The sequence below is a fragment of the Phodopus roborovskii genome, unplaced genomic scaffold, assembly GCF_943737965.1.
Source record: "Phodopus roborovskii unplaced genomic scaffold, PHOROB, whole genome shotgun sequence".
Lineage (NCBI taxonomy): Eukaryota > Metazoa > Chordata > Mammalia > Rodentia > Cricetidae > Phodopus > Phodopus roborovskii.
The window spans coordinates 2,019,988-2,092,076 of record NW_026126578.1 but is presented as its reverse complement, the minus strand read 5'-3'; positions in this window follow the sequence as shown (position 1 = coordinate 2,092,076).

Here is a 72,089-nt window from a genome sequence, read left to right as displayed (position 1 = left end):
AAATTACATTTTTAGGCATCCATGAGGAACTGTGTCTTCACACAAAACCTGTTCTTTTTGTTTCCAAAGTGACAGTATTTGTTTTAGTGACAGAGACCCTTGCCCTACATCTTGACCAATAGAAAAAAAAAATCTTTGACAGATCAAAGACTATCCTATATTGCCAGTACCTCTTACAAAAGCAACTCATCTTTGGGATTTCCCCTTATAGTCAGTACAATGGTTTGGTATGTGTACTGTCCCCCAAAGAACCTCGTGCTAAGGGCTTGTTTCCAAGGTGTTATCCCCAGGAGGTGCTATGACCCTTCAGAAGTGAGACTTTATCGGAGCCCCTTTGGTCATTCCCTAGATGGAGACAGTTGCTCCTGATTTGGCGGTTCTGTCAGTCTGCTTTGTAGCTTATGCTGTGAGGATGTTCTCACTGGCGCATGTTCTCACTATTGCCATCTGGCACCCTCACCAGAGGCCTGAACTAATGAGACCATCTAATCTTGCACAGAAACCTCCAGAACTCTGACATAAATAAACCCTTTCTCCTTATAAGTTAATTGCCTCAATATTTCACTGCAGTAATGCAAAGCTGACTAACAGAGTCAGCAAGCAATGAGAATATAATTCTTCACCTGAATCTGCCAGCTATCAAAATCAAAACAAATGGTTTAGGGTCAAGTAAGGCACTTTGTCCCTTGGAGTTCTCAAGTACAAAACAACAACAAATGATTAAAATACTCATGCTGGAACTCTGAATGGAGTATAACACCCTGTTATGTGTTGTTCCATTTGCTAAGTTGATGTCAAAATGCCGGAAACTGCTGATACTGTCAAACATTAAGTAAACTATGCTTTCCATTTACACATATACACACCCATGATGAAGAACTGTTGGTTGGTTGGTTGGTTGGTTGGTTTGTTGGTTGAGAAGCGGTATCACTATGTATTCAAGGATTCAAGGTTGGGTTCAGGTTTCTGAGGCAGCCTCAGCCTCCAAAGCTCTAAAATCATAGGTGTGCAATTACATCCCAGACTACCTGTGGGGAAGTTTCATTTACAAGGGCTGGAGAGATGGTTCAGTGGTTAAGTTCACTGGTTGCTCCTCTAGAGGTGCTGAATTCATCTCCCTGTACCCACATGGACTTACAGCTATCTATAATTCCAGTACACTCTTCTAACACCAATGGGCACAAAGCATACATGCAGGCAAAACACTCATATACATTAAGTAATTCATTTTAAATTTAGATGTATAAATTAGTCATGATAATCTAGTAGTACCATGACAAGACAATATTTCAGGTCTAGTGAATTAATTTAGTCAGTAAAGTGCTTGCCTTACAAGAACCTGGGTAAGCCAGGTATATAGGGGCACACTTGTTTTTTGTTGTTGTGGTTGTTGTTGTTTTTTGTTTTTTGTTTTTTTAGATATAAAGCTATTGGTCTGTTACTAGCGCTTCTTATTGGCTAGCCCTGTTTTAAATATTAACCTATTTCTATTAATGTGTTTCCACGTGGTCTTATCTTACTGGAGAGATAACCTTCTACTCTCAAGTCCCTACATAGGGGCATACTTGTAATCCCAACATCGGGGAAACAGAAGTAAGCAGATCTCTGTGAACTCAAGACCAATCTGGTCTACATAAATAACTTCTATGGCTACATGGTGAGACACTGTCTCAAAAACACAAGTTATGAACTGTTTATTTTTGGAATTTTTTTTCATTTAATGCTTCTTGGATACAGCTGGATACCAATAACTGAAATAATTAAAAGACAAAACATATATCAGGGTCAAAATAACTACAAAGAAGCATTTGTCTACGCATTTCTAAATTATCCCTTGCTAAGAAAATCCCAGTTTTAAGCATTGACCAAAATACAAAATCCCCAACCTGCCTTTGTCCTGAATCTGAACATTTATATCCACCCTGAATAAACCTATTATGTGTACAAGTTGAACCATGCGGAAGACCAGAAACAGCCCAAGACAAAAGAAGGACCAAGTTCCACATGAGAACAATTCATTGTTACCAAACAAATCAATGTTGGGTAAACATTCACCAACTATCTAGTACTCAACCAATGTGAACCAACCATGTCCATGGTCACATGTATGGAAAAAATAATGCTTCTCAGGAATCCTTTCAAAGATCCCAAGGGAAGAAGATTTTATTCCCATTGTCTCAGTTGTTAGAACACTGAGACTGAGAAATAGAAAAATAAAAACAATCTTTAAAGATATACTTTGAAGAGCCAGAGAATAGAGGCAGTCAAAGGAAAAACAAACAATAAGTTAGTATTTCATAATAAAATCTTATGAAGCCAAATATTCTATGTGATTCTCTATACAAATTAGAGGAAATCAGATGCCCTAAAACCTAATATTATCAGTTGGTATATAGCATGGAAGAAAGTAGCTCAGAAGGTGGAGGTTTTGCCTTGCATCAAGTACCCATGTAGTCATTAACTTATAATTCCAGTCAGTATACAGGGAAAGACATGGAGTCCCCCAATCCAACTAGCTAGCTGGACTAGCTGGATGGAAAGCTCAGCGTTCTGCAAACACCATGTCTTAATGTATAAGTAGAGAGCAATAAACAAAGAAGCATGATGTCTGTGCACACACATATACACAGGTTAAACATGCAACTGTACACATGCATGCACACATGTATACAAAAAATAAATACTTAGTAAAAAACACTTTGGCTAAATGGTGATGTTGATAAGAAAGAGGAAATGAAAGGTCACTATCCTAACAGCTAAAGTTCCTCCATATAGAAGCAAGACTCTTCTATTTTCCTTTAAAATAAGAGAAACCAATGTCTTGGCAGTTTTACATTATCCTAGACCCTAAATCACATAGCAATATAATTAGTACCCTCAGTTTAACAATATTGTGCCAGAGTAAAGAAACATATATCTGATGAGTATACATTTTTTGTAGCTCATTTGAAAGGGAAAACCCAGGATAAAGAGCCTCCCACAGAAACCTGAAAAGGAACAAGATGTGTAACCATGACTGTGCCATCCCATTAAGCTGAAAAGTTGCTAAGAGAGATCTGCAAATTAGAAGTGGGGACCTGAACTGCAAATAAACTGCAATTTGTATCTCCCAAAAAGCTAACATGATATTATCATTATAGAGGTACACATCCTTGGTTAATACTAGATTATTTTCTCCCAATAAAACGTAAATTAGCCCAACTCACTGAATTGAAAAAAACTAGAATTGTATATTATTTTAACAAATTCCACTCACATATTGATAGAGAACTCATTAAAATGCTGCACTTAGCCACACTGCTTCTCTCCTCTTGTGTATCTATATCTAGGCAGACATCAAGGGATTTGAAGGGGCCAATATTTGTTGAATCAGCATACAAAGTGATAGGTTTAATTAATTAGCCATTTTCGTGTATAATTTATTTGTGTTGATCCCCTTTCTTCCCCTTCTCCTTATTCCCTAGATCCCTTCCACATACCCTTCCAGTCCCTGTACTCACCTTTCTGCATTCATATTACATGTTCAATTAACCTACATCACTTGTTTTAGGTCTCTTCTTCCCATGCTGTGTTTTATGGCTAGTGAGAGAATGCCCCCAAAGGCTTAACTTTTCAAACACTTGGTCCCATGTGTCTGCTTGGGGATGCTTACGAGGTTTGCCCTTGCAGCCAGAAGTATAGAACTGGGGACAAACTTTGAGAGATCACAGTCTAGTCCCACTTTGAGTTAAATCTCTCTGTTTTGTGTTTGTGGTTAAACATGTGATCTCTCAGCTTCCTGCTCCAACCAACATGTCTGCCACTTGCTGCCAAGCCTCCCTACCACCACAGACACTAAACTGTCTGGAAAGATAAGCCAAAATAAATTATTTCTTCTAGCTACAGAAAAATTATTAATACAATAACATATATCCACATTCACTGTAAAGACACACACACACATATATATGAATTAAAAGTAAGTATCCAGTATGCTAGAGAAAATGCAGTATTTATCTTTTTGAGTCTCAGTTACCTCACTTAATATAATAATTCTGAGACCCATATGCCTTTCTTAAAATTTCATGTTTTCTTACCTATGAATAAATTTCCAATCTGTATATGCACACTTTCTTGTTATCTATTCACCTGTTGATGGATAACCAAGCTGATTCCATTTCCTAGCTATTGTGAATGGAGTAGCAATAAATATTGCTGAGCAAATATCTCTGGGGTAGAATATAAAGTCCTTTGGATATACTTGCAGAAGTGTTCTGCCTGCCTCAGAGAGTGGTTGTAATTTTAAGAAACACACATACTGATTTCAACAGTGTCTACAGTGCTTTACACTTCCCACAGGAGTGAATAGGGTTCCTCTTTCCATAGGTCCTTGTCAACCTTTGCTGCTGCTGCTGCTGCTATTGCTGTTCTTGTTTCTGCTAGTAACCATTCTAACTGGGGTAATATGGAACCTCATTGTTATTTTAATTTCCTTTCCTTATTGTAGGAGTCAAATGGGATGGAAGACAGCAGAAAAACTTGGCCCACTGGATAAACTAAGCAGGGCTCACATGGGCTCAGAATCTGAAATGGCAAACACGGGGCCTGCAAGCATTTGTACCGGGTCCTTCTTATGTATGTTATTGCTGTTAGCGTGGTGTTTTGTGGGACTCCTAACTGTGGGAATGGACATATCTATTGTGGTTAAATAAGGATCAGGATAAGCAAATAGGCCGAATAGATGTTTATTCAGGGAGAAATAACTTACAACCTAGACAGATGAACACCAGCAAGTTCCACCGGATGCTCTCCTGTCCACATCCTGCCAGCAAGAGTGTATTCCCGGCTCTTCCTCAGACCTCCTTCCACAGGTCACTTCCGCCCATGGCTCCACCCCCAATGGGCGTGGTCAGTGCCACAGAAGGAGACAAAGTAAATATCTCACTACACATAGCTCTGACTCTTGCCTGCTCTTGAGACTCTTCCTCCCATTGGGTTGCCTTGTCCAGCCTTGATATGAGGGCTTTTGCCTTGTCTTACTGTATCTTCTTTTGTAATGTTTTGTTTTGTCTCTTGGAGGCCTGCTCTTTTCTGAAGGAAAACAGAAGGGGAGTAGATCTTGGGGAGAGGAGATGTAGTGGGTGGGGGCAGGGAGGAACTATAGGAGGGGAAACTGGTCAAGGTGTGTTGTATTAGAGAAGAATATTGTCAATTTTAAAAAATTCTTTTTCCTTGGCAGTTGATGATGTTAAACACTTTTTAAAATATGTATCTGCCATCTGTTTCATCTTTTGAGAGCTTTGTTCTGTTTATTAGATCATTCATTAATTAGCAGTTTTATTTTTTGGTGTTTACTTTGGTAGGTGCTGTCAATAGTACATTGAAAAGTTGATTACAAATATAGGTTTAACAAGGGGGAGATCACAGTCTCCAGTCTGATAGCTGAGAAACCATAGGACTGACCCAGATTCCCAGAATGTGGTGTTAGTTGGGAGGACTGGGCAGTCTATGGGGTTTCTGGTAGTGGATCAGTATTTGCCCCTAGTATATGAATGGACTTTGGGAGCCCATTCCACAGAGAGGGACACTCCCTCAGCCTAGACACATGGGGGAGAGCCTAGGCCCTGCCCCAAATGATGTGACAGACTTTGAAGACTCCCCACGAAAGGCCTCACCCTCCCTGGGGAGCAGAAAGGGGATGGGATGGGGGTTGGTGGGGGGAACAGGGGCGGATGGGAGGGTGCAGGAACTGAGATTGATATGTAAAACAAGTTTGTTTCTAATTTAAATTAAAAAAATACTAAAGAAAGAATATAGGTTCAAATTTAGAATAACTATTTACAATTTAGTCCAGCAGAATCTTCTGCAACAATTACAATGCAGTGTGTGTGTGTGTGTGTGTGTGTGTGTGTGTGTGTGTGTGTGTATGTGTACCATGTGTATGTGGGTACTTACATACAAAGGCAAGAAGAAGGGGTCAGATTCCCTTTAGCTGAAGTCACAGGCAGCTGAAGTCCATCCCATTTGGGTGCTGAAAACTGAGCTCAGGTTCTCTGGAAGAGCAGCAAGCACTATTGACCACTTAGCTACCTCTCCAGCCCCATAAGGGATAATCTGTTAATATATCATCCTCAATACTAGCTACCCAAGGCTTCTAAACACTTGAAATGTACCATTTAAGAAATGTATGGAAACTTGGAAGTGGTGGTGCATGCCTTTAATCCCAGCACTCAGGAGACAGAGGCATAGGCAGAGGCAGGTGGATCTCAGTGAGTTCCAGGCCAGCCTGGTCTACAAAGGGTGTTCTAGAACAGCCAGGACTGTTACACAGAGAAACCTGTCTGGATATACAAAATAAAGAAAGGAAGAGAGGGAGGGAGAGAGGGAGGCAGGAAGGAGAGAGGGAGAGACGGAGGGAGGGAGAAAAGAAGGAAGGGAGGAAGGAAGGAAGGGATGGAACTAGGAAAGGTTATCCTGACTAAGGTAATCAGATTGATGACTACCCTAATTATCATCATAGAACTTTCCTCCAGTAACTGATGGAAGAAGATGCAGATATCTACAGCCAAGCACTGGGCCGAACTCCCAGAGTACAGTCGGAGAGAGGGAGGAGCTATACTACATTCAAGACTGATGGAAGATGCAATTCTGTAAATATGTTTCTCAACTGGTTAATGAATAAAGCATTGTTGGCCAAAAGGAAAGCAAAGATAGGGAGGACTAGGAGACAAGGAGGACTGGAGGAAGTAGGAAGGAGGAGTCAAGATGGAGAGATGGGAGAGAACAGAACCGCCGGTCCCCGCTCTCCAGTAAGACCACGTGGAAATACATAGAAATGGGTTAATAATAAAGACAGGGCTAGCTGATAAGAAACTAGTACCTGGCCAATAGCATTATATCAAATACAGAGTCTCTGTGTATTATTTGCGGCTGGCGCGGCGGGGACAAGACCAGCAGCGGGAGGAAAAACCTTACTCCTTACATATGGCACCCATGTGGCTAATAAGAACTTCCTCTTAAAATTTAACAAAAGCTTAACAAATGGTTTAAAGAGAGAGAGAGACACAGAGATAGACAGACAGAGAGAGAGAAAAAAAAGCAAGGCTTTTTGGTAGCAGCATTTTTCTTGGTTGGGTTCTGTTTTGCTAAAGACAAACAGATTTGGGTGCAGCTCCTATAAGGGAGGTTTCCTGACTCAGCATAAGTGGCAAAAAAAAAAAACAAAAACAAAAAAAAAACGCAAGGCTTTTAAAAAGCACTGCTAACAATTTATTGGTGTGTACGAGAGCTGGCAATGGCAGTGACCACATCTCCAAGCTGGCAACATGCAGATGGATGGGAGCGTAGACAAAGACAGTGACCACAGCTCTCAGTGCTGGCGGGAAAATAGCCGCCGCCATCTTTGGTAAACCAGGGCAGAAACAACTATGACTTTCATTTTAGCAATGTTGTTGTTTACCAGATAAAAAATTCTTGGCCAGAAAAAAATAAAGATTTACAGTAAAGACAGATTCACATTAAGAAAAAGCACTACAAGTTTACAATGTGTTCTAATATATATGTAGGCTTGGGAGAGAAAAAAAAAATAAAATGGTTTTAAAAAGACAAAGAGGAACTGGGTGTGGTGACACACGCCTTTAATCCCAGCACTCGGGAGACAGAGGCAAGCAGATCTCTTGTGACTTCAAAGTAAACCTGGTATGCAGAGTGAATTCCAGGATGGATAAAAGTTACACAGAAAAACCCTGACTCAAAAAATAAAAAAATAAAAGTAAAAGAAACACAGTAATAAAAAAGCCAGGATGGACAGAATCTGGAAACTATACAGTGTATTGTCTTTGTATCGTTTGAGTGCTGAGGAAATATCAACAACTGTTAAAAGAAATGCTGCTGGATCAATCCAATTTATATATTTTAAAAATGCTTTGACTCCAAAATTTAAGTCTAAGGACAAATTACTGGGGAAAAGGATTTCTATTTTTATTTCCACAGAAAATAAAAAGCTGTGGATTCCTTCCAGACTAATGTGGTTTCAGCAAGCCAGACCCCCTGAAACAGTGTTCCTGGTGATCCAACATTCAAAACAGTTTGAACAAGGCAGCCTTGCAGACTACAGCCAAGATTTTTGCATCTTCTCAGGATCCCCATGACAGCGCCCCCTATCAGCAGGAAGTAGTTTGGAAAGAATGATGCCCAAATTCCCAAATATTGTTTATAAATGTTTGTTTTCATTTAAATGGGGTTGGTTATAAATGGTTAATGATCACAGCCAATCTCTTTTTAAAGGTAAAAAGGGGATTATGGTATAGATATGAATACTTTGTTTTGGAATGGATTTTCATTTATTGATACATTTTAAGGTCAATTTTGTGATATGTATATTTCTCCTCTTGTTTAGGTATTATGTTTATATAGCTCAGTTAGAAATGTAATGTATAATGTAGTACAGAGTATAGATAATTACCTATGATAGTCAAAGCTTAGAGTTAAGTTAGTTAAGTTTTTCAAGATACATAGAGATGTATTTGAGATGCATTCTTCAAACCTTTCAAAGACCTACAGAATATGGCATTTAAAATGGTTTAGGGGTTTTCTTTACAGTGAGACATAAATGCTCCTGGCAACACCATCTGCGTCAGAAAGGAAGATGGACATCGAAGAAACACGTTATGAAGTTTACTTTCAATATGGCAAGACTAGCCATTTGGACCAGATACTGCTCTTATCTGGACTGTTTGACTTTATGCTGTATATGGACATGCAGGACCCACAGCAAAGTGACTGCTGATTCAAGATGGACATTGCTACAGAGTTCTTGCTTCATGGAAGAGTCTGCCAGACAGTCTGAAGGACACAAAGAAAAATGACTGAAAAACTGCCAATACAAGAAGACAGTTTAAAGTTTCCTGCTATGCTGAAGAGTCTGCCAGACACACTATAGCCTATGGGCTGAAGATGGAAGATTACAGAAGAACTTAAGGTGACTGACAAGGCAAGATGTCTCTGTCATTTCTAGAGTTTATAAACTATCCTTCTGTGGTCTTTGAAAGAATTGAAGACAGATAGTTATGGTTATAATTTTCCTTAGGATTAAAGATAAGTTACATAGACTTTAGACACACAAAGATAGGATAGATGATGGAATATTTTCTTAAATCTTGCTAAATGTTAATGAACTAAATATTGTTAACTGTGATTCTTATTTGATAACTGTTGTGTGATATATTTTTGCTATGCTAAGGTTAAAACCCTTCTTTTTATTTAGACAGAAAAGAGGAGATGATGGGAGATGTGATTCTGTAAATATGTTTCTCAACTGATTAATGAATAAAGCACTGTTGGCCAATAGGAAAACAAGGTAGATGGGACTAGGAGACAAGGAGGATTGGAGGAAGTAGGAAGGAGGAGTCAAGATGGAGAGATGGGAGAGAATAGAACCGCCGGCCTCCACTCTCCTGTAAGACCATGTGGAAATATATAGAAATGTATTAATAATTAAGACAGAGCTAGCCTATAAGAAACTAGTACCTGACCAATAGCATTATATCAAATACAGAGTCTCTGTGTATTATTTGGGGCTGGTGCCGTGGCAGGACAAGACCAGCGGTGGGCGGGAAAACCTTACTCCTTACACAAGACCATTTTGGAGATACTCAATGAAACAGCTGATCTGAGCTAGTGGGAGCTCACTGACTCTGGACTGACAGCGGAGGAACCTGCTTAGGACCAAATTAGGCCCTCTGAATGTAGGTGACAGTTGTGCAGCTTGGGCAGTCTGTGGGGTCACTGGCAGGGGAACCAGGATTTATCCCTCATGCTTGAACTGTGTTTTTGGAGCCCATTTTTGCTGGAGGGACACCTTGCTCAGCCTAGCTATAAAGGCAATGGCCTTAGTCCTGCCTCGAAGTGACTTGTCAGACTTTGTGAGTTCCCATGTGTAGCCTTACCCTCTCTGAATGGATGGGGGTTGGGCTGGGGGAAAGGTGGGTGGAGCCAGAGGAAGGAAAGAAGTAGGATTGGTATGTACAAAGAGATTGCTTTGAAATTTTAAAAAATGATTAAAAATTAACTTTAATTAATTTTAGTTAATATAGCTGTCTATGGTTAGTGACTGACAGATTGAATATTACAGCTCTATACCCTCTACTCAAATGCTATATAGATCTTTGTGTATAATACTTTTCTGGGCTAGAGTCTCCTCATCAGAAACCCCCTAGTAGAGCTGCTGATGACGTGAAATAAAAGGGACTGAAGAAAACCTTCAGCAGAGGGTTGGTTGGAGATTCAGATTCTTCTTCTGCAAAATCTTTTCAGTCATTGCTTTACTACATCTGCATTGTTGGTTGTCTTTGTCATACTCTGGCCATACTTGCGTTATCAAGAGACTTCCTTGATGCATCCTGCTGTACTGAGTACCACCACCTATCCTCCCAGCAAATTATAGACAACAAACATGTCCACAAAATAACTCTTATCTTATCACTTCTATGCTCAAAATCATATAGATCCGTGTTGATCTTCAATGGACTATGTCTTTGGGTTGTCATGACCCTTGCAATCTGACCCCAAGCTCATTTTTCATGCTAACCTGTAGAGCTTGCCATAAACAACCCACAGTGCCAACCAGACAGAGTAAGTAGTACTTCACCAGACCAACCATGAATATTTGAGTTACATTATTAATTATTGAAAATATTACCATGTAAGGTACTCCTTTCTTGTTCCCATACTTGGTCAAGTACATCCCTTGATGAATTCATAACCCCCAGATAACTTAGTTAAGAGGTCATCCTCTGACCTACTATGTCAACATATGTCAGACACCCTGATACTTTCTTAGCACTTTGTAGTTCTATGCATCCTGATTGCCCCTTCCCCAAAACATGTAAGTTTCTAGAAGATAAGAACTAAGCTTTGGTGGCTCTTCAATACTGTATAGCATGTCATGAACATTAATTGAGATCTTATTATATATCTAATATTTAAAATTTGATGTTAAACACAGGACTGGACAGACAAAGCAGTGGTTACAAAACTTGCTATTTTTGTAGAGAACCTAAGTCTGGCTGCCAGCAGCCACATCTGGTAGCTCACAACAGCCTATAACTATAGCTCCAAGAGATCCAAAGTCCTTTGCTGGCCCTCACAGACTGCTGTATACATTACACACACACACACACACACACACACACACACACATATGCATGCACACGCGTGCGCACACACACACATGCACAGAAGGTAACTAAAAATAAATCTTAAAAAATAATGTTAAGACAAAAACTGTTAAAGTTGGTATCTAAGATCCCTGTAAAGCTGCCACCAGAATCATTTGAAACTCTTATCACAAAATGATTCTTTACAATAAACACATAAAACTTTATATCAGGACAAATACTTATGAATTACTGGCTTAATGTATGTCTTAACCAAAACACTCAATAACTTCTTGTCTTTCCAAGATTAAAACACTTCCCTGGGGATGTTTCTACCTGGTCTTTCAATAACCCTTTGCAGTGTGCAATTTCTTTATATGCTAAACCACAACTATGCCCCCCAGGAACCTCACCTTTGTTTACCTCTTTGACTTTCCCCTCTGACATCTCTATCCCTATCACCCCAACACCCTAACAGTAGTCACAGCCTTGGAGAACATTTTTAAAACAATGCCCCTAGCCATCTGACATCCCTACCTCGACAGACTCCCTAATTCCCACCCCACAGATTTTTTCCCTATCCAATGGGATGATCCTTCACTGCTGAGAGTTAGTTGAGGAAAGTAAATGATGGAGGTGATCAAAGAGAAAATATATTGACAGCTTACTTGGGCCCAGGCTTTAGGAGTAGCTTCTGGCACAAGAGAGTAGTCTTTGATCTCAGAGAAAGCTTTCTGAAAATAGCATGCCAGAGAGATTTTTGTAATTTGTACCCTCTTTCCAGACATTAGCTAACGGTGTGGTACTATCACTTTGGAGTACAGTAGCATCATTGAGAGCGCTGAATGCAATGGTGATTCCTGGGCATCACTGCCAAGAAATCTAAGCCAACACATCCAAATCTAATCAGAAATGTGAATTTTAATCACAACAACACAACTGTATATGCTTCCTTTCTCTCTTTCTGTGGACCAAGAACACAGGAATAACTTCAGGAAAAAACTGAAATCTCCTGGAGACACAGCATCTTCCCCATGAGGATAATTACATAGACAAGCAAGGACAGAGCAAAGTAACCAGGTACATAAGGCCAAGACAAAAGGCTCACAGTCTTCACAGGCCAAACAAGTGGAAAGTCATGAATTTCAACTTAACAGCTAACAAAATCACATGAGCAAATGGAAGGAAAACTAATTGCCTTTATAAACCCAATGTACATAAAATATTACATTTAATCATAAAATGCCAATTCTTAGACAAGAAATACCATAGTTTTGACATGAATTGTCGAGATTGAAGAAGATCAGATAAGACGGCCCTAGAGTCTTCTGATCAGATAGTTTCCTGAAATCAAAAGAAGATTAATATGAAAGTACTTGGCAGTCAAATGGCAGGCCTGAAAAGAAAATAGCATACTCCCCCCATCCCTGTCTTTAGTGTGGGCCACACAGAATGAATAACTCCCAAAGATTAATGCATAAAAGCTGGGGGAAAGCTAAGCATTCTTAGAATGCAGAAACCTACTAACACTTCCTCAACCAGTTAACCAAAATAACAGTGGTATGCCATGTTGGTGGTGTATACCTTAATATCATATAATGCAAATAATACTTTGCCTCTATAAACTTGCTCTCCCTAAACCCAAGGACCAAGAGCAATTGTGAGAATTACATCATCCAAATTCCAGCTGAAGTCTATGCTACAAAGTTACCTATCAAGTAAAGTCTGAGAAACTGTCTTATCATTGAGGCACAATAATGAAATGCAATGTAGTATCTTGGATGGGATCCAGAAACAGAAAAAAAGAAAAAGAAAAAAAAAGAAACAGGTTATAAACAAAAGAAATCTAGACAAACTATAAATGTTTGCTAATATTTAATAAATTCACTTATTGAATGTGACAAATTTATCAAAATACAAATTTGGAACAGAGGAAACTGGTGTGGGGCATAATATATCAACTGTTGGTACTATCTTTGTGAAAAATAAATTCTCTAAATCTAAAATTAACTTCATTTTTCAAAAAGTTAAAAGGACCAAATAGTGCCTAGTTTCCACATGAAAACATGCAGGAGGATCTAATTTAGTAGAGATTTCCTTCCCCTATGCTGTTCACAAACTGTAGTTCTAATTTTGTCAGGGAGGTGCAAAATACAGATTTTGAAATTATCCCCACATAAATAATTCAGTCTGTGATTAGTGCCAAAAGAGAATAAATTAAACCCTGTCTAGATTACCATGTCAGTCGAGGCTAAGTTTTGTATAAGAAACAACACTTGCGATAAAGAAAATGTGATGGGACCTAGAAAACCAGAATTACTTAGCCAAAAGTAACAGAGTAGCAAAGGATTTATTTCAACTTACATTTTCAGGTCACAGTCCATCACGAGGGGCAGTGGGGAATAAGAACCCATAACAGCTACCTGAATGCAGGAACCATGTATGAACACTGGTCTCTGGCTTCTTTGCAAGTTCGTGTTTAGCTAGCATTCTTACACAGCTCAGGACAATCTGCCGAGTAGTGTTGACACCCATACTCGGCTGGATTCTATTGCATCAAACAGGTTTCAAGACAGTCCCTAAGAGACATGCCCACAGTTCCCCAGTCAAGGTTTTCTTCTCACATGGAAATCATTTCCTACACCTAGATCTTGTAGAGCACTACCTATGTTTTCCTCTAACAGTTTCAGTGTTTCGGGTTTCATGTTTATGCCTTTAATCCACTTGTAGTTAGTTTTTGTGCAAGATGATAGATATTGGTCTGACTTATACTTCTGCAAGTGAGCAACCAGTTTTCCCAGCACCATTTGGTAAACAGGTGAATTCCTCCAGCTTATGGTTTTGGCTTTTTGTTTTTGTTTGTTTGCTTGCTTGCTTGTTTTGGTTTTTTTGGGGAGGGCATCTTTGTCAAATATTAAATGGCTGACATTGTATGGACTCATGTTTATGTCTTTGATTTTGTTTTATTAGTCTACATGTCTTTTGTGTGTGTGTGTGTGTGTGTGTGTGTGTGTGTGTGTGTGTGTGTGTGTCAGTCCTGTATTATTTCTATTACTATGGCTACCTGATTTATTTGGAATCATAATCCCTTCATCATTGTTCTTTTTGTTCAGGATTATTTTGGCTCCCCAGGATCTTTTGTGGTGCCATAAGAAATTTAGGATAGTTCTTCTTTTCTATTTCCATAAAGAATTAGGTGGGGATTTTAATTAGGATTGCATTGAATCTGTAAATGGCTTTTAGGAAAAAGGCCATTTTCACAATATTGTTACCAGCCTATGAGCATAGAATGTCTTTACACTTTTTAGTATTTTTTCCTATCTCTTCAGAATTTTAAATTTCCCATTTTAAAGCTCCTTCTTTTCTTTGAGTAAGCTTATTCCTAGATATTTCCTTTTTTGAGACTAATGTGAATAGGAGTGTGTCCATGATCTCTTTCTCTGTATATTTGGTGTATAAAAGAAAAAAAAGCTATTGATTTGTGCAAGTGATCTTGTATCCTGCCACATTGCTGAATTTGTTTATTGTTTATAGAAGTTTTCTCATTAAATTTTTATAATCTCTAATGTAAAATAGCATGCCATCTATAACTAGGGATAGAAAAAAGTGCTCTACATTCCCCATGGAGGGATACTCCCTTATCCTAGAGGCAGGCAGGATGGAGGGCCTAGTCCCTACTCCAAATGACTTGACAGATTTGTTGATACCTCCTGGAAGGCATCAGCCTCCCTGTGGAGTTGGGAGGGGCAGAATGGGATGAGAGGGGGTTGGGGGACATGGGAGTGAGGGAGGGAGGTAGAGGAAACTGGGAATAATACGTAATAATAATAATAACAATAATAAAGGCCAAAAAATAAAAGAGAAAGGTGCTCTATTGAAATCACCCATTGTTAATGATCTCTTTGTTGTTGTTAATTAGTCTCTTTAAATCTGATAGTATATTTTTTATGAAATCAGTACACCAGAATTTGGTGTGTATATATTTAGGATACTAATGCCTGTTTTGGTTAACTGATCCATTTATTAGAATGAAATATCCCTCATTATCTATTATGATAAGTTTTAGTTTTAAGTCTATTTTTTCAGATATTAGGATAATGATACATGCTTTCTTTCCCATCCTATTCAGATGAATCTGGCTTTTTTTTTGTTCATTCTTTTACTCTAAGGTAGTACCTAACTTTAAAGTTAAGATGTGTTAGCTTTAAACATATAGAGATGGATTTTGTTCCTTGATCCATTCAGTTACTGTGTGTCTTTTGACTGGAGAAATTAAACCATTAATATTTAAAGTTATGGATAAAGTGTGTGCGTGTGGTGTATTAATCGTGGTTTGTGTGCTGTTGATTTTTGGTACTATTTGTAATCTCAATGGTATTTTGAGTTTTAATAATTATAGCTTCACATTTGTCCCATGGTTTCTCTGTTTATTCTTTAGGTTTGGTTTTAGACTTTACATTATGAGAAGTTTTTCTTTTTTTCAACTATGACAGATAGTTGTGCTGAGTATATTAGTCTAAGCTGGCTCTCACGGTCTTTTAGGATTTGGAAAAGAGCACTATTTTAGGCTCTTCTGTCTTTCAAAGTTTCCATTGAGAAATTAGCCCTTATTCTGATGTGTATTTTTCTCTTACAAGTTTCTGTGTACTTTCTTTCTTCTACATACTTAGTGTTTAAACAAATGTATGCCATGGGGATTTTCTTTTTTTCTTTGGTCTTGTCTATTTGTTGTTCTGCATGCTTCTTATATCTGTATCATTTGTCTATCCTAAGTTTGGAAAGCTTTCCTCTGTGAGCATGTTGAAGATCTGGTCTGTGTCAATGACTTGGTATTAATCTCTTATGTTGCTTGTTTGGTCTTAGCATAGTGTCCCACATTCTCTGTATGTCTGTCCCTCTCCTATGTTTATTTTTACTTTTCATATTTCTTGCTAATTTGGTCTAGATCCTCTACTTTTTCGGCAAGTCTTGATATCTCATCTTCTGCCCGACTCATTCTACTTATAAGGCTTTCCTGTGAGTTTTCTAGTTCAGTTACTGGTTTTTTTCAGTTCAATTTTTATTTTGGCCTAGATCCTCTTCAATGTGTTCTAACTCTTTATTGAGTTCTGTTTCAAATCCTGAAATCGTTTTCATTTCCATCAGCTTTTTGTTTGTGTTTTCTTGGGCATGTGGCATTTATTCTCTTTAAGTTATCTTCTTTAATTCTTTAATTTTATTGTACTGTTTCTTTGTACCTTCTTTAAACAACTTGAATTATTTAAAAAGTTTATGATTGTTCCATTAAATTTTATGTCCTGGGGCTCATCTAGGTAATTCTCATCGGAAAACATTTCTACAGGACTGATAGGCTTTAAAGGGGAGACAGATACTGCTTTGCTGTTTCATATTGTGTGTGTGTGTGTGTGTGTGTGTGTGTGTGTGTGTGTGTGTGTGTGTGTGATGTGATTTAGACATGTGGACTTCTTTTGTTAGGTCTGTGTATGATGTGGACAGAAAAGGTTGGTGCAGAAGATAAGATGAGGGATATACCTAGAGGTTAGAAATGGGTCAGATGAAATAAAGCCAGGTGGACACAGGGGACTTGATTGGTTGTAAGATATGTATTCTGGTTCAAGCTAGAGTGTGGGGTATATCTGGGAGTTAGGAAGAGTGTGTGGAAGGGAGGCTCAGGCATGCTTATCTAACTAGACCCTGAAGAAGTATGTATAGGATCTGGCTGTGTGGAAAGTTCCATTAGTTATTTCTTAAACACATCCACCCTGTAACTGAGTTGTTTTTATATATAAATAACATTGAAATAAACATATTAACAGACTACAAAGATGACTCACCTCTGATACTTTCTAAAATCACAAGAGGATAAGACACAAACTTCCAGCTTCAGGCTGTAGCAGCATGCCTTGCTCTTTCCTTGACTCATCTCCTAGAAATGAAGCAGTGGAGGAGAGTGAGTATCCAGGGAGGTTACAAAACCTCACATTCTAAATGCAGAATAGACAGACTCATGGTTCCCTGTGCTCATCACGAAGCTCTGTTGCTGCTTCTTTATATTTAAATGCCTCCCTTACACCTTGGGAGAAACAATATGAGGACACATCTGTCTTTGCTAATTCATGTCACTAAGGAAGGATCAAAGAAATTTTCCAAGAGGAGATCTGGCATGAGGTGCTATACTTTAATATTAACTGTCCCAGAAAAGCTGAGGGTTAAAGGTTTGGGTCTAAGTGTGGCATTATTAGAAGGAGATTGAACTTTCGTGATAGAGGCCTTGAGTGAGTTCTTCTGAAGGCGATTATGACTCACTCTATTCTTTCCTTTCTCTCTTGCTTCCTGACCACCAGATAAGTTACTTTTCTCCACTACAAACTCCCCCTACATAGTCATTCACCACAGGCCATAAAGCAACACCTTCCTCTTAATGAAGTTGATTTGGTTGAGTATTTGTATAGTAACCAAATGCTGCCCAACATAGAGAGCAAAGCAAGAAAACATTTCTTTATCTTCCACTTCATGGCATTGTTTCCCAAAAGGGTGTCTACCCAGATCAGGCAAGCTTTATGTCAGTTAACTTCCTTCCCTAATTTCAATTCATCCTACTGTGTGGTTTCTAAGAGAGAACAGCAAAGAATATCAGCCCTGCAGGAAAGCTATTACTTGATTAGAGAAATAAAATCCACAGAAAGGCAGGCATTAGAACTGGTCCACAGCATGTATTTACCCATTGAGTCATGAAAGGCCACTTCTTTTTTTTTTTTTTTTTAATGATATTTTTTATTTAAATTTGAAACAGGCTTGTTTTACATGTCAATCCCTGTTCCCTTCCCATCCCCTATCCCATCTGCTTTCTGCTCCCCAGGGAGGGTTTGTCATGTCATTTGGAGCAGGACCTAGGCCCTCTCCCCTGTGTCTAGGCTGAGAAAGTATCCTTCTATGTAGAATGGGCTCCCAAAGTCTGTTCGTATACTAGGGATAAATATTGATCCACTACCAGAGGCCCCATAGACTGCCCAGTCCTCCTAACTGACACCCATGTTCAGGGGGTCTGGGTTGGTCCTATACTGGTTTCCCAGCTATCAGACTGGGGTTCATGAGCTCCCCCTTGTTCAGGTCAGCAGTGTCTGTGTGTTGCTCCAGCCTGGTCTTAACCCCTTTGCTCATCATTCCTCCCTCTCTACAACTGGATTCCAGGACCTGGGCTCAGTGTTTAGCTGTGGGTGTCTGCTTCTGCTTCCATCAGCTACTGGATGAAGACTCTAGGATAGCATATAAGGTAGTCATGAATCTCATTATCTGGGAAGGGCATTTAAGGTAGCCTCATGAGTTCAACAAGTATTATATATCTCCTGTATGCTACTGAGTGGTTTATATCATATACTAAAATAAGCTGAACATAATTTAGATTTCTGTTACAGGGCAAGAAAAATTATGAGTTAAGCCTGGAGCAATGGTATCTGGTCCTTTGCCTTCATATTGTGGCTGTGGCTATATTACAACAGCATTGCTAAGTTCCTGGTAAATTAAAAATATAAGTCAGGATTGTGGATATAAAACATGTGTCTAGGATATAGTTATAGATTAGGGAGGATGGACAGGAAATGAGGTCAAAGTGCTGGCATCTGAGACAGAACAGCCACATTGAAAATGTAGGGAATGGGGACTTCAGGCCTGAAAAAAGGCACAGATAAGTCTACTTCTTTTCATGGTGAATGAGTGGAATGGCTGAGGATTCCAAACCTTCCCTTGACCATGTAGGAAACTCAGGAACAAAAATCTTTGACTGAGACTTTGGGACTGAGACTCTCACTTTCCAAGACTTAGGGACTAAAATTTGTCCCTGTATTTAAGTTTGTCATATAAATCAAGTAGCTATCTTCTATACTTCTTTTCTCCAGGTTTAAGTCAAAACTCTAAGCCAGGATTCATACTCCCTGCATAATACTTACCAAAGACCTTGTGCCACCATGTATATGTGATTCTAGAAATGTATGTGCATGTGTGTGCATTTGTGTGCATGTGTCCAAAGATATGAAACAGAGTAACAATTATTGGTTTGATGCTTTGTTGCTTGCCTCTCCTTCTCAGGCAATGATAAAAAGGAATGAGAAAATACTAAGGGATAACCTTCTGGGATTGCCTGAACCCTCACAACCGTCCCAGTCACCAGGAGAATGAGCATTCTTATGTTGTTGTTTGTTCCTTTGTTCTTAACTCCATGTTTCTTTAATTGATAACAACACTGCCAATAAGTAGAACAAAAAGGCACAGGCATCTTTGTTATTTATCACCTTGAATGGAGTCATCAGGTTGAGGAAAAAGACAATGGCACCCAGGGAACTCAAACAACCGTCTCCACTGTTTATAACCAAAAGATCTCCCACAACAGTCCATTCAGTGATTGCATTTCACGTTCAAGACATTTATCACAGGGTAGGGCTAACTAAACCAGGCTTGAGTCCATTTTTTTTATTGTGATTTTCTCACTTAGACATCATCTTTCAAATTCTAATACCATTTTCTTAAGGAGAGGCTCCCACTGATAGCACAGCTAAAGCAGCAGCAGTTAATGTAACCATGATGAAAGCTCTTGTCTTACTCAGCATACCCCTTTACCTTTTCTCCCTCATCCCGTTTTTTCAGTTAGTTCCACCCCATGGCTTTCCCTTCTTACCATGTCCCTGTATATCTGTTCTGTGTGGGTAGCAAATACATTGACTCTAGAGTTTGCTGATTCTATTTCTTCAATTGTTTTTTTTTAATTCCTACCACCTCATTCTCCTTCCCTTCACTTCCTTCCTTCTCACACAATTATTCCTATTCTAAGAAACAGTTCATTAAATCAAACCAGTATCTTAGTACACTATCAGAATTCTTCCATGTATCAAGTATTTTGTTTGTGTATGTCAAAAACGATAAATAATTTATGCTTTCCTTCTAATTAATCTTAATAAAATCACAGAGACCATTAACATCTCCAACTGGGAAAACAGAAACCCAGAGCTCAGAAAGGCTCCTTTCCAGGCCAGGATGTGGAGAGGCTGGAGCCTTGATACATATCCATAATGGAAATTAGTACAAAGGCTTCTCAGAAATCCAAATCAGCAGCAGCACCACTTCTGACTATATAACAACAATCAGAAAAAGTATCAGAAAGCCAGCTGAACAGTTCAGCAGACAAAAGTCCCTGCCACCAAGCCTAATGACCTGAGTTCAATCCCTGGAACCACATAGTAGAAGGAGAGAACAGTTGTCTTTCGATCCTTCATGCATACCATGGTATATATGTATACATGTACACATGTGCACACACATACAAAAAAGTAAATAAAGGCTCCTATGTCCACTATGACATTATTCAAAGTAGTAATATTTGGAATTTTGTTTTAAACACGCAACAAATCTAGTGTATGAATAGATCAAAAAGTCTCACATAAATGAATTCTCAATATCTCTCTGTGTCTCTCTGCCTCTCTCTCTCTCTTTCTCTCTCTCCCAGATTTTTAAAGGAGGAAATCAAGTGGTTTGCAATAACATGGTAGGCAAAGTGAGAGGCTATTATGCTAAGTGAAATAAGCCTGGCACAGAAAGGCCAATACAGCATGATGTTACTTCTGTGGAATCTAAACAGTCAAATACAAAGAAGTGGGAAATAGAAAATGGCTGCCAGGCATTAGGGGAATGAAAAAAATGCAGTTAATCATAGTCAAATGGTATACTTTTAGTTAAGCAAGATACATTCTGGAGACAGTGTCCATAACTGAGATCATCTTATGTACTAAATAATCTTAGCAAATATCCTTAGCACACTGAAAAATTATAATAAATGAATTTTGGGAGATGATGCATATGCTAATGAACTTGCTGGTAATGGTTTCACAGCTGTCCCTCGAAACTCATGAAGTCATAATGATTTGATATGCACAGTTTTTCATAAACCAACCAAACTCAACAAAGGTAGAGGGACAAGAGAGAAAAGAACACCAGTTTCCAACTTCTGCCTGAATCCAAGACCAAGGTTCTTAACCATCTGCCTGTTTTGACTTGCCATAACCCACTAGCTATTAATTCTAATGAGCTGTGTTCCCTCTCCCAGAACCTCCTCTAAAATACAAAATATGTACACAGAAGAAACTGGCATAGTGTAAAGAATCAGTACAGGTGTTCCCTTAAAGTGGAACTACATAAGAAGGGACAAGCACAGTGTCTGAATATGAATTGCCCACCATGGCTCATGCATATATGTGAACACTTGGTGATGCTGTTTTGAAAGACAATGAAACCTTTAGGAAATGGAACCTCACTGGAGAAAGTACATCACTATGGACAGGCATTGGGGTTTTATAGCCCAGATTCACCTCCTATAAACTTCCTGTTTCCTGCTCGGCAAAGAAGCGATGAGATAGGAGTCTCAGGTAAATGATCCTATAACCATGGAGCTGACAGAAATTCTATCAGGATACCTTCATGACCACATAGACTGCACACATTCGAACTGTGAACAGAAATAAACCTTCTACCCTGAAGTGGTTTCTTGTCAGGTATTTGATCAGAGCTACAACCCTGTGGAGAAATGCCCTAAAATAAAATTTGTCAAAGAAAATACATGACAACAAGACAATTGCTTTCTCTCTCATGCCAGTCCTGTTCAGTCCCACATCTAGTGTAAAATGATACTGTTGTGCTATATAAAGGAAAGTTTTACTTACCGAAAGAAAACTCATCACACTTCCAGTCATAGGTGCCTACCTAACCCCATTCAAAAAAAAAAAAAACACAAAAAGCTGAAAGGTTTACACAAAATACTATTGTTGGTCAGTTCCAAGTGGCCAAGTGGAAGTGCTAATGAACATTTTTTAATTATATTTATTGTTATTTATGTGTGTGTTGCACAATGTCCACAGAAGCCAGAAGGGGGAGTCATATTTCCCAGAACTGGAATTACACATAATGACAAGTCACCAAATGTGGGTGCTCAGATCTGAACTCAGGTCTCCTGGAAGGGTAGCACGTGCTCTTAGCCACTGAGGCAGTTCTACAGCCCTCTAATAAATGAATGTTAAAGGAAGATGCTCCCAAGAGTTTCAGCTGGATCAAGAGTGGGCTGCTTTTCTCCTCATTGAAATTACACATCGTTTTTTATTCAGAAAACTTCTGTAACTGCTGTAACTGCCAAAGTCTCTAACAATGAGATTATTTGCCTTTCAGAACTGACAGATAAAGCTACATGAAAAATCCTACCCATTAGGGCTGAGTGCTGCTAATTCAACCCAAATCTTTTAGCAAATACACACAGTATTTTGCTTCATGAGTTTAAAAAGAGGGAGAAAACATCCTTAAGTCTTTCCCCATCTACTTCCAAAATCAGTTTATTTTGCACAGCATTGCAAGAGCCACATTTTCCTAAATTATTCCCTAAATGTAGTGCTCAAAAATATCAGATATTCAAGGGCTCAGGAAATCACTGTTTTTCTTTCTTATCCTGGAATAAAATCCATTAATACTGAACTTATCACTAGTGTTTGAACTTAAGTCATTGAAAAAAAATGGCAAGTCATAGCAATTCAATGTTTGAGAATTCAGTCATGTAAAAACTCCCTACATAGAGGTAATACTGTTGGACAAGTGACCACATCTTAGCAAGATTCACAATCTTACTTGCTTAAATAGCTTTTTTAACTTTAATTTTCAATTAGCATATACAGTATTAGGTTTCATTATGGCATTTTCAAACAAAGTTTGTTTTTCTTTATTTTTCCTCACTTTGCCTCATCCCCTTAAATTTCTTTCCCTTGTATCCTTCTACCCCTTTATAGCTTTCTTCCACACTCAAGTCATGTGTGCCTCACTGACTTCCAACTCCTCCCCAAACTCCCCTTTGCCCTCTCATGGTCTCCTTTCTGGTTTCAAAGCTTATAGCCACACTCATCCCCTCTTACACACACAGATACAAATACTATAAGCTATGATTCCCATAGAGAGAGACTTGTCTTTCAGAGTCTCAATTATTTCCTTAATTCAATATTTTACAAATCCATCAGTCTCCTGAATACTTCATTATTTTGTTTATTCTTCTATAGAAGATATTTCTTAATATGTCTTCAATGTTTTGAAAAATAAAGTAAAATTAAAGTGACATATGATGATATTTGAAGATGTTGCCCAAACAAAGGGAATTCTTTGCTACAAAATTCAGAGTAAAACTTATTTCTATTAAAAATATTCAATAACAGGATATAAGATTCCCCATTTTTTATGTTCTAGATGGCAACACATCTTACAATCACAGTTTCATCTAGCCCAAAGCAACTTTTGAAAATATAATATACTCCTTAAATCTGTAATATATTCTATTACCATTTTATATAAGTGTCTTGCTTTATTAAAGTCTTAGCTGCAATAAAACATGGTTGAAAAATATAGAGAACAGAAAGATGATCTATTTTTAACTCATAGAAAGCCAGGTATGGTGGACCAGGGAAATGGCTGAGAAGATAAAAGCACTTGTCACATAAGACTGACATTTGAGTTCAGACCTCAGGAAATCCACAAAAAAAAAAAAAAAAAAAAAAAAAAAAAAAGGCCAGATGCAATAGTGCACATCTATAATCCCAGGACTACTGCAATGAGAGGGGAGAAAGAGACAGGGTAATTTCTTGGAAACTTGTAGGCAAGCTAAACTGGAGAATGTGGTTAAGATGGCAAAAACAATAGACACTCTGCCTCAAAGCAAATTAGCCAGCAAGAACCCATTCCTGAAAAGTTGCCCCCTGACCCATACATACAGCATGGCATGCCCAAGCCCTCCATGCCCCCCGACTCATGCATTAGTGATAAACAAACACACAGTCATACATATACACATACGCATGTATGCGGGCACACGCACATACACACACACACACACACACACACAGATGCACACACACTTGTGCATCAATGAGTTTCAAGCCAGTCTCTGCTACAGACTGAAACTTCTAGTAAAAGAGGGGGGGGAAGTACAATGGTTCATATTTATGAGGTATTCATTCTCTCCTTAGTTGTTTAGACAATAAGTCTTTTATTTCCTACAATGACTGAATAATGTAGTAATGAACCAAAGTACAGAGAGGTTACATTACTTCCACATCATCCCATAGTTAATAAATGGACACTGTGACTGCAAGGAAAGATAAGCAATTGTTTACAATGAATCAACTCTACTTGCCATTAGAGAAAATAATTATTTGTTTCTTGATTTATTTTTTCCCTTTTCTTCTCTCCTCCTGTTAGACTACTCCTCACTATCCCACTTCATGCCTATTTTAACAGACTCCAACTCTGCAGAAATATAAGGTCATTATATTCTTATTAAGAGTGACTTACTTGCCAATGCCATATGTACAAAAGGGATGAGAGGTTTCTGATAAGTCGTTCTTGTTTTTTAGATACTAATGGGTTAGATTTCTTTATTAAGTAAGAAGTGCTCCTTTAAAAGCTTGATGTGGTCTTAGTTGGGAGGACAGAGCAGTCTATGGGGCCTGTGGTAGTGGATCATTATTTATCCCTAGTATACAAATGGACTTTAGGAGCCCATTCCACACAGAGGGATACTTTCTCAGCCTAGACACATGGGGGAGGGCCTAGACCCTGCTCCAAATGATATGACAGACTTTCTAAGACTCCTCATGGAAAGCCTCACCCTCCTTGGGGAGCAGAAAGGGTATGGAATGCGGTTTGGTGGTAGAGAGAATGGAAGGGTGCAGAAACTGGGATTGACATATAAAACAAGCTTGTTTCAAATTTAAATTTTAAAAATAATAAAACAATAAATAAATCTTTAAAGTGAAAAATAAATAAATAAATAAATAAATAAATAGTCTGAGTCTCTGGGCTCAGCAGTTAGGAGGGCTTACTACTCTTGCAGAGGACTGCAGTTTGATTCTCAGCACCCATGTCAAGCAACCCACAACTACATATAACTCCAGCTCCAAGGGATCAATGTACTTTTCTGGCTTCCACAGGTACCAGCACACATCTCTCTCTCTCTCTCTCTCTCTCTCTCTCTCTCTCTCTCTCTCTCACACACACACACACACACACACACAGAGAGAGAGAGAGAGAGAGAGAGAGAGAGAGAATATTTTGAAAATTTAAAGCTTGAGGCTAGTTATCTAAAAGATAGTCATCAGTGTTCTTAAAACTAACCTTTCATGCACTACTGAAAGAATTGGTTTTAATTGGGTTAGTGGGAAAGGGGAAAGCAAAAACTTTCATCAAAAAAAAAAAATGAAGAGTGAGTTTGCAAGTAGGAGCCTGGGAGAGGATTGTCAGGGAAGAGTCTTAAAAACAGATCAGTAGGAAGGCTTTGGGTTATAGCATGTATTGACAGAAAGATGGAAGATATAAGAAAGGGAATAATGATGGTAATGAAGTTAATTATGCTTCAATTAGATCATGTCTTTTGATGAGAGCTGAATTTGTCCAGGCAGATATGAGCATGTGAGCAAGTTAACTAGTACAATAATATCTAAAGTTTCTATCCTTCTCTCTTCTTAGATTGCTAGAGTTCAATTGTGCTGTTCATATATATATATATATATATATATATATATATATATATCACAATTTGAGTACTTACAAAGAGCATGCATTTATTTCCCACAGCTCTAGAGACAAGGAAATGCAAGATTGTGGTGCCATCATTTGTTATATGACAACCAAGGCGTCTACTCCCAAGATGAGGCTTTGTTGCTGACTTTTCCATGGCTGCACACACTATGTCCTCACAGAATAGGAATGGAAAAGCATGAGAGTACCTCCTTTAACCCCAAGCTCCTTAACAAGACTGCCAGTCCCACTTCCTAGAGGAATACTTTTACAACATAATCACCTCTCATGTGCCATGCCTGTCCATCTTATCGCACTGAGTTTGAAAGATCAACATCATTCAAATCACTTTATGCTTCATGAATACATTTGAGTTCTGAGTATAACTAGCTTGCCTTGGGCTCAAACATTGCCTTGCACCCTGCCGAGGTATATAAGAAAGCACGAGTCTCACTTTAAGCCAAGATAAACTTCCTTCATTTCATCAAATCTGGCAATCTCAGAACAAGTGTTCTAAATTTTTCAAGGAGATGGTGGAGAGGGCAGAAACACAACTGGAAACTGACTGAAAGGAGCTTACGTCACTTGTTGGCCAAAATAGGTGTGGCCATATTAATGACTACCTCCCAAGCCTTAGCTAAGAAAGCATTCCCTCCAAGTATTCTCCCATTCTTGAGTGAAGTCCTAATTGCCCTTGCCATGGGAATCCAAGTTTGTGAACTCTCTGCTATACTCCATTCACACCTTGTAATTTCATTTTGTCTCATTTATCTCCCTAGCAGACAAAAAACTGGATACAGAGGAGGCTGTATTTTACATAATCCTTACTCATTTTCACCATTTAACAGAGTGATTCACTCATGCTAGTCAAGAGATATTCATAGCAATGAAATGGGATAGAACAACATAAAAAAGACCAGAAATGCAACGTGATACACTCCCCTGACTACCTCTTTTAGTAATTTTATTCCCCCAAACTGAACCTCCTTATCCATGAAGATTAACTTTGGCAAAGTACTTTCCACACATCAGTTCATCATCATGAAGTCTGCTATCAGAGTGGAAACAATGATATAACTAACCACAAAACACAGAAAACAAGTTCAAAAACAAACTCACTCCCATTAGAGATGACTGCCTGGAAGTATGACTAAGATAATAAGATGTTCATGGTTTATTCAAGGAATCAAAAAGTCACTTCCTTTATCTCCAAAGTAAGTCTCAGAGATGGTGCTACTGTTTCCTAGTGCATACCACTTGGCACACTGCTTTTCACCATCCCCAAAGTATACCATCAGCTTATGGTGAATTGATGTGAGATTTCATTCTGTAAATATGTTTCTCTTATTGGTTAATGAATAAAGCAATATTGGCCAATGGGAAAGTAAGATAGGCAGGACTAGAAGAAAACTCCTAGGAGGATTCGGGAAGTAGTAGGGAGGAGATTCAAGATGCAGGACTGAGGAGGAAGAATGCAAGGCCCTCTCTCCGGTAAGATGAGACCATGTGGAAATACTTAGATTAATAGAAATGGGTTAATATTTAAGACAGAGCTAGCCAATAAGAAATACTAGTAACTTGCCAACAGCTTTATATCTATTACAGTGTCTCTGTGTGTTACTTGGGGCTGGTGCAGCTGTGGGACCAGGTCAGCAGAAATCCTGCTCGTAACAGTGAATCTTATAAATAATGTGTGTTGCTTGTATGACTTAAGGGGTATCTTGCCATTTAAGGAGTATTTAGCTATTCAGAGCACATAATTTTAAAGATAAAGAATAAAAGAATGAACTGGTTTGAATGTTGGTTCCAGCACTAACTATATTTTTGTCTCTAGAGTGTTGTACCTCAGTTTTCTATAAGATGGGGATATAGTTTAGATTGTAGAGTGTTTGCCTTATTAACATGAGGCCCTGAGTTCAATCCCAAGTTATTATCATGTAATTATGTTCTTCTGGTTGGACCCTTCTTGAATCAAAGCAGCTAAGATCACTCAACAAAGACTTTCAGAGGATTGGACCTGTTATCCTTCCCTCCTAGATATAGAGGTAGGCTCTCAAGTCTTGTTTATCACAAGATCCTAAAGAGATTCTTCCACTTTTTATTGAAAATAGATTTGTCTCAACAGGCAGTGGTGGCACATGCCTTTAGTCCCAGCACTCAGGAGGCAGAGGCAGGCAGAACTCTGTGAGTTTGAGACCAGCATGGTCTACAAGAGCTAGATCCAGGACAGCCTCCAAAGCTACAGAGAAACCCTGTCTCAAAAACCAAAACAGAAAAGAAAGAAAGAAAGAAAGAAAGAAGGAAGGAAGGAAGGAAGGAAGGAAGGAAGGAAGGAAGGAAGGAAAGATAGATAGATAGATAGATAGATAGATAGATAGATAGATAGATAGATAGATAGATAGATAATAGATTCTTCTCTTATACAGTATATCCTTACCACTTTCCTCTACTACTCCAAGCTCCTACACACACCTCCACTCTCCCCAGATCCCCTTCTCCCCCTCCATTTTCTTTTAAGAAAAGAACAGGCCTCCTAGAGACAACAACAAAAGCAGACAAAACAAGATACAGTAAGACAAGACAGAAGCTCTTGTATCAAGGTGAGACAAAGCAACCGAATGAGAGGGAAAGTGTCCCAAGAGCAGGCAAAAGAATCAGACACACACCACTCCCATTGTTAGGAGTCTCACAGAAACACTAAGCTAATGGCCTATAACATATATGCAGAAGACCTGGTGCATACAGGCCCTATGTATGCTCTTTCTGTCTCTATAAGCCCACTTGAGCCCTGCATAGTTGATTTAGTTGGTTATGTTCTCCTCTAAGGTCCTCAATCCCCTCTGACTCCTACAGTCTTTCCTCCACCTCTTCTACAGGGACCCCTGGTCTCTGTGGGGAGGGATTTGATGGAGACCTCCAATTTAGACTCTATCTCCACATAATGTCTGACTGTGAGTCTCTGCATATGCTCTGATCTGCTGCCAGAGGAAGCCTCTCTGATGACAAGTAGACAAGACACGGATCTATGAGTATAGCAGAATATCATCAGGGAAATTTACCTCCACTTTAAGAGGTAAACAATTCACTGGGTTGGAATTCTTCAACCCCCAATGAAATAGATACACTATGTTCAGTGGTGTAGCTGACCATACACTATTCAGGTGTCTGAGAGTTGGATTGGATCTCTCTTTTCTATTCCTGTGTCTGTCACTAGGGAGCTACACTGCTATAGTTCTTTTCAGCTTAGCTTATTTTCTCTACATTACTCATATTTTTTCCTCTATACTTTTAACTACTTTGTGGATTTACAAAAGTCTTCCTCTTCTTTATAATAAAGTCTACTTTCTCTTATTTTGTTTTATTTTATTCACTGGGTCACATGCAGGAATTTTTTAGTCTGCTTTCTTACCCAGAACCTACATCTTTGCTGCTGAGAAACCAAGACTGTCTTCTTCATCTGCTTCCCCTTTTACCTTTATACTTCTGGTGCATTCTTCCTCTTCTTCATTTTTCCTGACAGATCAGATGCTTTGGGGAGGCTCCCTCATAGGTCTTCATAATATTGCTATGCCTCCTTTTGTTGAATGGGGCAGTTTTCAGTCCCAATTCTTCCTATCACAAGACTCAGCAGAAAGCCCTCTTCCCTTCTGACCCTGTTCTCTCCCCAAGGCAACCTCTACTCAAAGACTGGCTTTCTACCCTGCCACCCTGATTTCATCCCAGAACCTTGGTGTTGCTAATGTTTCTGGTCACACTATGGCATTGGCTCCAACTTTCAACTGACCAACAGGTCAGCTGGCTTAGACAAAGTAGTGTAATAGCAACACAGAAAACCACCTGAGCAGTCAGGAATCACTCTGCAGCCACTGTGGCCTGGAATCATCAGTGGGGTTTAGGTCATTGTTCTTTCGTAATTTCTGGACTCTTCTAGCACATAAACCCCACAAACCTGCAGTTGCAGGTTTTGGGAAACAATCAGTCCTCTGGCAGATAGGAATCCCATTTTGTCACTCTGTATGATGAAGGGTACTTACTGGGTGCAACTCTGAGAGGAAAGTCACTGCTCAAAGCTGAGTCACACTGAAAAACTATAAAGAGGAAACAACTGCAAAGCAGAGAGCCTAAATTTGAACTGCTGCCGCGCCCATGCGGCCAGAGTACCAAGCTGGCAGAGGATGTCGGGATTGAAACACTTAACAGACCACGAGGAGAAGTAAAGAGGAAGCTGCTGCCTTTTATTACAGAGAGTAATGGGCTTATTTACCCAAGCCAGGGGATTGGCTAAGCATAGGAGGAAGTCATGCACTACCCACACCTGGGGTGAAGGCATGGGCACTGCACACTGGAAAATTATGAGAACAACCTTGTTTGATCAGGCTTGAGAGCATGGGAGCTCTAAAGCTGGGTGGGGAGGAAGAGAGCTGTAAGGGAGAAGTACTTAAATTTCCCAACAAACTGCCATAGACCTTCAGTGTAAAACAACCCTGTGAGACAGTTCTGGAGACAGAAAAATAAAAAGTAGGCCTCAAGCAAAGAAATGCATCAGGGAAGATGGGTCCCACTCTCAGTGGCTGGAGCAGATCTCATAAATGAGAATAATCCTGGAGTGCAGTAGCCATGAAATTGAAGTCAGCAGATGGATGAAACCCTGGAACCACCTATTTGTCATTTACTACTGTGGAACAAGACAAGTCTGAGGGTCCAACAGTCTACTTAATAGCATGCAGTAAGTAATATTCAGGAATTATTGAAAATAAGAAGATAAGTGCCCATCTGTAAGATCTTGTAACTGTAGTTATTCTTTACAGTCCCAATGCATTTAGAACATACCCCAGGACTAGGACATTTTCTACTCCTGAAAGTGTGACCATGGAGCACCTTGAAGGTGAGAGACACTTCCCAGCCCACAAACTACTAGGCTAAGTAGCTAACAGAGGCCCCTTATTTGCAAAAAGAAAGCTATGAATCTAAAGTTGTCTCCAGCAGATGTCAGATGGGTGTCCAATAAAAACCCCAGCAACAGCATGAATCATAGGAAAGATGAGAGTCAGTAAATACAACAGACGTGCTTATTTCCAGCAGTGTCCAAGTTTTGAAACCCAGAAAGAAATGGCTGCAACATTTTATAGTTTTTTATATTTGCATAATAAATAAGAGACTTATTGTTTTTCCATTTTTTATTTTTAAGAAAAAAATTGAAGATACTAGAAGATGTAAAGAATTTCCATGCATACAGACTTACAGAATTGATGTAGTTGAAATGGGTATTACATCAAAAATGATCTTCATATTCATAGTCCTAATAAAAATTCTAATGATATCCTTCAAAGAACTAAACAAAAAATCATAAAATTCATTTAGAAATATAAAAGACCCAGAGTACCCACAGCAATCTTAAATAGAAACATCAGTATGAGCAATATCAGAATACCTCCTCTCAAATTATACTACAGAGCCATAGTGACAAAGTGCCGTGGTTTTCACACACAAAGAGATATATAGACTAGTGGAGTAGAATGATGTACCAAGAAAAAATTACAGCCTCCTAATTTTCTTTTTTTTTTTTTTTTTTGTTTTGTTTTGTTTTTATATATAACCAAGTCCATTTCAATGAAAACAAACATTTATATTTGGGAGTTTGGACGTCATTCTTTCCAAACTACTTCCTGCTGGTAAGGGGCACTGTCATGGGGGATTAGAAGAAGATTCAGAAATCCTGGCTGTAGTCTGTAAGGCTGCTTTGTCCAGCTGTTTTGAATGTAGGATCACCTGGTACTCTGTTTCAGGTGGTCTGGCTTGATCAAACCACATTAGTCTGGAAGGAATCCACATCTTTTCATTTTCTGAGGAAACAAAAATAGAAATCCTTTTCCCCAGTAACTTGTCCTTGAACTTAAATTTTAGAGTCAAAGCATTTTTTTTTATTTAATTTATTATTTTACATGTCGATCCCAGTTCCCCCTCCCTCCCTCCTTTTCTCCCTCCCTCCCTTCCTCCCTCCCTTTTACCCTCCCTGCCCTCTCACATGCACTCTAACCACCCTCCCATCCCATCCCCCCACCCCAATTCCATATGTAGGGGAATGCCATCCAGTTGGGGTCATGTAGATCTGACAGGTCATGTGAAGTAGGGACTGGGCTTCTCTCCTGTCTCTAGATTAAGGCAGTTATCCCTCCATGGGGGATGTGTTCACAAAGTCCTTTTGTGCACCAGGGATACATCCTGGCTCCACTGTCTGAGGTCCCTTAGACTGCTCAGTCCTTCTGGCTGAGACCCATATTCAGGGGGGCCTGAGTCAGTCCCATGCTGGCTTCCCAGCTTTCAGTCTGATGGCCAGTTAGCTGCTCCTTGTTCAGGTAAGCTGTCTGTATGTGTTTCTGCTGCCTGGTCTTGTCCTCTCCATCTGCATCTGGGTTTTACTTTGACTCAGTGTTTATGTATGGGTGTTTGCTCCTGTTTCCAACAGACATTAATTGAGGGCTCCATGGAGAAGTTAGTTGTTGATATCACTCTCCAGGAAGGGCATTGATGGTAGCCTTTCCACGGAAGCTCAAATTGTTAGTTGGCAGCAGTCTTGTAGTTCTCTAGAGCTTTCTTTGTGTTCAATTTTATCTTCAAACCAATATTGGCTCCCTCTTTTATGTTCTCTCTCTCTCTCTCTCTCTCTCTCTCTCTCTCTCTCTCTCTCTCTCTCTCTCTCTCTCTCTCTGTCTGTCTCCTGTCTTCTATTCCTAACCAGGCTCAATCTTCCTGGTCGCACATGTTTTCCTTTCCTCCCCCTCGTTTTCTCCTACTTCTCTCTCCATTCGCTGCCCCCCCCCACTTCCCCTGAGCTCTGGGAGACTTGTCCCTTCCCGGTTCTGTGAGGGACTTTATATGAATCTCTTAGAATACACCTTGTATCCTAGTTCCTCTGGTGGTGTGAATTATCAGCCTCCTAATTTCAAAGTTTTTAAAAATATACATTTTTAAAATGAGTAAGACAACATGTTTAATAAATGGTATTAAGAAAACCAGACTAGCACATGTTGAAAAGTGAAATTATATATATATGTATATACATATTTTTTTACTATGTACCAAAATCTATTCAAAATGGATCAAACACTTTACTATAAAACTTTAAACTTTAGAAACTGCTAGAGAACAACATAAGGAAAATACTTCAGGACACATGCATGGCAAGGACTTTCTAAAAATGAATCCAATTAACACAAAAACAATCCCCAAATTTGACAAATAAGATTATATGAAATTTAAAATATGCTGCACATCAAAGAAAGCAATTAAAACAGAGTGAAGAAGCAGGATGTGAGACGGGAAGAAAATCCTGGCCAACTACAAAAATCAAATCATCTACTCAATAAATGGGCTGATGAGTCAAACAGGCAGTTCTTAAAATAAGAAATGGAAATGTACATAAATATTTGGGAAAGCATTCAAAATCATTAGATATTCTGGAATGCCAATTAAAACTCTTTTGAGAGCCCAGTCAGAATGACTAGCACCAAGAAACAACAAATGCTGCAGCGGATAAAGAAGATTATTACTCACTACCCGTCAGCACATGCTGGTGCAGCCACTATGGGAGTGGTTATGGAGAAGCTCCATATGGCCCACCTCTGCTGCTCTTTGGTATAGCCCCAAAAGGTTAGAAGTCAACAAACTGCAGGGACACTTGCACATCCATATCTCCACTATCCACAATAGCTTGCAAGCAGAGCCAGCCTAGAGTCCAGCAACAGGTACATGGAAAAGTTCATGTTATATGTATACTATGGAATTTTACTCAGCCATAAAATAAAATGAAAACATGGTATTTGCAGGAAATGTGTGCATGTTCATCATGAAACTAGAAAGGTAATCGTGGAAGAGGAAAAGAAATAACAAGAGGGAATAAAAGACAGTAATAGATCACATGTGACGTGAAACAGAATGAAAAACTATCTGAGGGAAGGAAGGGAACAAACAAAACATGAAGCTGAGAGAAGGAAGGAACATGGAGGAAGACAGACTAAAACAAAGTCTGATAACACATAGGTAAGAAAGAGTCATAAAGAACTCATTATTCTGCATACCACCTTTAAAAGTAATTCTTTAAGGTATTGAAAAGATAACAGTGGGTCTTAATTTTTTTTAAGCAAATGCAAGATTTGTATTTGTGAAGACAGATTTCTAGGGGGGGGAAACTGGCCAAAGGCCAAATGGCATGCTTATGAACTTCTAGGAGCCCTTAAAGCATGCTAACAGTTCACCAAGGGCATTGGCAATGACAAAATGCAGGAGATTCCTCCAGACCTCTGTCATGGAAGAGGTAGATGCTGTAAGATAGGAACAACCTCAGTTGCTATTTTAGCAAAGTGTTTAAGGTCTCTGCTGGTGAGGTCTATGCAGGGCTACTGGAGGTCCTAAGAAGAGCTTTGGATGCTTTTCCTTTTTGGTCTGTTGGTGTGCAGAGTCCTTAGGTTTTGGATGATAGAATCAAGTGTATCTTAATTCAAAGAAACACATGCAAGTACCAGGATAAAGGATACCAGGGTAGATATGGAGGTAAGAGTGTGTCAAGTGAAAAGAATAGTAAGCTTATCCATGGGCATCTAATTATCCACTCTATCTCACAAAAGTATATTGCATATGATTCTCCCCTTCAAAATGTATGCTGGGGACAGAGAGTTTAGTGCTGGGACATTCGTGTTATCGCACTGTTGGAGTTTTATTTAAAGGCACAAAACTGTGGTGGCATTCATGCATGGTTGTGAAAAATAAAAATCAGTAATGGTGAGATATTATTCACTCAGCTGAAAGCCCTTTCTACAGCCAGATGTGACCAGATAGCTTTTGGAGAATATTCTGGAGAGCTAGATGAGGTGCTGTCCCCAAGCCATGTCATTGTACCCAACATCAGTCCTTTGAAAGAACTGTTGATGTAAGTGCTGGGTTGCTTTCATACTGTATCAGACCTCGATACCTTTTTTTCTCTATTCTCTTGTCTTCAGAGTCCCAATATCAGTTATCATTTGCTTGGAATGATAGCTGTAGAACATCAATCATTCTGCCCACCCTCTCTAATAAGGTAATGAACATTTTAAAATTTTGAGTGGCATCTAGAAGAACAGCAAATGTAGTAATGAAGAGGCTAAATTCAGAGAGACCCATATGTGGGTAGAAGCTATAAATTTGTTCAGTGAAAATTCCTGTGCCAGTGGTAGACTACATTGTTGACCAGTAAGATCCTTGAAACCTTCACACAACACAAACTGTTGAGATTGCTATTGGTTGAATGCCATCATTAGCTGATAAGTCTCTTTTGCTGAGACTACCAAATAGACTTGTGTCAGAACATGGTGAAATCAGGCTAGAACTAAACTTAAGTTGCCTTCCAAGTACCTGGCATTCCTTGCAGAGAAAGGTACACTACAGACTGCTGGTGGAGAGTGGTTGTCAATGGTCCTGCTCATCTATGGACCCTGAATATCATGGTATAAACATACCATGATCACCGACATAAAACCCTAAAGAAACCAGGCATATTAACATTCCCTCGTGGAGGAAGGGGGAAATTTCACAAGATTCATGAGATCTTTATGAGACCCATCTTCTCCACAACGTTACAGGATAAGCAATCAATCCACAAGGTTGGGACTCTTTGCTAATACACCTGTGCATTACCTACAAGAGTCTCATAGCTTTTCACAAGTCATGCAGTGCTATGAGTAGGACTTTTCAATAATGGAGAGATCTGTGAGATCTTCAGAGATGCAGCTGCCCACAAATTGTCTATAATTCTTCTTAGATGCCTTTGAACACTCTCATTTGATCTCTAACACTGACTTAAATGAAGTCTTTCTTTGGTCTCTGAGTGTGTTCTTTATCTGCAATGAATAGGTCTTTCTTTACACCTTGCCAGTAAGAGTCACACTTATTGACAGGGCCATAGTACCTGACTGGCTGTATTATCATAGGGCCCTATGTACAGAGGTAGAAAAAGGAACAAAGGAAATACAAAGCTCCTGGCTGGAAGTCAGCACTGCTGAGTATGTATTCTCATGCCAAAAGGAATCACATGTGGACCCTGTCCTCGGGGAGTTAGCAGCAGAGAAAGGGGAAACATACATAAATAGAAGGAAAGGAAAACACATAAAACAGTTGTCGGTGTACAGAAAGGACCATTGAACCTGGGAAGAAGGTAGCTGTTTCCAAGGAGAAAAACTGCCTGGCAACTTCGCATCATGTGAATCATTTCTTGAGACAGAATATTAAAGGAAGATAATAAAAACCTATATTAGTCAGACTTTTGATGGTTATAACAATCACCTTTAAAATGCAATTCAGAGGAAAAATATTCTGACCATCACAGAAGTTGCCATTCATGGCTAGTTGGCTTTATGGCTTTCAGATGAGGTGAGATGGGACATCATTGTGCAATAGCATGGTAGAAAAAAAAGAGCTGCTACTTCAAGCAGCCAGGAAGTGAAGAAGAGAACTGGGAAGAGACTGGAGCAAAGAACATCTCCCCAGGGCAAGCTCCTCACAACTGGCTTTTCTCAACTGGGCCACTTCTCAGCAGTGCCGTGCTGTTATGCCCCCATCAAAGCCTGCATTCACTGGTTATGTTAGAGTCCTCAGAGTCCAACTACTTCCCAAAATCTCATCAGCTGAAAACCTAGCTGCTAACATACTAGCCTTTCAGGATACATTTCAAATCTAAACGACAACGATGTCAGTTCAGAGATTAGCAAAATCAGAGCTTAAAATTTCACTAGGCAAAATTAATCATCATAAATGTCTTCATTTGGCACCAAGTATTCTATACCACATTGTGTGTATCTCCATGACATATTTTCATATCCACAAAGCATTTAAAAATACAGAAAAAATGATTTCAAGACAGTTTTTATTTTATGTTCTTTGACAATCTTATACATAAGTACTGTATTTACATCTTTCCAACCACTCTTTCCTCCAAAATCCACTTGTCCCCACAATCCCTCTCAAATTCATGACCTTTTCTTCTTTAGTTATCATTGCTATATACACATAACCAATTAAGTCCGTGTAATGTTGCTTATATAAGCATGTGTTCATGGCTGACCACTTGAAATTTGATAACCTATCAGGGATTCATTACCAGCAAAAACTGACTCTCCCTCTCTTGGAAGCTATTAATTTCTTATAGCTCTTCAAATAGGGGTGAAACAACATGAAATACCTTCCAACCATGTGGCATGTTGACTGGTGTTGTCATTATGATGATGACATCTTGATGAAGCAGCTATATTGTTGGGATTTCATGGGCACATTTTTCTCATTGTCTTTGTTGCTACATTATTGCTGTGAAGAGATACCATGACCAAAGCAACTCTTTCTGGAGTCAGGATATGTTGTACAAGAAAAAAGTCTGTTTTCAGTCTTTTTTACAAAGCATTTAATTGTGACTTGTTTATAGCTTTAGAAGGTTAGTCCATGATCATCATTGTGAGAGCTGGAGTAGCATGGCACTGGAGGAGTAGAGAGCTTTACATTCTGATCCACAGGCAGCAGGCAAAGCCTGAGACACTAGGCTTGGTGTGGGCTTTTAGAACCTTACAGACCACCCTCAATGACATACCTCCTCCAACAATGCCACACCTCCTAATCCTTGCCAAATGGTTCACTGAGTGAGGAAGAAGCATTCAAATATATAAATCTATCTATGGGGGGGGGACAGCATTCTCATTCAAATCACCACATTGGTATATATAGAAGATGCTATGTCACAGAATATGCCAGGCTCTTACAATTTTTCCACTTGCCCTTCTTCAATATTCCCTGAGTCTTAGTATAGGGGTTGCATGGTAAATATGCCAACTGGGACTGGAAACCCCACAGACACTTATTCTCTGCATTTTCATTTAATTCTATATCTTTCTAGTGATCTCCATCTGTTGCAAAAAGAAGCCTCTTTAATGAGGGCTGAGAGCTATATTCATCTGTGGGTGTATTTGGAATATAGTTAGAAATTCTATTGGATTAGGAAAACGGCAGTAGTGATTCTCCTCTAGAGTCTGTGACTTCTTCAGCTATGGGTAGTTGACTAGGCTTACTGTAACAAGCATAGTTTTCCAATTGAGTGGGATTTAAGTCAAAATAGGCAGCTGTTGGTTATTCCAAGGATGTAAGTACCACCATTGCCCCTTTCAGTATATCTTGCTGTTCTGTTTATAGTTGTGGTTTGTAGGCATTAAAGCTAGGTGGGACTACCAATTACTTTTCTTCCTTGGCAGTTTGCATAGCACCTTCAAAGACTATGATAGCTCATCCTCAGAGATACAGCTTTCAGGTCAGTTATAACTCAATTCCTACAGCCTTGTTTCCTAAATATGCAATGTCTTTATCCACAGAATCTTACCTTCAAGTTCTGGGAGGCAACCAAAGGCAATAACAATAACTGCTATTGTTTTGAGAGTACTAGACCTCACTGACTCAGCAACTCAAAAGAAGTTTTCGCATGATCTCAACCTATTTTAACTAAAGCTTTATTCTTATTCAGGAAGTATCATGTGTCCGACTGCTTATGCAAAACTCCCTGTCAGTCCGATTAGTACTTTCATAGTGAAACTTTTCTCTAGTAAAGACAAAGTAAGTCAGGATGGTCATCTGAGGAAGGCAGCTGCCTAATGCAGTTTGAGAGCAGCATTCTCACCTGCCCTGGACTAACAGTTCTGATTCACAACTGAAGAGCATACTGTGTACTTGAAGAGGAGGCTGGGATTTAAAATCCAGTTCCTGGAATTAGAATCCTAATGCTTTCTGTGAACAGATTTAAGACTAATTTTCAACGGAGGATGAAAGGATGTGGTTGCATTTTCCTAGTCCTCAGCGTGTGACTTCTTATGCCTTGCTGAAATCTAAGTAACATTTCTAATCGCATGACAAAAATATTCTACATAGCAACTACTCCTAATAACATACTTTTGGTTAGCCATTTCATTACCTCATAATTACCAGCTCATTAGAGCACATAATATATCCTTGTGGGATAAACTCATGGCTCTAATTTTAAAGAAAAGAGTAGGAAGGCTGTCTTAAAGTTACCAGTAGGCAACATACAGAATTAGCTATTGAAATAAATGAATATAAATGTACTTTTTAAAGTAAACAGTGATATGATGATATTTATAGCTAATTCTGAATCATGGAGTCAAACTCTAAATGGATGGACGTTTTTGCTCTCTGGTTTACATGAGCAAACATGTAAAAGGAACAGTCAGGAAAAGCCTTATTTCATAGCTCCTTCTAACCACAGCATACTTGACACTGTAATGTATATTTGACTTTTTAAATATTGAATGACTGCAATATTTGGGAAAGTCAGATCTAGTTCATTGAATTCTCTACTTGAGTTCAAGCAGAATAGTCTTTTCAGATTCAAAATTTTACAGTCACTAGATAAGACAGATTTCAAGGCCAGGCGTCTCACCGGTTCCATGATTACTACCTCCATTTACAGAATGTTTCCTCCTTTCCTCCTCGGCCTTCAAGTGATAGCTCAGACATGCCTTCCTCAGCCAGACTTCTCCTACCTTCAGACCACATGAGCTCCTTCTATGTTACTATGGATCTATCTGCTATGATGGAATATCACTTTTTTCATGTTTTTATTTTTTATTTCATTTTACAGTCCAACCACAGTACTCCCTCCTACCCCTCTCGCCTCTTCCCACCCCCCTCACCTCCTCAGTCGTCCACATGCAGTCCACTCCTCCTCATGGATAAGGGCTCCCATGAGGAGCCGACATAGTCTGGCACAATAGGTTGGGGAAGGATCAGGCCATTCTACCATGCATTAAGACTGACCATGGCAACCCACAATATGCAATGGCTCCAACAAGATAGCTCATTTCTGGAATTATATCGTGGTCCTACTGCCACTGAGCATGACATCTTACCCTAATGAATGAAGCTAGTTCATGTACCAGATTTGTATTGTGGTCCTACTACCAAGGACCGCTCTCATAGCCCAAGCTTCACAACTGCCTCCCACATATGGAAGGTCTAGTTCAAGCCCCTGGAGTCTCAACAATTGTAGGTCTAGATATAATGAGTTTCCACAAACTTAGTTCAGAGATCTTGTACATTTCTCCGTCATGATCTTGATATCCCTTGCTCATATGTTCCCTCCTCCCTCTCTTAGACTGGATTCCAAGAGCTCTGCCTGGTTCTTGGTTGTGGATTTCTGTGTGTAATTCCATCATTTCCTGGATGAGAGTGCTATGATAACAGTTGAGTTATTCATCAATCTTATTACAGGGTTAAGCCAGTTCAGGCATCCTCTCTGCTATTGCTAAGAGTCTTAGTTGGGGTCCTCCTTGTGAATTCTTGGGAGTCCCTAGCACCAGGTTTCTCCCTAAGCTCAAGGTGCCTCTCTCTATTAAGATATGTTTTTCACTGCTCTTCCATTGCATCCCTCCCTGCCTAGGCCATCTCATTCCCTCCTGGTCGTCATCCCCACTCCCCCTTACCTCCTCTGCCCCAAGTTTGCCCTGTAGATATCATCTAATTTCTCTTCCCAGGGTGATCCATTTATTCCTCTTAGGGTCTTCCTTGTTACCTAATTCTCTGTAGCTGAGGGTTTTAGTTTAGTTATCCTTTGCTTTACATCTAGTATCCACTTACAAGTGAATACATACTGTGTTTGTCTTTCTGAGTCTGGGTTACCTCACTCAGTATGTTTTTTCTAGTTCCATACATTTGCCTAAAATTTTTAATGAGATTGTCATTTTTTACCACTGAGTAGTACTCCACTGTGTAAATGTACCACATTTTCCTAATCCATTCTTTGGTTGAGGGGCATCTAGGTTGTTTCCAGGTTCTCGCTATTATGAATAATGCTGCTATGAAAATGGTTTAGCAAATGTCCTTTTGGTATGATTAAACTTCCTTTGGGAAAATGACCAAGAGTGGTATCACTGGGTCTTGAGGTAGTTTGATCCTTGGTTTTCTTAGAAATCAACATACTGATTTCCAAGATGGCTGTACAAGTTTGCACTCCTACTAGCAGTGAAGGAGTGTTCCCCTGACTGCACATCCACTCCAACATAAGCTGTCCTCAGTATTTTTTATCTTAGCCATACTAACAGGTGTAAGAAGGTATCTCAGAGTTGTTTTCATTTGCATTTCCCTGATGATTAAGGATGTTGAGCAGTTCTTTAAATGTCTTTTGGCCATTTTAGATTCTTCTGGCAAGAATTCTCTGTTTAGCTCTGTACCTCATTTTTGTACTTTGTATTTTGGATTTTGGATTTTGATATCTAGTTGATATCAACCCTCTTATCAGATGTGGGGTTAGTGAAGACCGTTTCCCATTCTGTAGTCTGATATTTTGTCTTGTTGATAGTGTCGTTTGCCTTACAGAAGCTTTTCAGTTTCAGGAGGTCCCATTTATGGATTGTTGCTTTCAGTGTCTGTGCTACTGGTATTATATTTAGGAAGTAGTTTCCTGTACCAGTGTGTTCCAGGCTACTTTCCACTTTCTCTTCTATCAAGTTCAATGTAGCTGGATTTATGTTGAGGTTCTTGATCCACTTGGATTTGAGTTTTATGCATGGTGATAGTTATGGATCTATTTGCAATTTTCTGCATGTTAACATCCAGTTAGGCCAGCACCATTTGTTAAGGATGGTTTTCTTTTTCCATTGTACCATTTTGGTTTCTTTGCCAAAAATCAAATGTTTATAAGTGTGTGGATTGATATCAGGGTCTTCATTCGATTCCATTGATCTACCGGTTTTTATGCCAATACCAAGCTGTTTTTATTACTGTAGCTCTATGCTAAAGCTTGAAGTCAGGGATGATGATGCCTTCAGAAAGTTCCTTTATTGTACAAGATTGTTTATTTTAGCTCTTCTGGGCTTTTTGTTTTTCCATATGAACTTGAGTATTGTTCTTTTATGTGAAGAATTGTGTTGGGATTTTGATGGCAATTGCATTAAATATGTAGATTGCTTTTGTTAGGATAGCCATCTTTATTATGTTGATTCTACCTATCTAAGAGCATGGGAGATCTTTCTATTTTCTGATATCTTCTTCAATTTCTTTCTTTAGGGACTTAAGTTTCTTATCATATAGGTCTTTCACTTGTTTGGTTAGTGTTATCGCAAGATGTATTATATTTGTGGATATTGTAAAGTTTGACATTTCACTGATTTTTTTCTCAGCCACGTTAGCTTTTGTATATAGGACAGCTACTGACTTTTTTGAGTTACTCTTGTATCCTACCACATTACTGAAAGTGTTTATCAGCTGTAGGAGTTCCTGGGTAGAGGTTTTGGGGTCACTTATGTATACTAACACATCATCTATGAATAGTAATAGTTTGACTTCTTCCTTTCCAATTTGTACTACCTTGATCTCCATTCTAGTCCTATATTGAATAGATACAGAGAGAGTGGACAGCCTTGTATTTTCCTGACTTTAGAGGAATCACTTTGAGTTGCTCTACATTTAATTTGATGTTGGCTATTGGCTTGTGCTTTTATTATGTTTAGGTATGTTCGTTGGATCCCAGATCTCTCCAGGACCTTTATCATGAAGGGGGTTTGGATTTTGTCGAAAGCTTTTCAGCATCTAGTGAGATGATCATGTGGGGCTTTGTTTTCCTTTCAGTTCATTTATATGGTGGATTACATTGACAGATTTCCATATGTTGAACTAACCCTGAATCTCTGGGATGAAGCCTCTGATGTCATCTCTGGTCATGGTGGATGATTTCTCTGATGTGTTTTTGGATTCAGTTTGCCAGTATTTTATTGAGGATTTTTGCATCAATGTTCATGGGGGAGATTGGTCTGTGGTTATCTTTGTGGCATCTCTGTATGGCTTGGGTATCAAGGTTACTTAGCCTCAAAAAAGGAGTGTGGCAATGTTCCTTCTGTTTCTATTGTGTGGAACAGTTTTGGGAGTATAGGTATTAACTCTTCTTTGAAGTTCTGGTAGAATTCTGTGCTAAAACAATTCAACCATGAGGGGGTTTTTGTTTGTTTGTTTTATTGTTTATTTGTTTGTTTGTTTTTGGTTTGGAGAGTTTAGTGGTTGCTTCTATTTTCTTGGGGGTTATAGTCTATTTAATTTGTTTATCTGGTCTTGATTTAATTTTGGTATGTGGTGCCTATCTAGAAAATTGTCCATTTCTTTTAGATTTTCCAATTATGTGAAGTACAGGTTTTCAAGTATGACCTGGATTTTCTCATTATCCAGGCATGTTGTTATGCCCCCCTATTCATTTCTGATTTTGTTAATTTAGGTATTCTCTCTCTGCCTTTTGGTTAGTTTGGATACAGGTTTGTCTATCTTGTTGATTTTCTTAAAGAGCCAAGTCTTTGTTTATTGGTTTTCTATTGTTCTCTTTGTTTCTGTTTTATTGATTCCAGCCCTTGATTTGGCTATTTCTTGTCATCTACTCTTTCTTGAGTGAGTTTGCTTCTTTTTGTTCTAGAGCTTTCAGGTGCTTTGTTAATTCCCTAGTGTGGGATTTCTGTAACTTCTTTATATAGGCATTTAGTGCTATGAACTTTTCTCTTAACATTGCTTTCATTCCCATTCATTTTCATTGAGTTCTAGGAAGTCTTTAATTTATTTTCTTTATTTCTTTCTTGATCCAGGACTTATTAAGTTGGGAATTATTCAGTTTCCATGAGTTTGTAGGCTTTCTAGAATTTGTGTTGTTAAATTCTAACTTGAAGGCATGGTGATCCAATAAAATACTGGGGGCTATTCCAATTTTTCTGCATCTGTTGAGATTTGCTTTGTAACCAAGTATGTGATCAATTTTAGAGAAGGTTCCATGGGGTGCTGAGAAAAGGTATATACTTTTGTGCTTGGGTGGAATGTTCTAAGGTGTCTGTTAAATCCATTTGAGTCATAACATCTGTTAGATCCCTTATTTCTCTGTTAAGTTTCTGTCTGGTAGACCTGTCCACTGGTGACAGTGGAATGTTGAAGTCTCCCACTGTTAGTGAGTGGGGTTTAATGTATGATTCAAGATTTAGTAATGGCTCTTTTACAAATGAATTTCTGATCCTCCTGACTCTACCTCCAAAGTATTAGGATTACAGGTGTATGCTTCTATGCCCCATATATATATATATATATTCATTCCTAAATAAAATATTGTACACACTGGTCAATTGTATCTTTATGATGTTCCCTGGGTTTTTAAAATTCAGTTATAACATACACTGATGGAGCCTATTTAGGTCTTCACTTGCTGACATACACAGCCCTAGGTAATTGAATATTCAGGGTTGAGTGGCTTCTAGTAAATAGCTGTATCCATCCTCTACCTATAATTGTGGTAGACTCCTTTGACCTCAACTTCCCTGAACCAAATAAAGAACAGATGTGCACCCAGATAATAAGAACCATTATTCAATGGAAGTATCCTAATGATCAATAAATTACTTTCCAAGTGCCCTTTGTGAGCCCATAGGGCCTGTCTTTTGCAAGAGTTGGGATAGCAACCACCTGCCAGGTAGATGATTTACAAGTTCTGCAATGGCTTTTTTACCAATAAATATCTCTACCCCTTCCTCAGTCCAACCTGCCATTGGGCTGTTTTCTACTAGGAGAGAAACCACCCTTTTAAGTGATTTAACCAAGCTGCTAAGTCTTGTCTTTCCATGAGACTCCTGTTAAAATGTCAATATGATCATGCCTTCAAGCATTCAACCCAGGTGAAATTAATTTACCATAGTACTTTCCAACTAAACACCTAGCAATAAGGAAATGGCATTTGGGAAGCAAGATGAGGCAATGAGCCACCTTATATAGAACCCCACAGCAGCAGAAAATCAAGGAAACTAGGTTCCTGGGTGAATGGTCAGTCAAAGATCCTAAAAAGAAGGAAGAAAGATGTGTTTTGCCAGCCTTGATATCAAATGTGCATTTTCAATCAATCTCACAGATTTAAAAAAAAATGGTAATGATCATGCTTTCAACCTAGACAGAAGCCAAAGTCCAGAAATATTAATAAATAATATTGATTACAGTGTGCCAAAGGATGTGCTAGATACTTTATTAGTATCTGCCCTAGTTAGTTTCAGCTGTCAAACTGACAGCCTGGGGTAATCTGAGGGGTCTCAACTGATGGACTGACCACACTGGATAGGCATATGGCCATATCTGTGAAAGACTGTCTTAACTGATGATTGATGTGGGAGGTCCCAGCCCACTGTGGGCAGCACCATCCCTAGAAAGGTGTTCTGAGTTATATAAGAAAGCTAACAGCATGAGCCAGGAAAAAAGCAGATAAGCAGGATTACATGGTTCCTGCTTCCAACTGTCTATCTTAAGTTCCCTTTCCTTGGCTTTCCTCACTGATGGACTGTGACCTGCAAGTGTAAGCCAAATAAACTCTTCCCTCCACAAGATGCTCTTCTCGGGGTATTATCACAATAGCAGAAAAGAAAACTAGAGCAATAATTCATTCATTTGTCACAGTGACATTGTTGTATTACTTGATCAAATACTTTCAAATGGTTAATAAAGCAGCTATTATTGTTCCCGTTTTATACGGAATAAATCTGAGACTCAGAAAAGTGTTCAAACACTTACATTAGGTAAGAGGTAGATATAGGGATTAAATCTGGGGCCATAACCAGGCCATCTCTCTCTCTCTCTCCTCTTCCTCCTCTCCGTCCACCCCTCTATATTCTCTCCTCTACTTACAAAGAAACTACATCAGTACTACTAATACTGAACTTAAGCTCTAAAAGTCATCAACTATTGTCAGACTTCAGTTTCCTGGCCTAAAAAGTAGAGCACCTATGACATAAGTTTGAATGAGAATATGCCCCCATATGCTTGTGTATTTGAATACTTGACCCCCAGCTGATGATTAGGTTTAGGAGGTATGGACTTGCTGGATGAAGTTTATCACTGCAGATGAATTTTGAGAGTAAAACAGTCTTGCCTACCTCTAGTCTGCTTTCTCTAGTTTGTTGATTACATTTGAAAATAAGAGGTCTCTGCCTCTATTCCTGACACCTGCTACTACCACAATGGACCCTTATCCCTCCAAAATGTAAATCCAATGAAGCCATTCCTTCTAAAAGTTGCCTTTGTCAGAGTGTTTTTATGGGTCTCCTTTTCCTTGTGGGTCACTGGCCACCAGCCTATGAGGGCAAAGGAAGCAGAAGCAGTTAGCAGGGTTCAGACAGCTACGAGTATAATGGAAAGAACTTCAGGGAGTCAGCTCATTTTATTTTTCCAGGTGTAATGTATATAAGGGTTCTTAGGGTTACAGGTAGTACGGTTGTGCAGGCTAATTGGTCATGACACGCTACCTAATTAACATATGGGTGGAAGGAAAGAGTGGGACATGTGTGCTGAATCATAGAGCCTTTGCAGGGAGCCGTGTAAGGTCATCCTCCAAATAAGGTCAGGCATCTGATCTTGGAGACACTTTCCAAATAAGCTTAGACAGAGAACAGGGAGCCCTGTTAAAGAAAGGGGGCTCAGAGATCTATGCAAATGTGGCAGACTGAAACCTTAATAGCAAGGTTCTCCACCATATTTCACCACAGCAACAGAAACATAACTAAGACATAATAAGCGTAACTCCCGTGCTGTTATTTGTATTACTATTATTTAGGTTCTATGCCTAAAAATATTTCCTTGCTCCACTTGCTAACTTCATTTAAAAATTCATTTCTGAATGCTCATCAATAGATAAATGGGTCAAAAAATTTAATATATAGCCATTTACACTCCTGCATAGAATACTGCCATATAAAAAAAAAAAAGACCAAGTTCTATCATCTACAGCAACATGGACAACCTAGAGAACTTTAAGTGACATAACCCCAAAACTTGGAGACAGATTCTGCAAAATCTCAGTCATAATCTGACTCTTTGAAGATGGTATAAGTAGTGAATATAGCGGTGACTAATGGAGGCTGAAGAGTAAAGGGAAATTGAGAAAGAAGGAAGGGGGTTGAGAAGCAAACACTAGTCAGGAGATAGGAGAAAGTGAGTTCCATCTTCCCACTGTAAAAAAGGATAATCATAGCACAAAACAAAATCTCTATTTCCAAATGGCTAGTAGAGTATTTACATGGAAAATAATAAAAATGGTAACTCCCTTGAGTTGATCATTGCCCAATATAAACATGTGTCTAACACTGCATATTACTCCACAAACATGGACAAGTACTATGTCAATTAAAAATAAATTGTAAAACCAAAAACAGCCTCCATGTGTCCCTGTTAAGCACAAGAATCAGTATTAAAAGGAAAAAGCAAACTATTCCCAAATAGTCATCCCTAAACACATGTACATAAGAACAACGGTATATAGCAGCAGGTTGTATTTATATATACATGTGTGTACGTACACACCAACAATAATAATTGAAGAAGACCATGAATTTGAAAGAGATCAGTGGAGGAACATAAGAGAAGTTAGAATGGGAAAGAGGAGGAGTAGAAGTTACATAATATAAAACTTGTGTATGAAATTCTCAAAACAACTTAAATTTTTAAACTAAAAAAAAGTCTGAGCTACATTGTAGGCTAAGAATAAGAAACAACCATAGAAAATGAAGCCTGTATTTGTCCTCCTATATCCCATAGCTGAAGGAAGAACCGGAAAGCAATATAAAGCCAGATATTGACAAGCCTAAGGGTGCAGCTCCAGCTGGGAAGTACAGAGGAGAAGAGTCCTGTCTTCCTTGTCCAGGATGTTCCCACAAAGAATCAAACCTGGAATTTGATATTCCTGAAGATGAATGAATGAATCCAGTGATAAAATCCAATTCTGGCACCCACAATCTGAACTTCACTGCTGCAGATCCTAGAACTCTGAAATTTCAGGATATCGACACCAATAGCTGCCTCTCTGCAACAATCTCATAATACTCAGGAGATCTTGAAAGTTTGAAGACAGCTCCCCCTCCTACCTTCTTCCTTTCTCTTGTTCAATGTTTCTGTACTTACTGTATGGCATTTTTAACCTCATAGTACATTATGCAATAGTTTTTCCATTTCCAGGTCATTAATAGTTTTAAAACTGTTTTAAGTACATTTTTATATTATATTTGGCCTAATACTGTCATTGAATGGTAAAGGAGATTGGGCATTAAGAGTGGGCTAGTTAATAAATAGGAAGATCTTGAGAGACCAGAAGAGAAAGTCAAACCAACAGATGTACAAATCTCAACATAGAAATCCAACAAAAAAGAGCAACATAGCTCCTTGAAAAGATCATAATTTCTCAATTACCAAACTCAAGGATACTGACATAAATAAAATGACAAATGATGATTTTGAAATTTTCTGACACAAATGACCCATGACCTGAAAGAGCAGATGAACTCAACACAGATCCTAATGATGAAAGTCAGAAATATAAAGGGTAAGTCAACAAAATGGCTTTTAAAAATCAACAATATGATTGAAAAAAAGTAATATTATGGAAGAAAAATTATCAGCACAGATATTAAGCTTTTAGAAAAAACAAATAAAAATGTTGAAAATGAAAACCTCAAGTAATCAAGTGAAACACACACACACACATAGGAAAACATAAATAATAAATTTGACCACACAAAAGATATAATATCAAGGATGGAAGAAACTGATGAACTACTATATTCACATACCTCAATAAGGGTGGATGGACAGTGTCTGTGAACTTGAGGATACAATTAAAAGATGAGATATGAGAATCCCTGGAACCATAGAAGGAACTGTAGCTCTTTGTTTAGCTGTGGGGCCCCTTCCACATTTACACGTCTATTGGCATTGTCTTTGCTTGGTTCTTATTTTGGCAGCCATGTTTCTGCAATATCATGAGTGAAATTTTCCTCTCATTTCTAGGACCCATAGATTTCCTGAACCTCTGGCTTTTATAATCAGTCTGCCCCTGTCCAGGAATGTTCCCTATGCTTTAGGTCTAGGATTGTATTGTAAATACAACCACAGAGGCTGGGCACCCCACAGTCCATTGTTCTCTGTATTTTGAACAATTGTTGGTCTCTGTAACCGTCTCTAGCAGTAGCAAATAAAAGCTTCTTTGGTAAGGATATGAGCTACATTTGTCTCTTAGTTTAAAGTGAAATATTTAGAATGCAAAAGAGAGGAGAGAGAGAGAGAGAGAGAGAGAGAGAGAGACCATAAAAGAGGGTGCCATTATAGGTTTGAAGAGAAAACTGAATCTAGAGAAATGTCCATAGACCTACAAGACTGACCCAAACTAACAATTTGAGCAACAGAAGAAAGACTACCATAAATGTCCTTCCCTGATAATGAGATTGATGACTAACTTATCCACCATCATAGAGCCCTCATCTAGTAGCTGATGGAAAGAGAAGCAGATGCCCACAGCTAAACACTGAGCCAAGCTGGAATCCAGATGCAAAGAGAGGACAAGACCAGGCTACAGAAACCCACAGAGACAGCTGACCTGAACAAAGAGGAGCTAATAGGTCCCCAGGCTGATGGCTGGGAATCCAGCATGGAACTGACTCAGACCCCCTGAACATGGGTCTCAGCTAGAAGGCCCGAGCAATCTAAGGGACCTCTGACAGTGAAACCAGGATGTATCCCTGGTGCGCAAAAGGATTTTGGGAGCACATTCCCCCATGGAGGGATACTCCCTTAACCTAGAGGCAGGAGGGAGGGCCTAGTCCCTACTCCAAATGACTTGACAGATTTTGTTGACCCCCTCCTGGAAGGCATCACCCTCCCTGTGGAGTTGGGGGGTGGCATGGGAGGGGGCACGGGAGGGTGGGAGAGAGGAAAGGAGGGAGGAAGGGAGGGGAAACTGGATCGAAATGTAAAATAAGAAAAATAAAAAGAAATATTTAGAATGCAATTAGGACATTTCCTGGTTTAATAAAGTGGAGGTAGAAAATTCCCATCTAAGGTCCATGACCTCAATAACAAGGGAAGTTGAGTGATTTTCCCTCTTGTTGAGTAGAACTCAATCAAGTCCAACTAAATCAAGTTGCTGCTGATTACCAGCAACATGTAGGTGCCACTACTGTACCACACTGTTGGGACCTTGCCATGCTGGTCTCTGTTATGGTTCACGGGCATCATAGTTGGGTTGTACTATTGGTAGGTTTACTTCATGGGATCATGACAGTACATTCTGGCACAATGAAAGCTAGCCCTCAAGGAGGTGCAAATCTTTCCTTTCATTGGGAAAGCCTGAAGGTGGTGTGTGATTAGCTCATTGCCTCAGCTGCTCAGGAATAGGAATGAGGCAGGTAACCAGTTTATTTTTTTTTTTTTTTTTTTTGTAAAGCAAGCCTTTCCATTCTGCCTCAGACTCTTACAGAATAAAAACTTTCCTTGGTATATGTTTAAAAAGAGGACACACCAGCATATATCTTTTCATTTTTCCCCCCTACCTATGACAGATGAAGTCACAGAAGATTAACCTTTGTCCATAGACATACCAAACAATACAGCTGTGACTGTGGTAGGTGGAAACACAAAAGCATCTAATCTGCAGAAGGCTTCAATTAAGGTTCCCAAGCTACCACTGTGAGAAAGGGTAATGCTGTGTTTCTGGGGCTGATTAGATTAAAACATCACCACAGCCTCTACAAAGCTTCCTTAATAGCAACACTGAAAATGTTTGTCTTGACAGAGAGAAAATGTTTGACTAGATGAAAAATATTTGTAGGAAACAAGACAGCATTGAAAGAAATAAAATAAAATCTCTTGAGTTATTTTGGTGATGGTGGTGGTAGTGGTCTGTGTGTGTGTGTGTGTGTGTGTGTGTGTGTGTGTTGAATACGTTGTACGTGTTTGTGTGCAGATGCACATTAAGATAAGAAGTTTAAGTCTAGTATCTTCCTCTATTATTCTCAAACTTAGATTTTTGAGATAGGGTCTCTGCCTGAATCTGGGAACCATCAATTCGGCAAGATTATCAGGCTATCAAGTCTTAGGCATCCCCCTGTCTCTGCCTCCTCGGAGCTAGGATTACAGACATGCCACCACCCTGAGCTAATTACCTAGGAGCTGGGGATCCAATTCCAAGTGTAACAAGCACTTTACCAGTTGAGCCATCTCCCCTGCTCCTGCTTTCTCTTGTTATCATTTTTAACTTGGGAGCAACCTAGAAAACATTTAAACTTGGGCCAAAGTGGGGTGTTGGCACTTTGGGATCCAAAATTTCTAATATAATATTTACCAGCTTTAAGAGGAGAGCAAGAAAAAAAGATATAGTAATAGAGGGAACCATTATAAGTTTAAAGAGAAATCTGGCACTAGCGAAATGTCCAGAGATCTACAAGGATGACCCCAACTAACAATGTAAGCAATAGTGGAGAGGCTACCTTATATACCATCCTAGAGCCTTCATCCAGTAGCTGATGGAAGCAGAAGCAGACACCCACAGCTAAACACTGAGCTGGACTCCTGGAATCCAGATGCAGACAGGGAGAAGTGATGAGCAAAGGGGTTAAGGCCAGGCTGGAGAAACCCACATAAACAGTTGACCTGAACAAGGGGGAGCTCATGGACCACAGTCTGATAGCTGGGAAACCAGCATAGGATGACCCAGACCCCCTGAATGTGGGTGTTAGTTAGGAGAACTGGGCAGTCTACGTGGCCTCTGGTAGTGGATCAGTATTTATCCCTAAAACACGAATGGACTTTGGAAGCCCATTCTACATAGATGGATACTCTCTCAGCCTAGACACAGGGGTGGGAGCACCTAGGCCCTGCTCCAATGATATGACAGACTTTGAAGATTTCCAGTGGAAGGCTTCACCCTCTCTGGGGAACAAAACAGGGGAGGCATTAGGTTGGGGAGGACAGAGGAGGAGGAGAAAGTGAGGGAACTGGGATTGACATGTACAACAAGCTTGTTTCAAATTTAAATTTTAAAAAAAATCCCAATAAAACCGAACAAAAGCAAGACTATATCAGTAGATATTTATAAAGTTGCTACTTTTGAAAGAATATACTTCCTAATGAGGAGCTATGCAGTTTATTTTTAAGAAAGATGTATTTTGAGTTGTGTGTATGTATGTATGTGTGTATATATCACTGTATGCATGCATGTAAATGCACATGAATGCATGCACCTACAGAATTCATAAAAGGGCATCAGATCTCCTTGAGCTAGAATTACACGTGGTTGTAAGCTACCCTTCATGAGTGTTGAGAACTAAACTGGGGTCCTCTGCAAGAGCAAGAAGTGTTCTTAACTGCTGAGTCATCTGTTAAGCCCCTACACAGTCTTTTCTAAGGGTGCATTGAGCCCCTAATCTACCTAGAATTGGAGTAATAGGATAAAGGCATCACATAATACTTTCCATTAATTTCAGATTCAGAAGGATAGGTGATGGGATTAAGGATCTTTCTAAACAACAGCATAAAGAACAGAGCAAAGGCAGAGCCATACCAAGTTCAATTATGTAAAATATTAAAAATCAAGTCATGCTTTCATACACCTGCTTAGCAATGAATAGGCTGATACCTAGAAATTGGAGACTAAAATCTGTCTTGGTGTGATTTCCATAATCCTGAAGCAGTGAAATGTTCTGAATGATAAAGGTATTAGGAAGTAGGTATGGCTTCTGGATATGTGAACTGTGTAATCCAGTAAGGCTGATAATGATAAATGCTGTAGCAATGAATTTATTCACATAAGTGTTGGGTAACAATTTCCTTGGAGACATAACAGTTCATTTTGGAGGGAAGCTTAAGACAAAGAATGTTATAAAGGGAGGTAAAACAATCCAGCCTGCAAGGAAGTTCCTAATGCTCAGGGAAGTAAACAATTCAACACCTAGAGGAAGTTCCTAAAACTGAACACATTTACCAGGCCCTTCCCTCTCCTAGCATTTATAAATTATAAGGACTGCCAAGAGATACTCAGAAAAGCCAAGTTTCCTAGAAGATTCTCAGACCAGGAAAACTACCTGGAAGTGGTCTAGACCAATTGAACTACTTGGAAAGGACACTGCAACCTGTTGAGCTGCCTGCAGGTTGTTCAGTGTATTCCAGTTTTTGTGAGCTGTCACCCATGCTGGTGTGAGCTTTGATAATGCATCTGTCTAAATATTTTTGTTCCTGGGAGTGACGTCATTGAACTCAATAACTCATTAGTTCAGCAAATTGGATTTTGGTGGTGTCTTTACTTTGATCTGTCATGGATCCCCTATCTGGGATGTGTAGGTGTTTGTTGATATCTGGCCAGGAATAGTGTTACCCAACAATAACTACAGTAAATCTGTAACCATTTGGTCATGTCTGCTAAGTTTAAAGCTCTCAATATAGCAATAGAGGCAAGTTGGTAAGGAAAGGTATGATTTTCCAATGTAATTAGCAAAACAGAAATTGGAGATTATAAGAGAAAATAGAGATTAAATCAGTTCAGCATCTGAGAATTAAAAATCTGAAAGGCTTTAAAATCAGAACTCTTTGAGCACTGACATGATGATGTCAATAGAAATTCTACCTTTGACCTCATGTGATTTGTCTCAGTCAGACCATAGGAGTATTAAGAATGCTGTGTAACCAGTAGTGCAGACACTGAGATCGACAATTAATAAATGGAACCTCCTGAAACTGAGACATTTTGTTAAGGCAAAGGACACAGCCAACAAAACAAAATGGTAGCCCACAGAGTGGGAAAAGATCTTCACCAACCCCACATCTGACAGGGAGCTGATCTCTAAAATATACAAAAAAAAAACTCAAGAAGCTAGTCGCCAAAACACCAAATAATACAATTAAAAAGAAGGGTGTAGAACTAAATAGAGAATTCTCAATATAAGAATCTAAAATGGCTGAGAGACACTTAAGAAAGTGCTCAACATCCTTAGCCATCAAGGAAATGCAAATCAAGGCAACTCTGATATATTATCTTACTACTGTCAGAATGGCTAAAATCAGAAACACCAATGACAGTTTATGCTGGAGAGGATGTGGAGAGAGGAGAACACTCCTCCACTGCTGGTGGGAGTGCAAACTTGTACATGCATTTTGGAAATCAGTATAGTGGTTCCTCAGGAAAATGGGAATCAGTCTACCACAGGATCCAGCAATCTCTAAAGGTATATACCCAAAAGATGCACATCCATGCAACAAAGACATGTTCAACTATGTTCATAGCAGCATTATTTGTAATAGCTAGAACCTGGAAACAACCTAGATGCCCCTCAACTGAAGAATGGATAAAGAAGATGTGGTACATTTACACAATGGAGTACTACTCAGTGGAGGAAAAAAAAATGGAATCTTGACATTCACAGGCAAATGGATGGAACTAGAAGGAACCATCATGAGTGAGATAACCCAGTCACAAAAAGAGGAACATACTATGTACTCACTCATATATGAATTTTAAGACATAGACCAAAGAATCACCAGCCTATAATTCTCACCACGAGAGAAACTAGGAAACAAGGAGGACCTAAGAGAGACCTACATGGTCCCCGACAGAAGGAAAAAGGGACAAGATCTTCTGAGCATATTGGTAGCGGGGGTTGGAGCACTGAGTGGAGAAGGAGTTAGGAGAAACAGAAGGAGAGAAGAGGATGGGAAATGAGAATGTGAGGGACCAGGAAGATTGAGTCAGGGGATGAATAGACGAGAAAAAAAAAAAAAAAAAAAAAAAAAAAAAACAAGAGAGAGATACCATAATAGCCATTATAGGTTTGAAGAGAAAACTGACTCTAGAGAAATGTCCAGAGATACAAGGATGACCCCAACTAACAATCTAAGCAATAGTAGAGAGGCTACCTTAAATACCCTTCCCTGGCAATGAGATTGATAACTACCTTATATACCATCATAGAGCCTTCATCCAGTAGCTGATGAAAGCAGAAGCAAAGAACCACAGCTAAACACTGAGCTGAACTCCTGGAATCCAGTTGCAGACAGGGAGAAGTGATGAGCAAAGGGGTCAAGACCAGGTATAAGAAACCCATAGAGACAGCTGACCTGAACAAGGGGGAGCTCATGGATCCCAGACTGATAGCTGTGAAACCAGCATAGGACCGACCCAGACCCCCTGAATGTGGGTCTCAGTTAGAAAGCCTGGAAAGTCCATCAGACCTCTGACAGTGGAACCAGAATGTGTCCCTGTTACATGAAAGGACTTCAGAAGCACATTCCCCATGGAGGGATACTCCCTTAACCTAGAGATGGGAGGGAGGGTCTAAGCCCTACCCCAAATGACAGATTTTGATGATCACTTCTGGAAGGCCTTACCCTTCCTGGGAAGTGGGTAGGGAATGGGATGGGAGGGGAGTGGGGGGGGGGTCTTGGGAGGGTGAGAGGGAGAGAGAACTGGGATCAATATGTAAAATAAGAAAAAATAAAAAATAAAATCTACATGAACAAAAAAGAATGATATGTAAAACTCATTCAGGCTGTGTGCTTGAGTTACATATTAGACATAAATAAATTCTGGGTTTAGACTTAGTCCTAGCCTCAAGCATATTATTATGCATACCTAGATGTTCACAAATGTGAACATAGACAAAATAAAAACAAATGAACGAACAAAAGACAACCAAACAAACAAATAACCACTTTTGGTTCCAAGCATTCTGGGTTAATGATGCTGGATAAGGCTTAAAGGGTTTTATTAATGTTTCCACTGTTTTCTTTATTGAGAATGATCCCATTTTCTTGTAAGTGATAGGCAACTAGAAACATGCTCTCCAGATGTGTTTTCATCCTTCTAGGTGCATGGTAGCTACATGGTTCTGCCTAGTCTTTGCTACTTTGCCTCTTTTTGCCTTATCTATTTGGGAAGAAAGAGCGAAATAGATGGGGCTCAGGGAATGTGTGCTTCCAATGGTGGGAAAGCCTCCTCTTTCCTCTCCTAGTTCTTACCTATCTCCAAGGTATGACCCCCCCCCTTTAAGGTCTCTGGCTTTGGAGAACTGGTGTTTCCTCTGATAGGGAGCATTTTGCACAACCAGTACAATTTCAAACCAAGACCATGACAATGGTACAATGTACAGAATGCATCTACCTTGGTCTAATTTTTCCATATTACTCATTTGTGTATGGGAGTGTCTATGTGGATAAAAGTTTGTGCAATTCTGTCATATATTTAGATTCTTATAATCACAACCATAATTGACACAGTACTCTTCCACAAGAAGAGTCTTTGGGTTATACTTTCTTAGTTGTACTTCATTGTTCACCCTGAATTTCTGGCTGTCACTAATCTGCTCCCCATTTGTATAATTTATCATGTTAAGATTTTATATATATACATACATATACATAATTGCACAGTAGGGAATTATGATTGGCCTTTAAAATCATTTAGTGGTTAAAAAATTGGTAATTGTTTTTATCTTTTTTAAAATAATTTTTAATTTAAATTTGAAACAAGTTTGTTTTACATGTCAATCCCAGTTCCCTCACCCTCCCCAACCCCCATCCCATCCACTTTCTGCTCCCCAGTAACTTGTCCTTAGACTTAAATTTGGAGGTAAAAGGATTTTTAAAATATATAAATTAAAATAATCTAGCAGCATTTCTTTTAACAATTGTTGCTATTTCCTCAGAAGTTAAACAATACAAAGACAATACAATGCCATATAATATTCAAAGTCTCTCTATGCTTTCCATCTTGATGTGGCCTTTTTATTACTTTATTTTTTTATTTTTTATTTTTCTTTTATTTTTGTATGTTTTGAGACAGGGTTTCTCTGTGTAACTTTGGCTGCCCTAGAATTTACTCCATACACCAGGTTTACTTTGAAATTACAGAGATCGCCCCACTAGATCCCTCTATCAGCATGGAAACATCCTGAATCTCTGCCTAGTATTTGACCCCCATTGCCAGGCCTCTGCTAGAGTTTCTCTACTGGAGTTCTGGGCCCCTCCCAGAGATCTGCCTATCCCCTTGGGGCCATCCTGAGCCCCTGCAGACTGGACCCTTGACCTCTGTCACTGGGCTTCTCTCAGCTGGAGAGTGCCAGGCCCAGGCTAGATCCACCTATCAGTGCGTGGAACATCCTGAGTCCCAGCCTTCAGGATCTTTGACCCCCATAGACAGTCTTCTGCTGGAGCCTGAACTTTGATCCCCATCACCGGGCCCCAGCCTGAGAAGAATCATCCTAAAGACCTTGAACCACCCAGAGGTACAGACATTGAACCTATGACCCACCTAAGCCCATCTGAGGAGTTCCATATAGAGAAAGAGAGGCCCCACCTACACCTTCTGGAAGAAACGAAGGGAAGACAGCAATACAAGAAAACACCTAACAATAGAAAGACAAGCATAACACCACCAGAATCTAGGGACTCTACACCAACTAGACCTGAAGCAGAAGAGAACAACTTAAAAATTATCATCATGAAAATGATAGAGACCCTCAAAGACGATGTGAGAAAAGCCATTAAAGAAATGGAAGAAAAAACAAGTAAAAGAAAATGAACAACATTCTTAAAGAAACTACAGAAAGCCAAGAAAAAAACAAACAGGTGAAGGAAAGGGTTCAAGACTTGAAAACTGAAATAGAGACAATAAAGAAAACACAAACTGAAGGAATGCTGGAAATAGAAAGACTGGGCAAACGATGGGAAACTACAGACGCAAGCATAACCAACAGAATACAAGGGATGGAAGAGAGAATTTCAGTCATAGAAGATAAACTAGAAGAAATAGATTCACCAACCAAAAAAGAAGCCCAGCTCAAAGGTGCAGAAAATATATTCAACAAAATAATTGAGGAAAACTTTCCCAATCTGAAGAAGAACATGCCCATGAAAGTTCAAGAAGCATACCGAACACCAAATAGGCTGGACCAAAGAAAAAAGACCCCTCGACATATAATAATCAAAACACCTGACATACAGAATAAAGAAAGAATATTAAGAGCAGCGAGGGAAAAAGGACAGGTAACATATAAAGGCAGACCAATCAAAATTACATCTGACTTCTCCATGGAAACTCTCAAGGCCAGAAGGTCCTGGATAGATGTTCTACAAGTACTAAAAGTCCATGGATGCCAGCCCAGGCTACTATACCCAGAAAAAGTCTCAGTCACTATAGACAAAGAAAACAATATATTTAATGAAAAAGCCAGATTTTCACAATACATATCTACAAATCCAGCCCTAAAGAAAGTTCTGGAAGGAACACTCCAACCCAAGGAAATTAACAATGCTCACAAAGACATAGGCAATAGATAATCCCACTTTACCAGAACACATTCAGCAGGATACAAGATAAACTCAAAAAATCAGTAGCCCTACTGTATTCAGACGACAAAGGGGCTGAGAAAGAAATCAGGAAAACATCACCCTTTACAATAGCCACAAACAACATAAAGTATCTTGGTGTAACACTTACCAAACAAGTAAAAGACCTATATAATAAGAACTTTGTGGCTCTAAAGAAAGAAATTAAAGAAGATACCAGAAAATGGAAAGATCTCCCATGCTCTTGGATAGGTAGGATAAACATAGTAAAAATGTCAATCTTGCCAAAAGCAATCTACAGATTCAATGCAATCCCCATTAAAATCCCAGCCCAATTCTTCACTGACCTTGAAAGGATAATAACTTTATATGGAAAAACAAAAGACCCAGGATCGCCAAAACAACCCTGTACAATAAAAGAACTTCAGGAGGCATCACCATCTCTGACTTTAATCTACTACAGAGCTATAGTCCTGAAAACAGCCTGATATTGGCACAAAAATAGACAAGTAGACCAATGGAATTAAATCAAAAATCCTGATATTAATCCACACACCTACGATCACCTGATTTTCGACAAAACAGCTAAAATTATACAATAGTGCAAGGACAGCACAAATGGTGCTGGCACAATTGGATGAGGGTGTGTAGAAGACTGTAGATAGACCCATGTCTATCACCATGCACAAAATTGAAGTCCAAATGGATCAAAGACCTGAACATAAATCCAGCCACATTGAACCTCTTAGAAGAGAAAGTGGGAGGTACCCTTGAACAATTTGGTATAGAAGAACATAACTCCAGTAGTACAGACATTGAGATCAACAATTGAAAAATGGGACCACCTCAAACTTAGATGCTTCTGTAAAGCAAAGGACACAGTGGACAAGACCAAATGGCAGCCCACAGACTGGGGAAAGATTTTCACCAATCCTACATCTGACAGAGGGCTGATCTCCAAAATATACAAAGAACTCAAGAAACTAGTCAACAAAACACCAAATAACCCTATTTAAAAATGGGGTACAGAACTGAAGAGAGAATTCTCTATACAGGAGATCAAAAAGGCTGAAAGACACTTAAGAAAGAGCTCAACATCTTTAGCTATCAGGGAAATGCAAATCAAAACAACTTTGAGATACCATCTTACTCCTGCCAGAATGGCTAAAATAAGAAACACCAATGACAACTTATGTTAGAGAGGATGTGGAGAAAGGGGAACACTCCTCCACTGCTGGTGGGAATGCAAACTTGTACATGCATTTTGGAGATCAGTATGGTGGTTCCTCAGGAAAATGGAATCCTACTCTGCAGAGTAGTTTTCCGGCTGGCCTGGGCTGTATTCAGTATAAAGCTGTTTGCCTGTTACTAGCATTTCTTATTGGCTATCTCTGTGTTAAATATTAACCCATTTCTATTAATCTAAGTATTTCCTTGTGGTCTTATCTTACCGGAGAGAGGGCCCTGGGTTCTCCCTGTTGGTCCTACATCTTGAAACTCCTCCCTACTACTTCCGGAATCCTCCTTGTCTCCTAGTCCCACCTATCCTGCTTTCTTATTGGCCAACAGTGCTTTATTCATTAACAAATAAGAGAAACATACTTACAGAATGATATCTGCCATCAGTTTCTACTAGATCCATCCACTTGCCTGCGAAATTCAAGATTCCAAGATTCCATTGATTCTTTTTGTAGTACTCCATTGTGTATATGTACCACATTTTCTCCATGCATGTTAAGTTGAGGGACATTTATGTTGTTTCCAAGTTCTGGCTATTACAAATAATCCTACTATGAACATAGCTATTACAAATAATCCTACTATGAACATAGTTGAACAGCTGTCCTTGTTGTATGAATGTGTATTTTTTGGTTATATGCCTAAGAGTGGAATTACTGGGTCCTGTGGTAGACTGATTCCCATTTTCCTGAGGAACCACCATACTGATTTCCAAAGTGTCTGAACAAGTTTGCACTCCCACCAGCAGTGGAGGAGTGTTCCCCTTTCTCCATATCCTCTCCAGCATAAGCTGTCATTTGTGTTTAGAATTTAGCCATTTTCATAGGAGTAGGATGATACCTCAGAGTTGCCTTGATTTGCATTCCCCTGATTACTAAGGATGTTGAGCACTTTCTTAAGTGTCTTTCAGCCATTTTGGATTCCTCTATTGAGAATTATCTATTCAGGTCTGTACTCCACATTTTAATGATTATTTGGTGTTTGTTGACTACTTTTTTGAGTTCTTTGTATATTTTGGAGATCATCCCTCTGTCAGATGTGGGGTTGGTGAAGATATTTTCCCATTCTGTGGGCTGCCATTTTGTCTTTACTATGCTTCAGGCAGGTTCGTTGCCTGTAAAACGGAGGCATCAGGATTAGCTTAAGGCACAGAATGCAGAACTGAAAGGGACAGAACGTGTCTCCACTTTAGACACAGAGCAGTCCCCCATTGTAAATAATGACCTACACCTGAGTCCAGGGAAATCCTCCAGCAAAGTTTAGTCAATCAGCTAAACAGTTTTGAACTTAGTCTTACAAGGCAGAGAGACCCAATCTTATAGGATGCAGCTGTTACTGACCATACAATACTGGAAAACCCAGAATGGATGAGACTGCCACTAACCCCCTCCAATCAACATGCACTGGATATAACTGCTGCCAAACTGCCCAATTAGGACAGAAATACTTAGAATTCCCCCAAGTCCCCTTTAAAAGGGCCTGCATGCCTTTGTCCCTGGTCATCATCCCTATTTTGTGTGGATGATTGAGCTCTGCATGCTGGCTTTTCCTGCAGAATAAAATGCTCTTTGTTTTTGCATAATTCTGAGTCTGGGGTCTTCCTTCAGCAATTCTTGGGCCCTTACAGAACTATTGTAATTAATAAATAATAAAGCTTAGTATGGTCAAAAATCAACTAATTTAGAAGTATCATCTAAAAGCCACATATGTGTTTGTCTGGTTCCTAAGCTTTGCTGTTAACTGCCACATAAAATTGCCTTCTATCTGAATGGGAAACAAAGGAGTGAGTAAAGACTAGTGAACTAATATTTTCAGTCCCTCAGACGTGCTGCTTTCTTCACGGAAATCATATAAAAGTAGGATTTGGTTAGGTTACTGTCATGAACTATCACAGACAAGGTGGCTTAGACCTGCTATCTCTCTATTCTGGATGCTAACAATCTGAGACCAAGGTGTCTGGAATGCAGAGAATACTAACTTGACTTCCTAAGTCCCCTTAGGAGCCATCAATCCTTGGATTGTAGCTGCCCTGGCTCCTCAGTTACCATCACTTGGCTATCTTTCCCTCTGGGAACCTCATTCCTCTTCTAATAAAAACATCCATTCATATTAAAGTAAAGCTCTGCCTAACTCCCAATATGGTATCTTCTAAACATCTATCTTTGTAACAGCCACAAAAAATCTTGTTTCCAAACAATGTTTGATCCTTGGGCACCTGAAGTCGGGGCTTCAGTACAAACTTTTGTGCTAGCTAGTTCTATGTCAACTTACCACAAGTTGATGTCATTTAGAAAGAAGCTCTCACCAGACTGGGTTGCAGGCAAGCCTGTGGTGTTTTCTTACTTAGTGATTGATGTGCGACAGCCCAAACCATTGTGGGTGGTACTACACTGGACAGGGGTTCTGAATACTGTAAGAAATCAGGCTGAGCAAGCCTTGGAAAGCAAGCAACACTCCCACGTGGCCTATGCATCAATTAATGCTTCCAGTCTGTCTTGTGTAAGGAGTAAGGTTTTTCCTCCCATCGCTGGTCTTGTCCCGATGCCGCGCCAGCCCCAAAGAACACACTGAGACTCTGTATTTGATATAATTCTGTTGGCCAGTTACTTGTTTCTTATCGGCTAGCTCTGTCTTAATTATTAGCCCATTTCTGTTAATCTAATATTTCCACATAGTCTTCTTACCGAGGAAAGGGGCCAGCGTCTGGTCTCCCCAGTCTCTCCATCTTGACTCCTTCCTACTTCCTCTCTCCTCCTTCTCTCCTAGTCCTTCCTCTCTTGCTTTCCCATTGGCCAAAAGTGCTTTATTCATTAAACCAGTATGAGAAACATATTTACAGAATCTCATCTCCCATCAACCCTGATTTCCCTGGATAGTGGACTATGATGTGGAAACTTAAGCTAAAATAAACCCTTTCCTCTCCAAGTTGCTTTTAGTTATAGTGTTTTACCACAGCATTAGAAACCTGAACTAAGACATTTTATTTTTGATGTCACAGCTAAACCCTCAAGAGTCCTCCCCGTTGTTTCTGAAACCCACCCAGACCCCACTCCTGCTGTGCATTTCCTGTGCTTCCTCTACCCCGCCCAGGATAAGTGCGTAAGTGGCCATTTTTAATTGACAAAGAATTATATTACTTCCCCTCTTGTTTTTCTCCCTCTAGCCCCTTCCAAGTAAGTTCCCTCCTTATGACTCCTTCCCCCCACTCTTAAGTTGATAGCCTCTGTTTCTTGAATTGTTATTTTACATGCATGTTTCTGTAAATGCAACCTGATGAACTGGTTCTTGTTGACTGTGTGTATGTGGCCACTCTCCACCAGAAAAACAAATAGGGCCACAATTTATCAAAACATAGAAGAGTTAATGGAAAGTTTTCGGCACAGAAGCACATATTGTCTCAAGAGCAAGTTTAGCCACCAAGCACAATGCCCACAAGCACAGGGGCACTGTGGCCTGTTGTCATTTCAAGCTGCTTAAGTGATCAATTATGGCAAAGCATAAAAATTATCACTGTTTTGAAAGAGACACTAAGTTGATGTTCCAAGTAATGATACCTCTCGGTCATCATTATTTTTCAGAAGCCTTAATGACCAAGATATGCACACTACTGTTTTCTTAAATCTGTTCTGTTTTATTGGCAGTGTCTGAGTAAAGCCAAGCCATGTTCTTTATCAAGTGTGTCCAGAATAATGAGTCTTCCCACTTATTCTCTAGCTACTGCACACTGAGGGATGGTGTGCGCACCCTAATCCTGGACCACACAGTCAAGAATACAGACATTAGAATTACAGAAGCCAAGTTCAAATCCTGATTCAACCACTTTCTACTATGGGATATAGGTTAGCCTCTCTACTCTTTCTAAGCTCTGGTTCTCCATCAGACCTCTGGACATGAAAGCTCTCTCCAAAGGCTTTTTCTATAGACACAATAGCCTCATGCATTTGAAGGACTTACCATACCTTATATAAGGACCAATGTTTAAATTACTCAAGTTCAAAGAAATATAAGGGCAGGTTGATTGCAAGTGGCCTCAAAGAATTATCTCATCTCCCTTCCCCAAAGCTTACAGACAGATCATCCATAGACTGCTGAACAGTGGCTCTTTCAGAGAGAAAGGAAAACACCAAGACGTACATTACCTGTCACAATTTGCTTACACATCTTTGCAGACTACAGCAACCTGGGCAACAAACTCTGTTGTTACCTCTAACTCACTTATCATAGTTTGTACCTGACTGTATGTGGGTGACAGTGGTTAGCCCTGACTTAGGAATCACAGTTTTGTTTGAGATCTTGGCCCTATCTGTCTTATTCAACCTCTCAGTGACTTTGCTTCTTCTGTAAGATGAAAGTAATGCAAGTACCACTTCCATTTTGTACAATGTGGGCAGCACTAGTGAAATAATTCAGTTAAGTGAAGTGATTTCGACACTTCCTGGTTCATGTTAACTGCTATTTAAGTGTTTGCTAAATAAACAAGCAAGAAAGCACATGGCAACAATTATACCACTCTTGGACATATGCCCAAAGGACTCCATAGCCCATTCCCATGGATATTTGCACATTTAATGTTTATTGTTGTTCTATTCATAATATCAAGGAAATGAGACCAGCATATATGCCCATTAACAAATGAATGGATAATGAATGTGGCACATACACACAACAGAATTTTAATCTGTGGTAAAGAAAAGTCAGATGAAATTTACTGGAAAATGTATAGCTTCTGAAAATATTATATTGAGTAGCATGAATCAAATTCAGAAAGGCAAATACGGTACATTTTCTTTCATATGGGATTCCTAGCTTACAATTGATACATGCAAGGAAAAGATACTGAACAAGAGGTAGGGAGAATGACACATGACATGGAAGCAGAAATGAGACTGAGGGAGGGTACCAGAGAGGGAGATGGGAGAGAGGAGGGGATGAATACAATCTTCTAAGACACAATTTGCTTGAAATTTTCCTAATGACACCTAATACTTTGTGTGCGAATTTAAAAAATTAATTTAAAAATTAATTCTAAAAATAAAAATAAAAATTTGAAAAAGAAAGGAAATATATGGTAAATACTCAATGGCTATTGATTTCTATTACTGTCACAAGGATCACCAAATGATGGGCATGAGGCAAATCTGGCCCTCTGTACAATAAAGCTTTATTAGAACATAGTATGTCTATTCATTTATACATCATATGAAGCTATGTTTCTGCTGTAATGGACAAGATAAGTTAGGATAACTAACCCAAAATACCATTAGACCATTTAACAAAAATTTTCCAGTCCCTAGTCTTCCCCTTGACCAAATTGAAGCTCATTCAGGCCAAGATTTGTGTTGCATATATACTCAGCAGTGTTTAGCACTCATTAGATATTCCACACATATTTTCTAGAACAAAGGGTAAGTAACTGAAGCCTTATTTTACATTCAAGGAAATAAGATCATAATAACTGCCATTATTAAGCCTTGCCACATATCAGGTACCATACCAAGTGCTGGGTCAACATTTAATATTGACAACATACCTGAGATCCTGGAGCTACCAGCATCCCATTTCTAAACAGGAAGAAACTGAAGCTGAGAAGCTGATAGACTGCTCAAAGTGACATGACACATCTGACTCAAAATTCTATAAACATGCCCTGTTCCCTGTCTAAGAGTACAGCAATTAAAGAAACAAGTGTCCATAAATTTCTGTGTTTCTGTATCCTTCAAAGCATTTTTTAATAAAAATACATCATTATAATTTTTATTGACATGTTTATTACACAAATTAGAGGGTTCAGTGTGACAGTTTCACACAGCCTACATTATGCATTAGCAGTATGCATCCATTTGTCTTCCTTCCAGGGCTCACCACCCCTTCCCTACACTAAAAGTTCTTCTTAATTTTTTTAAGAAAATAAGAAATGGGGGCTAGGTACATGACTCACTGGCTGAACAATTATTGCTCTTACAAAGGACCAGAGTTTGGTTCCTAGCACCCACATAGTGGCTTACAACTATCCATAACTCTGGTAGCAGGGGATCTGATGCCCTCTTCTGACTTCTAAGGGACTAAACACACATATACATAAAGGCAAGAAAAGCACTCATCCATATAAATAAACCTTAAAATTTTTTAATACAAAATTATAAATTTTTATAGCTTTTAAAGAGGTTTTATATGGAGAGTACTCTATCAAGGTTTATACAAATAAGGGACTAGAAACTTAAGATGGATTTATCTTCCTGATTAGAAGATATGTTATAACATTTTCATAACAAAATCTATAATAATAAATGGAACATACTGCAATATTTAATAAGTATTTCATGAATGGATCCATTCTATTATAATTTTTAAATCTAATCAGTAGGCACACTCCATGCTAAAATATTAATGTGATTTCTGCCCTTCATATGTTGTGCTTTAAAAATAAGAATTGTTACATTTCAAAGCATGTGTTTAATATTTTTTATTCCTATATGCCTTGATTTAAAAAAAAATAGACCTTCAATCAACAATCCTATAAAAGTCTTCCAGATTGACTTCCAGATAGCAGAACAACACTCCTGTTTGAAAACAAAAGATGGCCACACCAGCGCTTGTCTTTTCTTGAGTTGGGGATAGCTGCTGGGAATTTATAACCAGGGCACAACGCATGCAGCACACTCTGCCACCAAGCTTCACTACCATTCTCTGTCATTTAGGTCTATAAGATGTAAACTGACTAGCTCTATTTTTTCTACAGTACATCAGGTACTAGGTATCCTGGCTTTGGGAAGACATTTCCAGTTTTTTTTTTTTTTCTTCTTCTTCTTCTTCTGGGGAAGATGAAATAGCATGAGAATCTGAAATATTAGCAACCAAACAGAGTATTTTCTGATATGCAATTTACATCCTGTTTTACTTTGAGCACATATGTTTAAGAAAAGCCCTGCCTGCAGATACATTTACCACCTGTTCTAGGCCTATTTTATGCTGTTCTCAGATTTCTTCATCACCACCTACTCAATACTGCATCATCACTCGGCAGGGAACTCTGACTGTTGATACATAAACCTCATCTCCCAACCCTACCATTTACTTCAGCTTCCCCCAAGTCACTTGTGGAGTTGATACATAAACCTCATTTCCCAACCCTACCATTTACTTCAGCTTCCCCAAGTCACTTGGGGAGATGTCTCCTAAGAGAATCACCTAACATGCACTACACTATGGTCAAATTTACATGTGGTTGCAACTCAACCGAGGATTAGTCTAAGTCACTCAGCATTTCACTTTGCACTCTGCTGAGGACTAAGAAGAAAGAGTCTCTCTAACCTCAAGTATCCCATGAAGCAACCAGGAATGTGCTATCATGTTGCACTATTATATTACCTTCTGTGATATTAGAAGAGGAAGTAGAGACAGCTACATTATGACACAGTGCTATTTGATGCCTTGCTGCATGACAACCTTACCTTTTAAATTAGGTTGAGTTTCCTCAGAAGCAGACCTGAAACCAAGTAGGGAAGAGAGATGCAGATGAGAAGTCACTTCTGAAGTACATTGTTGAGCACGATAGCGCCATAGTCATTACTGAGGTCTGGGTCAATGAGGCCACTCTCAGAGACAGTGGAGAACAGACAGAACTGTTGGGCACTCAGTCATCAACGTTTCAAGTTCTCTGCAGCTTCTTCCAGTGTATTCCCTAATACTTCAGTGTGCATACACAGGTAGCCAGGTACCTACTACCACCATCACAAAGAGATGTGTGTTCACAGGTTCATGGATTCATTGTGAACAGAAGTAGCACCAAAAGCACCAGTGTAAGGCATATTCAACATCAGCTATAAACTCTCTATCTAAATTCTATGGCTGCCAAACTCAAGCCTATTCTAGCTACCTATGAAACCTTACATAAGTTCTGATTTCAGGATGTATCCCTGGTGTAGGAAAGGACTTTGGGAGCACATTCCCCATGGAGGGATACTTCCCTTAGCCTAGAGGCATGGGGGGGCTAGTCCCTACTCCAAATGACTTGACAGATGTTGATGATCCCTCCTGGAATGCATCACCCTCCCTGTGGAATGGGTGGGAGGATGGGAGGGGGGTTGGGGACAATGGAAGGGAGGGAGGGAGAGGAAACTGGGATCAATACATAAAATAAGAAAAATAATAACTATATAAAAAATTAATAAATAAATAGTTCTAGTTTCTTCCTCTAAACAGGATGCATTACATCCCTCTATTTAAAATCATCTCAACAACTCAAATTCTGTATCACAAATACAGCAAGTCACAGGAAAGAAAATTATTCCGTGTGTGTGTGTGTGTGTGTGTGTGTGTGTGTGTGTGTGTGTGTGTGTGTGTATTGGTCTGTTGTTCACATCATTTCCCAACTTCAGCCATTCTTAGTGGGTTAAATATGCCCTGAGTTCTGTTTTCCTTGGAAATACCTCCTAACTAAATCTTTTCACAGGTTTCTTGGCATCATGTGATCTTCAGCATAGCTGAGCCATCCTGAGAAGCTGCTGCTTGGAAGCAGCTGATATATAATCAACAGCACTTATCTTCTATACTGAGAGTTCACTTTCAACAAACCAACGGACTGCCTAATCCTGTGCTTTGTCCCCACAGAGAGGTGATTATGTCTGTCACCCTAATAATTGTCAGGGGTGGCTCATTCTCATTAAAATGACTTCAGAGCTGCTGAGTGCTCATGGGCCATAGCAATTATCCCCTGAAGCTCTGTGGGTTGAAAAGGCATACCAGGGAGCATGCTATTTTTCTTTTCTTTGGGTAAGTAAACCTAGGAAGCCTCTAGAAAAGAAGTTGCAGTTCTTCCATGACCTTATTTAGATTAGGTGAAGGCAGCTTTTAGAATTGTGTGGAAATGTTATCACCAACATCAGTTTTACTTTCATTTGGGGGCTTTGGGGTGGCAGCACTGGGGATCAAACAAGGGAACTTGAGCCTTCTCAGCAAGGGCTCTCTGTCTACAGTGCCATTCTAAGCCCCTGGGCTTCAGTTTTAATGGGAAAAATGGCTTGAGCTCCAATGAATCCTCAAGTTCACCAGGCCAGCCAAGGTTGGCACAGAATATGTCATTCTTGTTCACTGTGGATAGTCAGGCTAACACTGATCTGACTTGCACATTTCTAACTGTATAGTTAAAACAAAAATACTGACCATCTGCAAGCATGGGGGCATTCCTGATTAAGCTTCAGGGCTGAAAGAAACATCCACCCACCATTCAAGGACCAGCCACACTGGAACACCAGGAGTGCTAAAGCAGACACTAATGAACAATCTAGTATTATGCAGAGTATGTTCTTGTTTAAAAAAAAATGTGTTTGGGAGATGTGTTTAATGATCTAATTTGGGGGAATGGGTCTGCTAATTTAATTGTGACATGTACAGAAAGGAAGGTTCGGTAGAGAGGATGAAAAACGATGAATATTTCTAGCAGGCCAAGAAGGCAAGGGAATGTCCAAGCCATGTGAGCTATGTTTCATTGACAGATTTGGATTACTAAGGAAACAATCATGAGGGCATAACGTAATATTTACAAGTAGTTGCCAAATAATTTGTTGTTTTTCCAATCGTTACAGTATCCCTTGAAAGACTCTCTTGACTGAGCCTCTCTCCTAGTGCTGATTTACAGGTCCTTATACCCTGGGAAAATGCAGTGGGTTTAATTTATAGTAACCGGGGATAACCAAGGAAGTGGAATCAGCAGATAGCTGGCAGGGGAGTGAGTGATGAGTGCAGCTATTCATGTAAATCTTCCTCTGTTTCATTAACTACTGGACATCAAAGACAACCAGGTTCCTAGCTACTTACGAGTGCTTTGTACCTCTATCAACATTAGCCATCCAAATTCTACGTGATTGAATGTAGCCAGTTTGTGCCAAAAGGAACTTGAAGCATCATTTAGCCTAATCGTCTGGTTTTGCAAGTGTGAGGAAAGGGGTACTATAAATTATCAAGTCACTATCCAAGTTCACCTAGTTCATTTGCTGCTGAGAAGTATGGTACTTATTGCTTACCTACAGCAACAAGTACCACTTTCTAGGGACAAAATAAAACTCGAAATTGTGAGATTGTTATTAGCAACAACAGTCAGGATGGTCTGAGTAACATACATTTAACTCATCTCCATGTGAGCCACATCTTTGGGGTAAACTAGGTATATCTGGAATGTTTGTTATTAACAGTCAGTCATTGGGGTATTACTGAGAACAATGGAAAAGTAACTTATTAGCAAAGTCACTGGGTAATATACCCATTTGGTTAAGGTTTTTTGTTCTTAAATATCCATTGATTAAACTTTTGGCCTTCACAGTAATAATGCACAAAGCTATCCAGGGACAGCCTGGCTACTCTCAAGAAGACACAAAGTTTCATCTCTCATCTATTTGAAAACAAATGATCCTCAAATACTTCTCCTGGTTCTAAGATCTTATAAAATGAATTTATATATTTCAATATTGGATCACAGCAGCATTTCTGCTATATAAGCTAATAAAAACTTTTACCTTCTCTGGCTCTTCACTGGTCACCAAGAGAACTCACTTATATAAAACTCATTATCTTCTAATAACCTTGTGGGGTTGGAAGGCAAAAATAAAGTGTATTGAGCAGACTTAAGGAAAACATGAAGGTTGAGAATGTCAGACACAGAATTAAGCCTCTGTTCTGTTTTTTAACACTAGTAACCTTTGTCTCAGTTTCTCCATTGGGGAAGTAGGCATAACTATTATAGAATGTCATAATTGTCACTGTGTCTCCTGAGTCCTAGCCCAAAGCCCTTGCAACCTCATCAATTCACTGTTATCATGTCTTCTCTTCTTTTCTGTATTATGATGTTGTGACTCCCTTCCCAGTGCTGACCAATTCTACAGACAGGGAACAAATAAGAGCATACTCAGAAAATGCAAACCTGTCAGTCTAGATCCCAGACACCAGCCATATCCTTTATCAGCTCTTATACACTGGGACATACCCCCTGCCCTCCTTACCTTCAGCCTAGGAATCAAATGACTAGAAACCATCTCTGTGCCCCTAAAACCCACTGGAATCATACAAACTAACATATCATGGGCCTTCTTGTTCTGCTTCACCTATTCCTTCCTGAAGGAAAAAAAGTGACTACAATATTTTTTTTAATAATTTCCCTATTCTCACACAGTATGTACTCACTCATATATGGATTTTAGAACTAGATCAAATGATCACCAGCCTATAATTCACATCAGCAGAGGAACTAGGATACAAGTTGTATTCTAAGAGATTCATATAAAGTCCCTCACAGAACTGGGAAGGGACAAGTCCCCCAGAGCTCAGGTAAAGTGGGGGAGGACAGCGAATGGAGAGAGAAATAGGAGAAAATGAGGGGGAGGAGAGGAAGGCATGTGCGACCAGGAGGATTGAGCCTGGTTAGGAATGGAAAATAGGAAAGAGAGAGAGAGAGACAGAGACAGAGACAGAGACAGAGAGAGAGAACATAAAAGAGGGAGCCAATATTGGTTTGAAGATAAAGTTGAACACAAAGAAAGGTCGAGGGAACTACAAGACTGCTCCCAACTAACAATCTCAGCTTCCGTGGAAAGGCTATCATAAATGCCCTTCCCGGAGAGTGAGATCAACAACTAACTTCTCCATGGAGCCCTCAACTAATGCCTATTGAAAATAGGAGCAAACACCCATACATAAACACTGAGTCGAACTAGAACCCAGAAGCAGATGGAGAGGACAAGACCATGTGGTAGAAGTACATAGAGACAGCATACCTGAACAAGGAGGAGCTAAGGGCCACTAGACTGATAGCTGGGAAGCCAGCAGGGGACTGACTCGGACGCCCCTGAATATGGGTCTCAGCCAGAAGGTCTGAGCAGTCTAAGAGACCTCAGACAGTGGAGCCAGGATGTATCCCTGGTGCACAAAAGGACTTTGAAAACATATCCCCCATGGAGGGATAACTGCCTTATTCTAGAGATAGGAGAGAAGCCCTAGTCCCTACTTCACAGGACCTGTCAGATCTACATGACCCCAACTGGATGGCATTCCCCTACATATGGTATTGTGGTGGGGGGTTGGGAGGGGAGGGTGTTTAGAGTGCATGTGAGAGGGCAGAGAGGGTGAAAGGGAGGGAAGGAGGGAGGGAGGGCTGGAGGAGAGGGAGGGAGGGAGGGAGAAGGAACTGGGATCGACATGTAAAATAATAAATTAAAAAAAAAAAAAAACGCTTTGACTCCAAAATTTAAGTTGAGGAACAAGTTACTGGGGAAAAGGATTTCTATTTTTGTTTCCACAGAAAATGAAAAGATGTGGATTCCTTCCAGACTAATGTGGTTTGATCACACCAGACCACGTGAAACAGAGTACAAGCTGATCCTACATTCCAAACAGCTGGACAAAACAGCCCTACAGACTACAGCTAGGATATCTGAATCTTCTTCGAATCCCCCAAGACAGCGCCCCTTATCAGCAGGAAGTAGTTTGGAAAGAACGATGCCCAAATTCCCAAATATTGTGTATAAATGTTTGTTTTCATTTAATTGGACTTTGTTATATAAAATTAAATGAAAAAATTATATAAAAAAATAAAAAATAAATAATTTCCCTATTCTCCTGATGCACCCTACTGCTTTGTGTAGCTCTTCATGGTAAACTAAGGCACAACTTCTCTTGAGAATAGTTATAAACTATTTTTTCAAGATTAATTACCCTCTCATTTGATGGCCTAAATGTATTTCAAAACTTTTAGCGATATATTGCATTTCAAAGCACTCCTACAGCCATCCCCCACCCAGCACCAGTACAGAAGAGGTCATATAACACATAGGAAATTACTGTGACTAATGTCAACTTCACAGAACCATGGTGGACAACTAGTTGGTTGAATATTATCCTGGTTTTCCTCTGAACATATGTGTGTTTGTTTGTTTGTTTGTTTGTTTAATGAGAGTAACATATACA